The following is a 72089-nucleotide window of genomic DNA, read 5'->3' as shown; positions in this document are numbered from 1 at the left end:
GGGCCAAAATGAATATTGACGAGGTGAGACAAGGACTCCCAGGTGAGAGGGATGTGGTACTTGGACAAGTGCATATACCACTGGTACACAATGGCTGCCATGTGGAAGGAAGCTAGCCAGACCCTCTCCACGTTCGACGTGTGTTGCCCATTGAAGAAGTGCTCACACCTACTGAGCCATGGAAGCTGGTCATCCTTGTCATCAAAGGTGGGGAATGACATCTTATGGTACTTAGGGGCCATGAAGTTGTCATAAACAGATGGTTGCTTGCCGTGCACCGATGTGGAGGAAGAAGTCGAGATAAGCATCCCAGGCGGTGGTGTAGTGATGGGTGTGGGGAAACTGGTGAGGACGATGTTGATCACGCTAGTGGAGGAGCTATCTTCAGGCACCCCTAGGGAGGCTACCACAACTACACAGGCAGCACGCCTGGATACCTCCTTGTGTCCTGTCTCGGCCTCCTGACTCGCGGCCCGCCGACATGCTGTCAACCTTGGCCTTGTTGTGGTCAACATCGTTCATGCACTCCTCCAAGCGCTCCATGTGAATCTGCAGGTCCTTGAACAAACCCATCAATGTGTGGATGTCGTTCCGCGTCTCCTCATGCAACTCCTTCATGGGCTTGGCAAAATCCTGGTCACCAGCACCAACTGAGCCCATGGTCTCTGATACCAGATATAGTGGGTGGTGATTTTTGGGAGGAGGGTAATGGAGATCGTAGTCGAAGGAGGTCGTAGGGCATGGCTTGGGCCGTTCCTGTGTCCCGTTGTGGCTGCTATAAGTGTACCAAAAATATCCCTATTAGGTCATGATTATGATTTTAGTGGTTAATGACAATATAGTTATTAGGACTAACATGTTTATCAAAAATATATGTTAGTAGGTCTCATGAATACAATACATTAAGAAACCATTGAAGCCGGGACAAAGTTTCATTGAATTGAAAAAGCCCTAGGAAGATTTGCCTCACCGGATGGTCTAGTGTTGAGGAGTTTGCACTCACTAGAGCATTGTGTCCAGAGGCTATTAATCTCACCAGATAGTCCGGTGTTAGGCATGAGTGTACATTGGAGTATTTCTGTCAGTGAGTTCTAGGAAGTTACACTCATCGGAAGGTCCGGTGATGAACTGGTGAACACACCGGAGCATTTTTGACAGAGTGTGAGGATAGCATCACTGGATGATCCTATGCTCAATGAAGCAGTACACACTGGAGCATTTTCAGAAGAAGACAGTTGAAGATCAATATACTAGAAGTTCCGATGATTGGAGATATACTCATCGGAGTTTTGCACTAGAGTATTTTTCTACAAAGAAGGATTCAAATGTTGAAGACTGAAGATCAACTCACTGGATGGTCCAGTGGTATATGTGTGTACACCGGAGGATAACACCAGAGTATTTTGTGGAGAGAAGAATAAAGTGGCTCGATTGGCTCAAGATAACTCACCGGATAGATCAGTGATGGTTTGAAGGTTACGATGGATAATCTGATGTTCACAAAGGCTTTGAGTGGAGTTTCAATGGCTAGTTTATGAGGTTGTACTCACCGGATGATCTGGTGTTAGTACTATTATTGTCACTGGAGCATCCGATGTTAACAACTTTTCTAAACTGTTAAGAAAATAGCCAGTTGACAGGTTTGAGGCTATAAATACCCCTCCACTTGATCAATTAAGGTTCCTGGAGTCCAGAGAAGAACATAGACACTTGAGAAGACATCCAAGATGCCAAAGTGCTTAAAATGATCATCCAGGACAATTAAGAACAAGATTAGTGAGTGATTAGTGCTTATAGGCCTAGAGAGAGTATTACTAGGTGATTGTTGCCTAAAGAGTGGATCAAGGAGTGATCCTAGCTTGTACCAAGTGGTATGTCAACATCTTGGAGTTTTGGTGACTCGTTGGCAACTTGAGTCAGAGTTACTCAAGCTTGTTGACCCTCTGACTTGGTGTGGAACGATGGCAAGACAGGTGTACGGGGACGCGAAGACCCTTGCCTTGGTGGCTCAAGCTCCGAAGTGATCACGGCGACAAGTGACCGGAAGAGAGGCTTTTGGTGAGGCCTTGCCTTGGTGGTTTGGTGGCTCATCCGACTTGAGGCCTTGGTGGCTCAAGAGCCGTGACCGGGTGCCGTCCAGGAGCATATCCTTGGTGGAGCTCTAATGTGGACTAGGAGTGGCATTTATGCCATCGATACTACGGGATAAAAATTCCTTGTGTTGAGTTGCTCTCTCTACCTTGTTTAAGTTTCTGTATTTACAATCTTGCAATTTACATTCCTAGATAGGTCGCAATCTCTTTTGAATGGTAAAGTAGAGACACTAGATAAACCTAGAGCATATTTAGATAGAAATTGATATAGGTTTATCTTGTGTAGTTTTTGGAGCCGAATAGATTCTAAGTGTCCTAATTCATCCCCTCTTAGGACGTCACCGATCCCTTCAAGTGGTATTAGAGTCTTGTGCTCTTAATAGGTTTAACCGCTTATAGTTGTGATGTCCGGGGTTAAGATGGATACCCATGGTGCTCCATATTTCGATGACACTACTTTGCCCTATTGGAAAATTCTAATGACTTGTTATTTACAATTTAAATGTTTAGATGTTTAAAGAGTCACCGAAGAAGGATGAGACCACGTGTCACCAACAAGGAGAAGTAATTAGATGCATTGGCAAAGAGTATCCTTTTATCATTTTTATGCGTTGATGCATTTAATCATGTTTATTCTCTCACTAATGCACATGATATTTGGACTAGCCTCATTGAAATACATGAAGGCACAAATGATGTATGTAATGAAAAATATCATGTGCTCGTAACTAAGCTCATGGCATTAAACAACTACCTTATGAAAATGCTAATGACATGTACTCACGTTTGAATATTCTTGTCAATGAGATCAATGGGTTAGGTTTGATGCAAATTGAAGATGATCAACTGGTGAGAATAATACTCCAAGCTCTTCTTCTGAAGTATAAGCTAATTGTCTCTATCATCTACGACAACCATGACATGAGCAAGATGACTCCTAGCCAAGTTCTTAGCAAGATCACTGCCCATAAGATGACTATAAACATGGAGGTTGAAGCTTCTATCTCATCCGACGCCAAGAATCTTGCTCTCACAAGCAAGTAAGCTCAGTGCCAACACATGAAGATAAGGATGAGGAGACAAGAGCAAGAGTCAAACTCAAGCGAAGATGATGGTGATTGTCGGTGAATCAGGAACCGGAGGTCCCCGAATCCCGAGGCCAGGCCAGCAATCCGCCACATGGCGCCATCCCGCGGAGTCTCCTCCGCGAGGTAAAAAAAAGATTGAGTCCCGGGAGAGGGCGCTCGGGGCCACAGTCAGTGGTCCCTGAGTACCCAAGTTCCCGATGATCTGCGAAGTCTAAAATACCAGGAAGAAAGTGCTCGAGGAGGTATACGGTGGCCCCCGAGCACCCGAGTCCCCCGACGATCAGGAAAGCTAAGTACCGGGAGAAGTGTGCCCGGGGCCGCGAGCGGTGGCCCCCTGGGCACCCAAGTATCCCGAGGACCCACTGAAGGAAGTTCCGGGAGAGAGTGCTCGGGGCTGCGTGCAGCAGCCCCCGAGCACTCGGTCCCCCGAGGATCCGTACAAGCGTGCCCGAGAGAGAGTGCTCGGGGAGGTGAACAGTACCCCCGAGCATTCGGTTCCCCGAGGATCAACAAAGGGCATTCTCGGGAGAGAGTGTCGAAAGCGTGCCAATCCCTATGTTGTGCGGAGCTGAGCATCTTCTATTCGCTGGGATCAAGCTTTTCCTCTGCAGGGGCCTTGTGCAGTAAACCCCCTACGAGCGGTCCCCCGTCGTCGTAAAGAAGAGCTTCTTGTTTCCAAGCGGAACTCGAATGGGCTGCTAGCTGATTTGTTGGGGATGGCAAGTTAACACCGTGGGTAGGCTTGCCTTTCACTCGCTCTGGCACATTTTGGCGGAATGTCAACGTTATATATAGTGGAATTCCTATGGCCATGCGCAATGATTCTTACACCGATCAGCGTCTAGATCTGTGCTGCGGCCAAAATTCTTTTGCGTTGGACTTCTCTGCTGTTCTTGAAAGCGGAACCAAAAGTATGTGCGTTCAAAACGAAAAGAAGCAAATGAAACAAGGCTTGCTCTCTTTTTCATGTCCTGTTCTGCGCTTGTGCAGCAGCTGGTCGTGCTCTCTCTTTTTACTGGCCATTTAGAGTCAGACTAGACTTCCTTAGAGGTGATCAAAGGATCTCCCCTACTGTCTCTAGTCCTGTACTGACATAGTATAGTCTATTGATACAGTATCCACCCAGGCTCAAATCAAACCTGATTTAGGGTATTTCTCGGGGAGGTGAACAGTGACCCCCAAGCACTCGGTTCCCCGACGACTCAGAGAGCCCCATGACAGTGGCCCCCGAGGGGCCCACTGATGAGGTGTCAGCCAGTCAAAGGCCCAAGGCCGTATTTAAAGAGCGCGCGTGGCCTGTCACCCCCAACTGCTCCCGCCACGCTCGGTGTCAGTTCCTGCCACATTCTGGCAGGAGGGCGTGGGGTCATTAAATGCACAGGTCCCATCCCGTGCCATCCGGTCCGTCTCGGGATAACGTCGTAAGGGCCGAGGCGTTCTGTCTGCCGCGCTGCTGTGGCAGGAGAACAAGACAGGGCGGGCACGCCGGGCCGCTCTGCGGCTGCCCGGTGGGCCCTCTCCATGGCGCCCGTTGCCAGTGCGTTTATGGTGACGGATGACCGGGCGTGGGGCGCATTTTCCACCCCCGGTCACTTCGCACAGAGGCTATGATGACACCCTTTCCATTTATGGTATCGTGGAACTCATGCCCCCCCCCCCTCCCGTTTGGGGCACGCTACTGCCGGCGGGTATTTAAAGCCGCCGGCAGCACGGACAAAGAGAGGGTTTTTTGGAAAAAAGAGAGAGTTTTTGAGAGGCTCTGAAGTGAATCAATCGCCCACAAGCAAAAGAAGTTCTTGAAGCTTTGAAATCTCTGAGCAAGCTAAGCAGCGAAGAGAAGAGAAGATCGAGAGCACTCAGAGCCAGCAGACACACGCAGACTGAAGAGCAAGGAGCCTCAGGCTCTAAGATAGACAAACATTCTTGTAACCAGCAACATCCTTGAGGGACATTCTCAAGGCATTTATAGTATCCATACAGGAGTAGGGTGTTACGCCTCCGTACAGCCCGAACCTGTCTAAACACCAGCGCATTTACTCCGTTCCGCACTAGATCATTCCACCCCATCGGCCATCGCATTCATACCCATTTATTTCTCCGGCGAACATATTCAGGATCATCCCCCCGGCCGAATCTCTAAAAAGGGGTCCCTCAGGATCCCTACGACAGGAGTTAATCCTCCGACAGTGATAGATGAAGAAAGCTATGAAGAGAATGATCAAAACACATCAAGCGATAAAGAAATTGATTCCAAGATGGCCAAGCTCATGTCACAAGTAGAGAAGAACATCAAGAGGATCAATACTAAGATTAATCATCTGATCTACTTAAAAGACTTGGTCAAAATAATTGATCATTTCAAGAAAGAGAAGAAGACCAAGAACAAGAGGGAGACAAAGGAAAGAACCAAGGCATTTGCATGTATAAGAAGATGGGTGAGTGACGATGAAGAGTCAAGCTCAAGTGATGAAAGCCTCACCATCATCCCTTCCAAGAGAAGCTCTTACTCAAGGTCACGTCACACAAGTCGATACTCAAATCATCACACAGGTGCCTTATGACCAAATGTATGTAAAGTGATGTAAGTGATGATAAATCCATAAGAATTCTCCCTCATATGAAGAGCTTCTTGATTTGATAAATGAGCAACAAAGGGCCTTTAAGAAACAATTTAAAGAACTTAACAAATTCAATAAACTTAATGATATTCATGCTATCTTTGTTTCTAATTATGAACAATTATTGAACAAATTCAATTTGCTAAACAAGGAGCATGAAGAGCTTAAAGCTAAATTTGACAGGAATTGAACCCGCAAATTTACCAATTATGAGTTGGGCGCTTTAACCATTCAGCCATGGATGCTTAACAGGGATCATCGTACATCATAAATAACCAATTTTCATATAGAAAGACATATCATAGAAAAATGAAATAAAAAATAGTCGGAGATGGCAAATATTCGGAGATGACTATGAAAACACCTCTCTGGATCCTCGAATTGAAAGTGAGATTGAGAGGGATCAATAATCCTAATTCTCGCTATTTGGAATGGATCCAATTCTATTGAGTCTGACTCATATCATGAGCTGCCATCCACGCACGAATACCCTCGTTTAAAAGAATATTTTTGGTGTAGAAAGTCTCAAATTCAGGATCTTCCGCTGCACGGATTTCCTGGGAAAGCATCTAAGTTTATAAAACTAGTGGGTGTCAAAATCCCAAATTGACAGATCTCTATCATCATGTACATGAAACATCAAAAACTTTATCAAAAAACTACAGCCCGAAAAAACAACCACCTGTCAATTGAACCACAGGCAGACCTCTTGAGCTACCCACAGCAAGTTCAGTGGCATTGTAGCCCACACTCGCCCATCCCTAATTCTTAAACAACCCTCTTTGTTTATCATTTGAATCACATATTCCTTTTTCTTTATTCAATCTGTCTTACCTTCCTTATATGTATAACCTTTTCCTAGTTCTTCTTCCAAGTGCAGGATAACCCCAAGGGGTTGTGAGTTTTTTTCTACCAATGGGGGCTTTCCCTTCACCGCCCCCATGGGGGTGATCCACAGGGTTCATAACTACCCCTCTTACTACGGGACGTTTACCTAGCCAACACTTAGATCCGGCTCTACCCAAACTTTAATTAGTTTTTCGAATCTTGACCAAAAGGACATGATAGAAAGAAAGTAGGCACAACACATAAATGAAAATGAAACAAACTAACCCAAGAATAACAAACCTGAGAATCAAAACAACACCGATCTCGAAGATAGAAATTTTGCATTTTTATCTATGGGGTCACAACCGAGGTCGTGGTAAATCCATGAATTTCATTCAATTAATTTTTCTTATACTATAGAAAAAAAAACACACGAGACTCAAAATCTCGTGCTAAAGAGCGTGGAGGTTCGAGTCCTGACCCTGCTTCACCTTAATTGTTATTTGAACAAAAAGATCACAATAAACTTTTGGGAATTACACTAAAAAATATATGTATTGATCCTGGAAATACATTGAGAAAATTTGGCTAGTCTTCACTCTTGTGGTTTCCTCTGTTTCTGTTTTCTTATTCGGAATCTTGCTTTTCACGGTTCTCATCTCCTTCAAAAGAATGAGGCATAGATACACCTATATCTTTCATTCGAATTTTCTGAAAGGTAACTATCTTAGATGAGACTGACTCTAGATGCCCAAAAGGACAAATCTGATGGGTCATTTTGGTCCATCCATTCCTAATCTCCAGTGGAAATCGAAAACATTTATCCATTTGTTCTCCTCGGTCGGAATAGGCAGATCCTTCCCCTAGAACCATACTTGAGAGTTTCCTACCTCATACGACAGATTTGTTGAAGCGATTTTCAACAGGTACCCTTTGGAAATGGGGTCCTTGAATATTCTCCAGTTGATACCATATTGCACTATGTATCATCATTTGATAAACCGAGAAATGCTTCTTCTCTCTGATTCAAGTAGAAATACAAATGGAGATTCTTTTCTTTCTATAGGAAAACCCCGAGACTGCTTTCGATTTTTTTTAACAACAAGTCGAACCCAATGAACAATTCCATTCAAAGAAATGTCTAGACACCTTGGAAAAGATCACTGACGAGCTCAATCTCAGAGTGTGAATGAAATTCTCAGTTTCATTGCCCTACCTTTGAGTGCAGTTTGAACTATTGATTTACGTAATTGGAAGTAACCAATTAGGTTTACGACGAAACCTAGAAATCGATCACTGATCCAATTTGACTACCTCACTTGAATAAAATCCGGAGTTGTGTTGTATAAGTGAGCATGAATTTATTATCATTCAATGAGCATCTTGTATTTCATAGAAATTGGGGGTTATATAGTCCTTATGTAAGGGCCAGCCTATCCAACTTTGAGATTAGCACATTTTGCCTTATTTAGTACTGGTTTGTGAACTACCTCATCTCCTAAGGAAACTACTTTCTGGGTATCGATCGTAATAGGCAGAGGGCATGGTATAGGAAAGGAGTGGATCAAAAGTATCTGTGCAGAAGGAAGAGGAACAAAGGAAGGCGACAAGAAGGCCAAGCATGCCCGACGAGTCAACTCTTGAAAAATAGAAAATAGATGCCAACCAAACATCCCTTATCAGTGTATGGAGAGCTATCTCTCCAGCACAAGTTGAGGTTTGTCCTCAATGGGAAAATGGAGCACCTAACAACGGATCTTCACAGACCAAGAACTACAAGATCACCCCTTCCATTCTTGCTTCTTTCGAGGAACTAGACACTGGCACTTGGGTAAGGCATTCTCGCAACAAAATCCTTCGTGAGGTCTATCTATTGGGCTTGAGTTTGAGGTCTACATGACCTTGGTTATCAAAGGATTGAACAACCGGGATCCATTTACTTATGATACCTAGTTGACATTGGTAACAAGGATCTAATGAATTATGAGTTTAATAGATCCTCTTTAGCAGGACAATGCCCCCATCACTGGGCCCATCAGCGAAGCAACTGCTACTTAATCGGGCGGTTTGCTTTCGTGCAAGGCCCCCGCTGCTGGAACAGGCGGTTGTCATTTTCAAGTAAACGCCCCACCCCAGAAGGACGCCCTCGCTCTATTGGCAAAACGCTTCAAAAGAAGAACGTATCGCCAAGGCCCCGACCGGCCGGCCCGCCCCCTTTCTTTGCCCACTGGCCGCCTAGCTCATTATTCTTTGAGATCTGGATAGATAACTCAAGAAGTTTTGATTTGGTTATGATCCAAAGAGACAAAAGAAAGGTTTAACAAGCCATGAGAAAATAGAGTAAAGTAACCATACGTTCTTTTTGCAGAACGTGTATACACCACGCTAGCGAATTAAATTAGCCAAAGGTGTGCGCACATGAGCCCATGCTAAAGTCTCAATTAATTCCTGCCAATATCCATGCCAGGAAATTAAGAACATAAATCCAGTAGCCCAAACAAGATGTCCAAATAAGAACTCGAAAGCCCCCATTGGTAGAAAAAAACCCACAACCCCTTGGGGTTATCCTGCGCTTGGAAGAAGAACTAGGAAAAGGAAAAAAATATAGTGATAGTTTTATTCTTCGTCGTCGTAAGTAAATATTTAACTAGGAATATGGAAAATTGCATTTTTGGAATTTGCAATAATGTGATGGGAGAACGACGGGAATTGAACCTGCGCATGGTGGATTCACAATCCACTGCCTTGATCCACTTGGGTACATCCGCCCCTTTTCCAGCTAAAGGATTTTCTCTTTTTTCCATTCATCATTATTCTATTTATTCTAACCTCCATACCTCGATCGAGATAGTGGACATAGGATGCCACTCTTTAAAATGGGTTTTTCCAAGGGATGCCTGTTAAAAATTGTTTCAATCTCTCACCAAAACAGATAAAAAGTAGATCACTGAAAATTAATACCCAAACATATGGGTATATGAAGAGCGTGAATTCCTTTATACCCCACCCAATTAGAATTTGGGGAAATAAAACATAAATGGAGAAAGTTCTCATTATAGGTTAGCCAATAGAAGAAAAAAGTCCCTAATTCTGCAGAACATCCTGAGCACATGAAAAGTGAATAGCCTAAAGATCAAAAAAATAGACATATTCCTCAATTAACACAAAAGTTCAATTCTAATCGAAACTTAAGAAACTCCAACGAGAATTTAAGAAACAACAATTGAAACTTAAGTTCTGATTGTTGATGTTTTATTCGAAAAGGTCAGACTCATATATAAAGAAAGTAATCAAGTTTTGATTCTTGTGTTTGTTATAAGAAAGGAAAATGGGAAAAAAGAAATAGTTTTTTTATTTATTGCAACATGCTCATTGATTCCTACCACTTAATCTTAATTTATTGTATTTTCATGGAGTTCCCTCTCCGGGACAACGGCTTTCGCGCTAGTTGCTCAATCCGTTGCTTGCTTCTCTTCTGTCTTGGAAAAGTGAGGATTTCCTATCTGATCCAAGGGAAGGAAGAGAGGTGGAAAGTGTTGCTGTGTCAAATCGAGATTGTGTGGGTGTTCAGTGTCACAATCCATGTATTCTAGGTTCTGGCAGGCAGCGCGCAGGGGACTATAAATCCTCTTTTGCTTGGCCCTTTGTTTGGACTCTAAATCCAAACGGAGTGGGTGGTTCGATTCCACCCTATGAACGAGAGCGAGACTGAACGAAAGAAAATGTAAGTGAAACGATCCTAGAATCGAAGATTGAAAAAAAAATAGTGCACTTGTCCCACCAAAACACAAATGTATAACTCCCCAGGAATTTCAATTGCGCTTATATTCATCACTGTAGGACTTGGGTTCAAGCTTTCCCCAGCCCCTTTTCATCAATGGACTCCTGACGTCTACGAAGGAGTGTGGTTCGTTCGACAAATTCCTACCTCTATATCTATCTCTGAGGTGTTTGGGTTTTGCAAAACTCCATAGATATGCAGAACAGAAATGATATCCCCACTCCGACCAAGACAGAACTTTTACCAAAAGTTTATTGTGATCTTTTATCGATGTGAAATGGACCCAGAGGGACCCCCTTGACATAATGGTTCATGTATATATTTTACAGAAACATGAAATCAAAGTTAGGGATAAAGTAGCCGCAAGACACTCTCGTAGAAGTATTTTAACAATGTTTTCGGTAATATTTGTAGATACTACTCGAACAGTTCCATCTATTCCTAAAACAAAACCCCTTAGCGCCCCGAGACGGGAGTGGGGGACGGCCCTACGTAGACTGTAGCGGCACCGAACATCAATTGCAATGATTCAATAGACAGCTTATTGGGATAGATGTAGATAAACAATGCCCCGTCTTATAATAAGAAGAAATCTTTCTCGGTATCAATCCCCTTGCCCCTCATTCTTTGAGAATCAGAAGGATCCTTTTCGAGTTTCCATGTCTTCATTTGGAATCTAGGCTCTTCTATCTTCGACTTATTTTTTTGGCTTTATTCTTTATTTATTTCATTTTGATTTTTCCCTCTTCCTCTATCCCTATCCTCTAGGTATAGCGTTTGCATCAATAGAGAATTTTCCCTTCTGCTCCGGCTGTCTTGCAATACCTTCTACAGCTTGTCCTGCAGCAGTACCTTGACCAACTCCAGGCCCAATAGAAGCAAGCCCTACGGCCAATCCAACAGCAATAACGGAAGCAGTGTTCAACTTCTCATGTAAATTAAATAGTGTCTTTTTTATTTTGTTTGTAGTGTTGGAGGAAGAAATACGAAAAGTGTAGGAAATGTCAAAACTGCACACAACACTACTTAGTAAAATATGCTCTAGTCAATTCCATACTTTATATAGGAAGTACGGCGGGCAAGCCTGGTATTGTTAGTAAATTCCTTCCCTCACTTCACTACGACGAGGAAATTCATTGTGCTAGCTATGATATTAGGCTAGATAGAGTGGAATGTGAAACACACCAATGTTGAAGTGTTGAGTAGGCAATTAGCATGGAGAAGACACACTTATGTCAATCCTGGAGTTCTAATCTCTCCTCCTCGCCGCGGGTAATTTGCTGACTTAAGTCAATATGAAAAAGTGTGGAAAATGCTTGGTTCCGTAGGAGCAAGTTAGAAAGGTTGAGAAATAGAACCATCTGATTTGATTCGTTCCCAATAGCCATGAGATGATCATCTTAGGGTGATCCTTTTGTCAACGGATGCTCCTATTACACTCGTAGTTAAGGATGAGAACCCACTATGTAGCGATCGATATGGTTTCCTAGGATGAGAACTATGGTTTACTACTTGACAATAAGAAAGTTGTTTTATCTTTTTTTTTTCACTATTTTAGGTCTTTTGCCTAGTCTAAATTTCCTATCCCTTTATGATAGATTGCATTATTAGTAAAAAAGAAGGGTCCTTTTTTGGTTAAGCAAAAACGATCTCGATTTGTTATTCTTTTTTGTAATTAGAACAAACATAAACTAATTTGATAGAAAAAGATCTATGGATTAGACTTCCTTTATTTCCAGGGTTTGTATTAAAAAATGCAACACCCTGTTCTGACCATATTGCACTATGTATCATCATTTGATAAACGTGAAGGTTCCTCTCAGAGACTGTCAGTCTACAAGAAGCTGGCAGAGCTTTAGCAATTGGACCACATCCATCCATCCTCCTACCTAAACAGTGACGCCTTTTCTTGTTTGTTCTTCCAATTACGCTAGTGTTGCCATGGGAAAAAGACTTCCAGTGTATCAGTTTTCCCCTTCAAGCTGCAGTCAGAAGGAGTCCTCCCGCCAAAGGCAAGACTTTCTCTTGAAGTCAGAGCTTCGAAGATTGGAAAATCTTTTTCGATTAAAAGGCTATCAGAATCAATCGTTCATATTCGATTTCTATAGAAGAGGGAAATGCTTTATCGAAGGAAATATTCATGCCTACTCGGCATTTCACGAGTTATGAAAGTGCAAGAAAGGATACTAAATCTCCATGGGCGCATACCAAGGAGGGACTCTTTAAAGGAGAACGGTTCAGAAAAGAAGAGTGAGCAAAATGAATAAAACCTTATATGATTTCTAGTAGAATTGGAGAGTATTAAGTATAAATATGATACACAGCCCTTTTCCCTAAAAAAGGGTAGGGGATCTCCTGAATAGAAGACGCGGGAATAGAGAGATTTTTGACAAAAATTGGTTACAAATCTTGATTCTTCAAAGAATGTATTCCCTTTCTTTCATAACGGATTATCTACTATTCAATTTTCTATTTATTAGCTATTATTTTATGCTAACCAATTTAATTCCTTAAAGGGAAAAGTTGGATTCAAATAAAACTTTTAACTAAAAAGGGATAGATTTCGCATATACTTATCCTTGTATTGGGTCCTTTAGGATAAGCTTCCCTGGATCTGGGAAGTTTCTCATTCACGGTATTAGGATCGTTTGATCGATTTCCTTGATCGCTACTTACCCGACAAGGAATTTCACTACCTTAGGACCGTTATAGTTACGGCCGCCGTTCACCATTTTACTACTTCTTTTTTCCAATAATGTAGACATCGTTTTTTAAAGCGCTAGGCCGGGCTTGCCCCTGACTCTCAAAAAGAGCAGGAGGTTTTTCCTCAACTCATTCCATGAATGTTGTTTCATTCCCCTCATTTTCTTTTTCGTTCGATGTCTTGAACGTTCGATCGTGGTGGCGGAGTAAGTCAAAATAGAAAAAACTCACATTAGGTTTAGGGATAATCAGGCTCGAACTGATGACTTCCACCATGTCAAGGGTGTACCAGATAGATTCATATAGTAGGCTCAAATAGCGCTTTGACTGATATAGGTCAAAAAAAATCCAATTTACATCCAGGTCTTATCTACTTAGTTGTGGGCATTGCCCCCTGAAATATCACTTTTCAGGTCAAATACCCTACGATTAGTTACAAAAGCTTTTTGACAAGCACTTGCTGCAATCGGTCATGTAAACCAAAAGCCTATCGATAAATAGGAACACATTCCCACATTAAAGGAGTAAAGCTGTAATTGGGCTTAGTGCTCCGATTGCACCTTAGGACTAGGACTTATATGTAAATGCCACTTACTCAACCAATGAAGGAATGGGGTGTAGGCACGCACGTTTATTGGAGTTGTTGGGAAGAACACCGGCCAATTTTTGCAATCGTTAGAAAAAGGAGCTTGGTCAGCCATGTTCCCTACGTGCCTTCTCGTTATTCCCAAGATTTTCCATTGTACCTATTCTCCGCAACCGTCGGTTCAGATCTATCTCAGGTACGGTCACTGCACTCCAATCGTAGTATCTCCAATCTCTGAGCCCGATTTGTTTAATGTGGGCCCTCCATTATGAAAGGAAAGAAGAGGTGGGTAGGGTTTTTCTTTCTTTTGTTTAGGATTGGCAAGAGGATAAAGGTTCAAAACTTCATCAGCCACAGGATTGGATCTATTTGCCTTGAAGATTTGAAATAAGAAAAATCCAGAATTTCTTCTTTGTAATGTTTACTTCAACTTTTTTTCTTGTACGTAGGAAATGAGATTTCTTCTTTTTACTACAAATTAATAAGCGGTTTTGTTTCACTCATATAGCTATCTAGTTTAGCTTACCAACCTGAATACTTAATAAGAAAAGGAAGGTGTTAACTTGCCATCCCCAACAAATCAGCTAGCAGCCCATTCGAGTTCCGCTTGGAAACAAGAAGCTCTTCTTTATTTTCGTTTTTTTTTTTTGCCCAAGATAAGCTCATTTTCCAAAGCCAAGCCTATTATAAGAGTTCAACTGCCATATTCGGATGGAACCAGAGACCTCGCTCATGAAGTAAATCATCACCCCTACGATCCAACCAATTGGGAGAGAATCAATAGACTCCTTTTCGGGAGTGATTCATCCTTCCCGAACGCAGCATATCAAGAGGATTCGCGGCATGTCAAGCCCTAGTAAGGTTCTTCGCTTTGCATCGAATTAAACCACATGCTCCACCGCTTGTGCGCCCCCCCCCCCCCCCCCCCCGCCGCCAATTCCTTTCCTTGCTAATTTCCTACTCAACACTTGAACATTGGTGTGTTTCACATTCCACTCTACCTAGCCTAATATCATAGCTAGCACAATGCATTTCCTCATCGTAGTGAAGTGAGGGAAGGAATTTACTAGCTTAACTAACAATACCAGGCTTGCCCGCCGTACTTCCTATATAAAGTATGAATGGGCAATCCTGAGCCAAATCCCTTTTTTGAAAAAACAGGTGGTTCTCAAACTAGAACCCAAAGGGAAAGGAGATGCATATTTCATGAGTGAGAAGCACAAGCTATTGTATGCACCATTCCTCTTCACTCATTCTAGTCCTTAACTACTTGATTGAAAAAAGAGTATCCTATACTTAGGTAGGTTTTCCTATACGAGGATTTAAAAAAACTCGTGAATTAACTTGGGTCACAGGTGTGGTTTCGGCTGTATTGACTGCATCATTTGGTGTAACTGGTTATTCTTTTCGAAATGGATTTCGAAAAAGAATGGATTTGGTCTTATACATACGCGAGGAAGGTAATCAAAAAAGAAAGAAGACGAGTTCTTCTTTCTTTTATCACTTAGGAGCCATGCGAGATGAAAGTCTCCTTAGAAAAATAACTCAATCAAAATTCAATTATCTACTCTACAAGAATGAAATGCTTGTTATGCCTAATATACTTAGTTTAACTTGTATCCATTTTTCCAAGAAAGGGGTGGACATCTTCAAGGCGGTTCCCGTGGGGCCTAGTCGCACAAAGGATGGTAATTGCACAATGGCCCAAGTCTACCCAATTAAGAAAGGGAGCCAGGAATTGTGGATAAAAAAATAAGAAAAGAGAAGTCCAGCGGATTCCGGGGCCTTGACAAATGGCCGGTCACCATTGTTGTTAGAAGAGCAAAAGGCCCGGGGCATAGCAGGATGAACCAATGTGAATGAGTGTAAGCTTCATTGCCCGCTTTTAAGTGCGACTATGATCTTTTACACATTTGGGTGAAGCAACAAATTCATCCAGACCTTGTCGGGTAAGTTCCGACCCACACGAAAGGCGTAACAATCTGGGCACTGTCTCGGAGAGAGGCTCGGTGAAATAGACATGTCTGTGAAGATGCGCTTTTCATTCATTTCAGCCACGCCATAATAGCCACCACAAAAAGAAAGAAGCAAGCGAAATAGCTAGAAGCGCTCGCTTCGCCGCGCCCAACTATTCTTATTCACGGGAAAGCCAACCGAAAGATTTTACCACTATACATTGCTAGCATCAGGAAATAGAATAATCGCAAATTCCGGGTAACTGGCCAAGCCGCTAAGGTAGCTAAAGTAGTGATAAATCCTGTCAAAAAAATGGATCCTAATGAAAGTCCATCGATTCCTAATCTCCAGTGGAAATCGAAAACATCTATCCATTTAGAATCCTCCTTTAATTGGTACCCCGTAGGAACTACGAGATCACCCCAAGGATGCCTTCGGTGTCCAGGGGTTACAGACCGACCATAGACCCTGTTCAATAAATGGAACACATTAGCCGTCTGCTCTCCGGTTGGACAGTAAGGGTCGGAGAAGGGCAATCACTCGTTCTTAAAACCAGCATTCTAAAGTTAAGATCAAAGAGTCAGGCGGACAATTTTGGAGTACTTAAACGTGTACTCTTTGTGCAAACAATTAATCAAATCATCTAAATCTATGGACATATGGATTTTTTTGATTTTTTTCTCTCGGTGCATAAAACATTGAATCTCAGCCTAAGGCCTCTTTGAAGCAATTTACCTCATTCTTTAATTTCAAGCCTAAGGTAGATGCTTTTACTTCTTGTGAGGATTTGATTGATTTATCTAGCTCACCCCTTTGTAATGAGATTTATGTTGAGAATGTTGTTATAGAATCACCTAACAACTTTATTGCATAAGAGAATGATGAGCTCAAGTAAAAAGTGAAGAAACTCAAGAATGACTTGTTAAGATTAAAGGGAAAGAACCATGTCCAATCTCCTCATGATAACCATGCTACCATGGTGAAGAAGCTTGCAAAGGGGTCCACTGTGATATGCTTCAAGTGCCATTAAGAAGGTCACAAGTCATTATAATACAAGCAAGTCAAGAAGGAGATCAAGAAGAAGAAGATCATGAACCTCTCAAACAAGACCTCCAACATCTACATCAAGCCAAACTACAAGAACAAGACTAAAAGCAACCACTATAAGCTCAATAAGAAGGAAAATTCCAAGGTGATTGCACATTGGTTGGGATAAAGGATCGGGGGTGAAACCAACCCATTTATGTGCCCAAGGAAGTCTCACCAACATGAAGGACCCCAATCGATTTGGGTTCCAAACAAGACTTGAAGTTCACAAGTCCACTCAGGGATTTGAAGACTTAGCTCACAAAATAGAGTGGAAGTTCAAGCAAAGAAGCCAAGTGTACAAGATTGGACGCATTGATGAAGATTATGATCATCATATACCCGAATTCCCATGCGAAGGTAAAAGAGGTAATGGTAGCTAGATTCTTGTTCATGCATTTTGTTTTGCATCTAACTCATTTGCTTTGTCTAGGATTGCATATGCATATTTCAATTTATTGCAATGCATAGTGTAGGTTTGCATATGGTAGGTTGCTTATGTTTCTTTCTAACCCATGAGCAACCTACATGGCTTATTAGCGGTTGGTCCCTTACATGGCATATATCTCATTTGATTTATTTTATGTTCCATGGATCAATCTATAGGGTACTCTTCCCATTGTTGTCAATATCAAGTGCATATAACTCGCAAGTATTCAATACTTGTATGCACACATTTAGAGGTAGTATATCCTATGAGTTTTGATTTTATGACTAACATGTGTTATAAGTTATATCTTTTGTAGTCTTATGGAGCTATCAACAAGTCACCAGAGGTATGGAATGCTTAAAGGCTTCAATTGGTATCTTTGTCAAATCTTTTGTTCATTTAAGCTACCTTCATGTATAATATGGCTTAAACTTCCATCTTGACATATTGTCTAGTTGTGCATATGTCTCTCTCTTATCATATGTATGCACAAATAAAGGGGTAGTTCAAATCATATTATGTGAGTTTTATGAATTGTGATCCGTGTGTTTTTATTTCAATTGGTACCATATTCTTGAAATTGTATCCTCACAAGTGGTATCCCTTCAATTAGTATCATTTCATTGGATCATGATTTATGAAGCTCTCCCCCATATGCTCTAACACTCTTCCTCAAGTTTAACATGTGTTTGTAGCCCTTTTTGAGATTGTTGACAAAGGGGGAAAAGTTTGATGACCAAAGCAAGAGGCACGCCTAGTGGAGGACAAGTAAAATGCAAGGTTGAGAAAGGGAGACACATCTACATTTATTATCAAGAGTATCTAATGGAGAAGCTCTTGCATAGAGAATCTCTTGCATGGATCGATTAAGGGAGATAGTGGCAATAGAGAAAGGGAGAACCACAATAAAAGGGGATTAAGTGGTAAGAACATTTTTCCTAGATAAAACAAGTCATAATAAGACTAGAAAAATTGGTTTCACCCATTTTGGGCTTGCGATGAATTAACGGTGAATTAATGAAGCTTTAACCTAATTAATAAATCTCAAAAATTTGATTAATTATTTAATGGCTAGGGACATTTTTAATAGGTATATTAGGTTATTCTGAAACTAAAAAATTGGTTTCATAATCTTTGGAGCTACAGAGAATTTATTATGAATTCTACAAGTTTCGGTCAACAGTAAACTGTGCTGAAAACGGTTCTGCTGAGTTGACCGCGGTCAAATAGCCAACAAGGACGGTTAGACCGTCGGGAGTCATGGTCAGACCATCGGAAATCACGGTCAGACCGCCGATGTGTAGAGAGGTTTGGGTTCTGGAGGTCAGACCAGCCCAAGGGGGGTCGGACTCCTGGAGCGGCGGTCAGACCGCCGAAAGGCACGGTTAGACCGCTAGGAGTGGCTGGGGGCACTTGGTGAGCTCACTGGCAACAATCCTAGCAATTCCGGTGGCTTTTGGGGTGGGAATTTGGACTTAGAGCACCCTCTTGACCTCCTCTACCGCATAGGACCACACGTATAAGCCGAAATCGACCAAAACTCGGTTATTGCCACCAAAACATCAAGAACTCATGAACTTCACTCCATTATGAAATCGATCAACCAAATCATGAATTCATGCTGAGGGAAGCCTAAGGGACTTAACCACGGTGCTTGTGGAGGTTGGTGACCGCCGGATGATGAAGGAAACGGAGGAAATCGCTCGGGAGACGAAGAAATCCGGTGTTCTTCACATTTCAACCCTAAACACCAAAAGACACTAAAATCGGCTCGAATCCTTCAGGAAGCTTATGAGCTAAGGATCACGATGGTACCACATACTCACCTCGAATTCAAGTTCTTGTGGGCAGATTTGAGGGAGGAATGGAGAGAGTGCTTGAGAGGGAAGGGAGAGGGAGCCGCTCCTTGCTTCTTTAGCCGGTTGAGAACAGGAGTGAGGGTGGGAGCAGGTGGCTGCACGTGAGGGAGAAGGAGGGATGGTTGGCCAACTCTAGTGGGGCCCACGTGCTAGAGAAACAAAGTATTTCCAATACGATTTCTATTCTTTTCTCTCTCGAATTAGTTTCTCTCATCCGAATGACTTCAAACAAATTGCTTTATAGTTACAAAACAAAATCACACAAAATTAACGTAATACTTAAGAATCATATTTATGCTTAATTATGTAATTATAGATTTTGGGACGTGACAGCTAAGTTGGTGGACCCCCGGTCGATTGCCTGTGGAAGATGGGAGCTTTGCTGTGTTTTCCTAGTGTGTTTTAGCTAAAGACTTTGAGGTCTTTCTATTTTGTTTAAGTTAAGCATTGTAATAATAACACTGTGTGTGATACACTGATGAAGTCGCTGCATGTATGAAACTTGATCCTAGCATACATGTGGTTTACATCTGATTTTGTTCCTTTATAAAACCGGGTGTGACAGAAATGAAGCCTAAGACTTGCTTCATTGCTATATCTAGCATAGGTTGGCTATGGCACCACCGACTAGCTCATGTTGGCATAATAAATTTATCTAAACTTCTAAAGGGGGAGCACATCTTATGACTAACAAATATTTCTTTTGAGAAACATAGAATTTGTAGTGCATATCAAGCGGGCAAACAAGTTGGAGCTCCTCATCCCGCCAAGAATGTGATGATGACCACAAGGCCTTTGGAGCTCTTTCACATGGATTTATTTAGACTGATCATCTACATAAGCATTGGTGGTAACAAATATGGTTTGGTTATTTTTTATGACTATTCTCGTTTCACTTGGGTATTGTTTTTGCATGATAAGAGTGAAACACAAGCTATATTCAAGAAATTTGTTAGAAGAGCTCAAAATGAATTTGATGTGAAGATAAAAAGGGTGAGAAGTGACAATGGAAACAAATTCAAGAATACTCAAGTTGAAGGGTTTCTTGATAAAGAAGGGATCAAGCACGAGTTCTCGGCACCCTAGTCCCCTCAACCAAATGGGGTTGTCGAGAGGAAGAATAGGACTCTCATAGAGTCGGCAAGGACCATGCTTGATGAGTACAAGATTTTGGATCAATTTTGGACAGAGGCAGTCAATTCCGCATGTCATGCTATCAACCGGTTGTATCTTCACAAGATCTTAAAAAAGACTGCTTATGAGCTTCTAAACGGTAACAAGCCTAACGCTATATTTTAGAGTTTTTATAGCAAATGCTTTATTTTAAATAAGAAAGTAAAAAAGTTCTAAGTTTGCTCCTAAAGTAGATGAAGGTTTATTGCTTGGTTATAGACCAAATGTCTACGCCTACCGTGTTTTCAACAAAACCACCGGTTGTGTTGAAATCGCACGTGACGTGACATTTGATGAATCTAACGGCTCCCAAGTGGAGCAAGTTGATCCTAATATTTTAGGTGATGAAGAAATTCCAAGCGAGGCAATCAAGAAGATGACAATTGGTGAAATCAAGCCCCAAGAGCCCCAAGAGCAACAAGTGACCAATAATGATCAAGTTCATCCAACTTCATCAACTAATGTGGAACCACCTACATCAATTTAAGATCAAGACCAAGCTCATGATGACTCCAACAAATTGTTTGATGATGATGAAGTGGATGACATTCAACCCCAATCCCAAGTGACACATCCAAGATTCCATCAAAGGATCCAAAGAGATCACCAGGTTGACAACATCCTCGGTGATATACAAAAGGGAGTAACCACTCGCTCTAGAATTGCAAATTTTTGTGAATGTTACTCTTTTGTTTTCTCCTTGGAACCGTTGAAGGTGGAAGATGCACTTGGTGATCCGGATTGGGTGATGGCCATCCAAGAAGAGCTCAAAAACTTCAAGAGAAATGAAGTTTGGTCATTGGTGGAAAGGCCAAATCAAAACATGATTGGCATAAAATGGGCCTTCTGGAACAAATAAGATGAGAACAGGATCGTTACGAGAAACAAGACAAGTTTGGTTGCTCAAGGCTTCACGTAAATAGAAGGTTTGGAGTTTAGTGAGACTTGTGCTCCCGTAGCTAGGCTTAAATCAATTTGTATATTACTTGCCTATACTACTCACCATGATCTCAAGTTGTTTCAAATGGATGTGAAGAGCGTTTTTCTCAATAGATCAATCTCTGAATTGGTATTTGTGGAGCAACCACTCGGATTTGAAGATCCCAAGTTTTCCAACAATGTATACAAACTTCATAAGGCGATATATGGGCTTAAGCAAGCACCTAAAATATGGTATGAATGCCTTAGGGATTTTCTTATCAAGAAAGTTTTTGAAATAGGCAAATACGACTCTACTCTTTTCACTAAAAATGTTGATAATTATTTATTTGTTTGCCAAATATATGTCGATGGCATTATATTTGGTTCTACTAATAAAATGTTTTGTGAAAAGTTTAGTATGATCATGACAAAGAGATTTGAAATGTTAATGATGGGCGAATTAAAGTTCTTTTTAGGATTTCAAATCAAGAAACTCAAAGAAGAAATGTTCATATGTCAAACTAAGTATATCAAAGACATGCTCAAGAAGCTAGACATGGAGAATGCCAAGCCAATCAAGACCCCCATGCGAGCTAATTGACATCTCGACCTAAATGAAGATGACAAGGCCGTGGATCAAAAGGTATATTACTCCATGATTGGTTCTTTGCTTTACCTTTATGTATCTAGGCCTGATATTATGCTTAGTGTGTACATGTGTGCAAGATTTCAAGCCACTCCAAAAGAGTGTCATTCAGTGGCTGTTAAGAGGATTCTTAGATATTTGGTTCATACCCCATACCTTGGCTTATGGTATCCTAAAGGTTCATCATTTGAACTTATCAGTTATTCGGATTCTGATTATGCCAGTTGTAAAGTGGATAGAAAGAGTACATCTAGGACTTGCCAATTCTTGGGTAGGTCCTTGGTGTCTTGGTCCTCAAAGAAATAAAATTCCATAGCCCTATCCATCGCTGAAGCCGAGTATGTTGCTGCGGGTGCTTGTTGTGTACAACTACTTTGGATGAGGCAAATCTTGAGAGACTATAGCTACAACATGGTCCCACTTTTGTGTGACAATGAGAGTGCTATCAAAATAGCCAACAATCCCATACAACACTAAAGAACCAAACATATAGGCATCTGTCCCCATTTCTTGAGAAACCACTCAACCAGAGGGGATATCAATATTCGTCATGTGAGAACCAAAAAACAACTAGCCGGTATCCTCACCAAGCCACTAGACGAGCAAATGTTTTGTGAGTTGAGAAGTGAGCTAAATATCCTAGATTCTCGTAACATGGCTTGATATACTGCATGTAATTGATTGTTTTAGCTTTGTAGCTTTGATAGCTAGAGGTTAGCGAAAATTTCTTTTGAGACCTATTTTTGAAACTATTTGATTCTTTGATCTTATGATCATAATTTGCTACTTGTGATCATAGCTATGTATTGTTGTTTTTTGGCTGGTCACAAGTGGTAAAATTGTCTTATATGTCCAACAATACATCTGCCAAAGATCCTCGTCGAATCTCATCTCCAAAATTTGTTTCATCCTTTCTCCAGAACCCGGAGAGTCCAACCTAGCCCGGAATATCCGGATTTTGGAGGCCCTCAGCCTTTGCTTGTTCTATCGAGTTGACAGAACCTGGAGTCTTCGAGTCCACCTGGAGTCTCCGGATTATCCAGTCTATAACCTCCACCTGAGAGGATACCTCTTCATTCCATCTTTCCAACTCCTCTCTCTTCCTTCCACCATGGTGATCCTCCCCTCCAGCGATCTCAAGCTTCAGCCGTGGGATTCCCAAGTTCTTCACCTAGAGGCTTCCTCCGCTGGTCGGATTCTCCAGCTTATCCTCCGGATCATCTTCGAGCGTCTCGTTTAACCTAAAGGTGCATCTCAAGTTCAAACCACCTCTCAATGCCATGCCTTAGAGTCAAATCCCTTTAAAAGATGCTCTATTCCTTCCTAGATTCACATATCTTATGGGCTTGTAAATGCATTAGACACATCCTTCATACCCTAAGTTTGTGCCCCGAGGTTAGGCAACCTGGAGTCTTCGTGTTGACCCAGATACTTCGGGTTGTCTAGAAGCTGTCTATCTAGTTTATGTTCCTCAATTCAAAATCTTGAGCAAATCTTCTCTCTCAAGCATATCTTTTATGTGTATCTCAGGATTTCTTGAGATGGGGGAGATTACTTTGTTTGTCATGCATTTCATCAAAGAACAAAAGCCAGGCATGATCCACTTGCACAAAGTGATGCTTCTCTATAGTAAACTGAGGGCAGTAGTAGTAGCAACGGCAGTGGCAGCGGTTGTGGACATGTTCATGTTCGCAAGGTTGTTTGGAAGGAGTTGGTCTCATCAGGAGGTATTCACATTGATGAGCCAGCACCAACCACAGATGTGCCTCGTGGCAGAATAAAGATGAAATCAATGAGAGGGAAAAGAAAAGGAAAGACTGTGGCCTCAGGTCAAAGGCTCAAAGGCAAGATGACATGGAAGAGGAACAAGAGGAAAGTCCTGTTTTGGCCCCTTTGAAGCTTCATAGGACATACAAGACACATACAACAAACCAGATGCCTAGAGCGGTAGCTGACTACATGAAATTAGGCAAGTGAAAGAGAGCTAGATATGGAGATCCTTTTATACAAGAGAAGAATGTGTGAGATCATCGTTTTTGGAATGATTTTCCAAGCTAATTTTTATGAGATGGTGATCCTCAAAAAGAAGAAGCCGGTAACCCCAATGCAGTGGATAAATTGGGATTACATGGTAAATAAGGATGATCCTACTTTCAACGAAGTAATTTCAGGTTGTGAGGACAAGAGGATCAAAAACATCATGAGTCTAAAGTGTGATTGGAGTGTTGAAGTCATAGCGCAGTTCTATGCCACTCTTTACTATGACCATGAGGAAAACCAAACCATATTTTGGATGATTGAAGGAGAGCAATACAAGATCTCATATCAGACTTTTGCTCGATTGTTTGGATTTGATGTCCGTGACACAAGTAAGACAAAGATTCATGTTGAAGAACAACTCTCCACAGAAGGTATGGATTTTATGTATGAAAATCATGGTGAAGTGATATATGGCTCAACCAAAGGCATGAGGCCTTTTTACAAGTGTCCCAATTCCTTGTTCCATCTCACTTTAAATCCTAAAAGTGGCGATGCCTCTATGGTTCAAGGTATATCAAGAAATTTACTTGCTAGGATGTACAATGAAGGTGAACTGTTTAGTGTGGTGGACTTTCTTTACGAGAAAATCCACATTACATCCTACACACCTAGCAAGAGTTGTGCCTATGCACCATACATCATGTACATGATTGAAAATGTCACAAAGAAAAACTTCTTCAAAGAAGTGAAGCATGAGCCCTATAGGATGAGGTTACTGAGCTGCAAGTCAACTTCATGCTTCATCCATTCCACCGTCACTTCCTTTAGCCCCTCCAAGGTCAACTCCTAGTGAAGCACAAAGGGCGGCACCAAGATGAACATCTTCCTTACGTGGTTCTCCATCTTTTATCAAGAATGCACTCAAGGCCATATTCAATGTCTGCACTCATAATACCGTGAAGATAAAGGAGCACAAAGACAAGACTAATATGAGGTTGAGGAAGATTGAGGAGAGGCAAAAGGCTATTTATGCTAATTTAAGGATTGAGCCTCCTTGCTCTCCGGTCACCTCTAAAGAAGAAGTAAGCGAGCCTGAAGCCTTTGAAAACCTGTGGCCTTGGTATGATGAGGCCTAGGCTGCTACAGGAGGTGCTGAAACTTCACATGCTCAAGGAGAAGCAGAAGAGACCGAAGAAGAGGAAGAAGACTTGGAAGGCGTCAAGGGAAGCTCTCCTGAAGATGATGATGGTAGCGGCAATGGAGCTGGAGATGGGGACTATGAAGGAGGCAGCGAGTAGATCTTCGTCTTTGCTTCTCTTTCTTTTTGGTGCTTGATGCCAAAGGGGGAGAGAAATCAGTTGTTTATTCTTCTCCAACCCGGAGACTCCAGGTTGACCCAGAGTGTCCGGGTTCTGAGCATGTTCTGTTTCCAATTCAAAACTATTAATATTTGTTCCGTTGGACATATAAGACTTTTGTAATAATGTGTGATGAACTATGTGTGTGCTTATCATTAAACTTTAAATTTGTAAAGCTCTATTTATGTTAGTGTGATGCTAATGACATTCTATGGTGAAATGTTTGTTTCTCTTTTTCTTTATGTGATATATCATGTCATACGCATCACATTTTGTCATATTCACTCACACTTGTAGCACCCGACGGATGCTAAGATATAGGGGAAGCTCTTGCCAAATTCTTTAAATATGTGCATTTGATCTCAAAATACAAATTATAATCAATGCACGTATTTAGGGGGAGCTCACATATATCTTAGAATTCAAAAATCTTTCATTCAATTATCCTTTGTAAGCTTTAATCATGTTGTCATTAATCACCAAAAAAAGGAGAGATTGAAAGTGCATCTAGACCCCCTATGTGGGTTTTGGATAATTGAGGACAAACGATTGAGAGACTAATGTGTTTATTGAAGTTATGAACATGTTTTAGTCCTATTGGAGAAGTTAAATGACATTGGCATCCCTTAAAAAGAAAAGAGAATCGGCATGAAGTTACTCATTAGGCTTAAATTATTTTTATTCTCGAACTTGAGTTTAGAAATGTTGTACTATCAAGAGGGATGCGTTTAGGTTGACTTAAAGAGATCTCAGTGCTTAAATGACTCTTTTAGACCAAATATGAGAGACACAATTACCCCACGGACACCAGGAAGGTTTAAGTGTTTGTTTGCACCTGGAGTGTCTAGGCTGACCCGGAGTCTCCGGGTTGCCGGAACCTCCGGGTAAGGCTCCGACTAGGGGTGCTCAAATAGAACCTAAGTACTGACTCTGGAGTCTCCAGGTTGACCCGGATACTCCGGATTCTGGTCAGTGGCTCAGAGCCTCTGGGTTAGACTCCGAGTCAAGCTCTCTGTTTGGGCTTAACTGCCTAGCCCGGAGTCTCCGAGTTGACTCGGATACTCCGGGTTATGGTGAAGGTCTGGACCCTCCGGATAGGATTCCAGACAGAGGTCTCTGTGGCGCTTTCGAATGCTGACCCGGATACTCCGGGTCAGTTAAAAAAGAACTGTAACGACTAGTTTTGAGGGGGTGGGCTTAAATACCCCCTTCATCTAGTGCTATTAAACCAACTCGAGACAAAAGACTTCATAGCCTCTTTAGAGCCCACCCACTGCTCTAGTGCATTAACTCTAGCAAGGATTTGAGAGTTTGGGTTGGAAAGTGATATTGAGTACTAGTGAGCTTAAATCCATCTTTTGAGCACTTGAGTTCATCGTCAAGCCGTCGACTCACATTCTTTACTCTTGGAACTCCGAGCTCCTAGACAGTTAGGCGTCACCCGGATAGCACACAAGCTTGTGGAGTGCTCTAGGATGTTTGTGAAGGTCATCCTCGCCTCCACAAGGGAAGATGAAGGTTGAGTAAACCCTGAGCGCGATCTTTGTGGTCGCTCAGTGAGGATAAGGGTTGAGAGAGATCCGGCTCTTTGTGAGTACCTTAACGGAGATGTAGGATCATTAGATTCAAACTTCGAGAAACAAATACTTGTCTTCTTCATTTTCTTGCATACTTTATTGATCTAGTTGATCTTTTAGGCGGTTTGCCCCAATCTACTTGTTTGTGAGTTTGTCACCGCAAGTGGTTGATGAAAATAAGCTCATACATCAATTGGAACCTATGGTAACTCATAGACTCAACTATATTTGCTTAAAAATTCATATTTTTGATTTCCTATAATCTCCGGACTATCCGGGTTCACCCGGAGTATCCGGATCCTGTATAACCCGAAGTCTCCGGATTGACCCGGAGTATCCGGACTCTATAATCCGCTGTGAAGTTTTAAATTTCAGAAAACACCTATTCACCCCCTCGCCCCTCTAGGCAACATCACGTACATTCACTTTGTACTACCTCTTTGCACTGTTTATTGTCCGATGTATTATCCGGTGTAGCCTTGCTTCATCACCGGACCTTTCGACGTGTTGATCTTCGATTTTCCATGGTTGCAACCTTTTCTAGTGGAAATGCTCTGGTGTGTATCTTCCTTTAATCACCAGACTATCCAGTGGGTTGTTACATTCTGCCTTCTGGACAGAAACACTCCGGTGTTGTCACGCTTTGATCACCGGACTATCCGGTGATGATTAGTCTTCATTCTTCAGCACATCACCCTTCTCTGGAAGAATTGCTCCAGTGAGCACATTTGCTAATCACCGGACCTTCCGGTGAGGTCTTCAAGCCTCTCTCCTCCTTTGTCAAATATGCTTCGATGAGCTCAACATTTATAGCACCGGACCATCCGGGGAGGTCTTCGGGCCTCTCTCCCCCTTTGTCAAATATTCTCTAGTGAGCTCAATATCCACAGCACCGGACCATCCAGTGAAGCAAATCCTTCTGAGACTTCTTCAATTCGACCAAACTTTATCTCGGTTGCGATGGCTTCTTCATGTATTGCATTCATGAGACCTACTAACATATATTATTGACAAATATGTTAGTCCCATTGATTATGTTGTCATTAATCACTAAAATCATAATCATAACCTAATAGAGTCATTTTTGCTACAATAGCTTCGGATACTAACTAAACTGTTCCACCTTCAGAATCCTAAGGTCATACATCTCAGGCCCATCAATCCATTGGAAGAAGTAGCACATCTCCTACTCCTGCAAATTATTAAAATATTATGTCAGCAATAGTAATGACATACGCTTCTACCATAACCCATAACAAATATACACTCACACGATAATCCTTGCGCATATAGTTGCGCGGCCAGCTATAACGACTAAAGGACCATGATAGGCTTACTACAGTCACAAGTCGGGAAAGGGAGAGCGGGAGGAACGGGGGCATCTTTGCAACTAATATTGGGATACTTCTTGCCGATGTGTGCCTACTTTTCCTTACATCATAAATTGGTCGTCATACCATACTACTGCATAAATACCAATCCGTTACGCATTTGACATGCACCAAACACTTTTACATTCAACACTACCAAATCCTATACACCAAACTTGGTTACCATCTTGAATGGTCAATTTTACAACACAGCCTACAAGAGTAACATGGTCTACTTACAACCATAATAAACATGCTATATTAAACATTGAACAAAAACAAACAATCATTAGCTAATCTAACCAAATTTTAACATTTTCATCACCTAATATCCAAATCCTACCTAACTCAAAACCATCTAAACTATGGGGAATATCGAAATTGAATGGATGCAATGAAGTATTTACCTTCAATAAACAATCCCTGGTGAAATCTTTTTTATTTGGGTCTGAAATCGATGGATTTAATGAAGAATTCAAAGGAGAGGGAAGAGGAGCGAAAGCAAAGACCTCGAGCTTGATCTGGAAGAAGAAAGGGAGGAGGAAGAGGAGGGTGACCGAAGTAGCGCTATGTATTGGTATGAGTCACGTTAAAGGTGTTAGCGTGATAGGCGGTCGCGCCAACACGCTTAGCGTGACTAAGGGATCCCACGTTAGCCCAACGTATAAAGGCACCAGGGTTGATGTCAGCGTGACCATCTTGATCACACCGTACGAATTGGCGTTATCAAGTTGGAGGGTCACATTAAGGCTTTCGACATGATAAAATAGACTACTTTCTAAAAAAATTAGTTTCCCACTTACTACTTTTAAAATATTAATTTAAAAAGACTAAAAAACCGTGCTGTCAAGTCAGCTGCACATGGAGAACAAGTGTGGAGGGAACGATAACGCACGCTAAGCTACGCTGCTACTCTCCCTCAAGTCTCAACCATTGCCGCGTCCACGACGCACTGCTGCTCCCTGCCACCACCGAGAAACCACCGGCCCACTGCTATATATACCACCACCTTCTTCCCGCCATCATCCACCACCACCGCCGGCATCGAGAATCAGCTCGTCTGCTTGATCCCAAGTCCCAACAGCTCTATTCTTTGTGCATCCCGTGCACATACGGATCGCCAGAGCGTGATGCAGGGAAGTGGTGGCAGCGGCGGTAGTGCCACGCAAGAGCGGCTCTACGCCGCCGGCCGTGGGCAGCCGGATCAGCCTCAGGTCGTTGACGGGACGTTCCTCATGGAGCTGCTTGAGGACGCGCCGGCGGCGGACCAGCCGCCGGAGGACGTTGACAGGCTGAACCTCGTCATCCGGTCCCTCGAGGCCGAGATCGGCGGCGGGCCGCCCGCGGCACCGGCGGCAGACGGCGGGAGCACGGCGGAGGACGTGCCGAGCGACGTCGACGGCGGGCTGGATGACGTGCTGTCGGACCTCGGCAGCAGCCCCGGTCCGTGCGCGGCCGAGGCACTGCCGTTCGAGTACTGGGCGGCGGTGCCGCCAGCGGTGGGGCACCTGCACGACATGGGCGGCTGGTACGTCGACGGCGACGGCGTCATGGTATGGAACGAGTTCAGGGAGCAGTGCTATTACGGCTACGGCGAGAGTCCCGCTGTTGAGCAACTAGTGTACAGCCCCCTGTGGGAATGAATGATCAAATTCGAAAAGTTAAAGAGGAGTGTATTATGAATATGAGAAGCAAACCAATCTTTACAATTGCCCCTCTTCCTTCATTTCCAAGTCTTAACCACAAGTTGATGAGAGTTGGACATCTATTCTTGCATCACCATTAATATGGGCGGACCTAGAGAGGCTCAATGAGGACATCTGTCCCTGTTTAAATTCTTGTTTTTATTGGATTTCAATGAACTTAGGTTTTTTTTTCATGAAATTGCAAAGATCCAATCACTATTATTCTCCGTTCAATTTTTAGGCTGAGTCTGCCCCCTTACCATTAAACTTTTCTAGAAACGTCCTTACTAATCTTCAACCGTCTTCAACGTTGTTTATCAGATACCTAAAATTGCATATTAACATCTACTGCAATGTCTACATTGCAGGTAGAAACAACACGTGCGTGGCTAAAAAAGTGGCTGAAAAGTAGCCAAACTTCAGTCACACAAAAAAAAAACATTCAAGAATCTTGTCCCTTACAGCTTATACGTCGTAGGGTCATTGATCCACGGTTCCCTGGAAACGTCATATTTGAGAAACTATGAAAAGTTCATATAATTAATCTGTGAAAAACTACCCTACATAATTTAATGACTCTGGGCCCTGTTTAGTTTAAAGCAACATTTATCTCAGACAAATTTAACTTTTAGGCTTGTTTTGGGTAGAAGGGGTTCCCTCCCAATCCATGTGAATTGACAGAAATTCATCCAAAAAAAGATGAAAATGCTGAGGCATGGGGGCGTACTGAAGAGTTGTACTCAGAAATGGCCATGGAGAGCTAACACCGGTGTGCAGGAAGCTTCGCGAAAAGGAACTTTGACAAAATAAATAGATGAATATTTTTTTAGAGGAACTACGGCAGGCTTAATGCCAACGATTAAATATGCAAGTGAGGCATACAAGATTTGTGAAAGTAGGGTAGGAGAAAATATTCAGATCTGCCTCCATGGTCCATACTCCATACTCCATAGCAGTTGAATCAATGCAACTGAGAATTCCACAGGAGGCGAAGAATTGGCTTTAACACTAGTTACACGCGTTAACACTAGTTACATCATTACTGATACCGGCACAACCTACAAATAATCTTACTAATCAAGTATTCAGATCGTACAAAGTCTCTCTGATCAAACACAGAGGAGAGGGGGATTAAAAGGTTTCTATTGTTTCATATCTGAAACTCTGGACACATAATCTCTCAGCTGAACTTTGTCAATCTACTAAGACCTATCTCCCGCTTCTTCTTCCTCCTCCTTGCGTCAGCAAGGATAATTGCCTGATGCGTGAACAGATGGATGAATTTGAACTGACATTTCTCAGAGCGTGGCAACAGCTAATGAAGCAGATGTACGCTCAGTCCGAGAGATTCCAACGCCCTGCTTGGCTGAAGAGATGGATGTTTGGGTAGGACGTCAGCTGCCACAGGGCACGAGCATACCGTCTTTGAGATAGACAAGAAAGAAGCGTGCCTGTGTGAACACTTGAATGTTTCTTAAAATTTGACATGAAGCGTCGTATCCACTAAAGAAGGAAATGAGGACATGTACCGGTCTTATGGCTCGGAAGCTGACACGTACTTTCTTCTTCTAGAATCAACAGGCTCTGAAAGCCATCTGAACAATCTCATTTCTTCAAAGAGAGATTAAGATGAAGGGACTGTTAGCAGACTCCCGTTTCCGCGAGACATTGATCTAAGGTACCTGACCTGTACTTGGTTATAACATTATTTTCTTCGATTGATTTGAAGCAGAACTTAAAACATTCCTTTGCAAGACAAAACTCGGGTCCATGCTGGTGACAAAAACAGCTGTTGAATCCCATTCATGAACCGAAATTTCAATTGAGCAATTCTTACCGACTCTACCAGGAATCCATATTAAAGATTTTATTTTCTGCGAAGGAAGTTTGTAATTCTGATTGTTATCCTTCATGAGAATCCAATCTCCAGTGAAGTGGCAGTTGATGACACTGGCCAAGCACTGCAGTCACGTCCATGGCAAAAGCTTCTTTGCAGTTCTTTCTTTTCGAGAACTATGCTCTTCTACCCCGCACCCCTGCTACGAAAATATGTTGGCTGACAAAAGCCACGAAAAATACAGACAGACAAACAAAAAAAATGCAACTCTGAATTGATACTATTCACCATGTTACCAACAAACATTCAAGGCAGACGGTTCATCCATCAACCGGTGGGCAGATCTTTGATCCATGCGAGTGTAACAAGTTTCTCCAGCAACAGCACTGCTCTCCCTCTCCTGCTTCTCATAGACAGCTCAGCAATATATGTATTGTGTCCACAATCCACCCGAGAAGATAATAACTTCAGTGCAGATGCATCTTAATAGTTGCATAGCGACTGCACTACCATCAATTTCGAATCGGAGAACACCAGCTGGCCAGGTGCCTTTCTGAAACATGGAAAGTATTGCTGATGAATGAAAAAATATTCAAGAAATTAGTTTGGAGATATATGAGAAGACCATTTCTCTTGTTTACTTTTTCTAAAGACATACTGGATGCATGTCATGGTTCATCAAGCTGACACCTTTGAATTATTTAGCTCAGTGCAACAACATATGTCATCATCTTCAGAAATTCAGGCATAGCAAAATATCACATGGTTTTGCTAGTATTTAGGGAAGGGTTTGGCATTCTTCAATACCACCGAAGGCCCTTCAGACCATTGCATCAAGTATGGTACCCGAATTGTATTCGGAACCAAGCAGCATCCAACCACTGGAAAAGTGCAGAAGTTAACACTAGGGTGCAATCAAGCCAAAGAGGTTAATGTGCTTTCACTAAGCTTCACTCTTCGCATGTCTCCTAGGGTATGACATTGGGCCATCAGCAGAATCCTGTAACACCTAAATTCATCAATAATGAATAATTGGGAATTCAAACGCAAACCAAGGGTATGAATGCACACTTAGATATAGATTAAAGAACCCCTAGAGGCATCTAAATCAAGCATTAATCACCAAAACATCCCCCATGCGAAATAATTGATTTTTACAACAGTATGTACCACCAGGTAGCCACAACTGCTGATGTGCGCCCATTGACATCAAAAGATCCTATGAATCTGAGTGTATATCCGGCAGAGGGTTAAGGCAAGTAGCTGGGAGCCATCTTCACATCTGAACCTACCAAAAAAGATGGGATATTTTCAGATCGTGCAAAATGCTATTTTACAAAAAGAATAAGAACTAAAGAGCATATTCTGATACAATACAAGCCGCACCAAACACAAAATAAAAAATTAAGAGTAAAATGCACCATAGGTCCTCAAACTTGTCAAGCTGTATCATTTAGGTCCACAAACTCTCAAACTGCAGATTTAGGCTATTAATATTGTTAAATCGTGCATCCCATGTCCATAACACTTTGCGCCCCCCTCTGTTGCAGACGTGGTGTGACACCCAGGCACCTACGTGGCGTGCCAAAAATTTAAAAATCAGAAAAAATTAGAAAAATATCAGGAAAAATAAAAAATAACAGAAAATTGGGAAAACAGATTTTTTTAAAAAATCAGAAATAATAGGAAATTAGAAAAAATCAGGAAAAATAAGGAAAAAATAAGGACGCACGAATATGTCACATGCTAGAAAAAATAAAAATTTAAAGAGTATGTAGGACGTCTTGCATGTGGTCTAGTGACAAATTATGCTATATTATCACTTAGTAATAGGCATGCTAGAAATTCCTGGTTTTTAAAAAAAATAATCAGTATGTACAACATTAAATAATATGTACCTTGGCGTGTTTGTATACATTACATATTGCCTGAAACTGGAGCACACACAGGAAATAGGAACGTTGAGTGTACAAAATATTGGATTCTATGTACCCTGTGCTTACCATTAATTGGAGTCCAATGATGGCAAGAGAAAAGTTTCAAAGCACATCATAAAACAAAATTATAATTACTCATTTGTACAATTGAATCGATCTCATAATTTGGTGACAACAGAACTAAAGACTCAAACTAATATGATTGCAGTTAACTGTGAACCGAGAACTAATACTTGAGCATAACCCTCAAAGTTCTTAGGACTCCCAGCTGGTTTCTGAAAAACCAGCCATATTTGACAGATTGATGTTGCCAGAACAAACCAGAAACAGAGTTCCAGAAAATCAGGCCTGATCATTCAATGACTACTTCATTTCGAAACAAAAAAAAAACCCTAATTATTTCATCTTCCAAGATTAAAGCTTTACCATTAGCTTATATTACATAGATTAGTAACAACTACAAAATAATTATCTTGTCGAAGTACATTTGAAGACAACTAGTATTCTAGTGGTACTATTTTCACATAACCAAGGCACACACTGCTAAGGCATGGGCAGTCATTATGTATGGGCCTGCAGGCCCTGATATTTGAACCTGGGTAATAATTAATATGTAATTTCGACAGCTACAATTCATTGGTGACCTCGAGAGATCCTAACCAAGCTACAGTTACTTTGACACTAAAACATCGCTCAACAATATCATTAAGAATCTTTTCAAACACCTCTTTGTGAGATTTTCTCCATATCTGCAAAATAGTTAGCTTTTATTTGAAGTTCTGCCCAAATCATAGTTTGTAGGCAATCTCAAATTTGAATTCAGTGGCAAAAAGTAGCCAATTATTCATTGTAATTTGATTCTCAAGAATAAGAATTTGAAACTGGCTAACTGACACCAAAAAATTCAGAAACCGTAGATATGACTAAAATGAACAAATATATCGAGGTTACCAAGTAAAAGGAATACTAATATATTTGTCATAAACCTAACCCAAGTCCAGTGTAAACCCATGTCCAACTATGTCCATTTCCTTCCCAATTCCAACCCATGACCACTCGAATTGTTGACTATAACTTCTTGATGTGGCTTAATGTATGAGCTTACTTCTTACTCAGATTTGCATGACAAGGTATCAAGCTCAATCCCATTGATTCCGTACATCCGGTTAGAACTAGGATAAAACAATTTCCTTATGGTAAAATCACGATCACCATCCCCTCCCAATCACCATGGATCCATGATTAAAGCATTTCAATAATCAACGTGAAGGGGAGTGATTTAAATGCTATGGAGTGAGAGCTCATTTTTACAAGTGATCATACGTTCTGTATAGGTTCTTAAGTATTCAAAATATATACCATATGCTGACTTAGGATCCGTTACCATCAGCAATGAGACATCAAGTAACATGATGGCTAGGCCATTAGAAACTTCTCATAACCTCATAGCAAGACTGCACATTCTGTTAACTTACTAGAATAGCCAACCTTATACCTATATTCCTTTTTCACCTTAAACTGACCTGTACCCAACAAACCTGATAATTGACATGCTACTTTAACTAAGCATTCAACTATCATGGATACTGGTAATAGATTACAGGCATACAGCATAATATATACTCAGCCTAGTTGATCTGTAGACCTGATAACCAACCAGTATTTGCAAAAGATTGTTGCTAACAAGCCAAAACAAAAGGAGATATAACATCCTCTGGTGATTCCAGGATGTAGCAGTTCAATGAGAAAAGGTTATACTAAGAAGCATTAACTAAATTAAGACAAGTAGATGCTGCATGGTATGAATCAAGCTGGTTGTTTTGTTTATCTGTCCTAGTTGTTTCATTACTTATTCTAGTAGTTAATTAAGGAAAAAGTGCTCGGAAAATTTGTAGTAAAACTCCTTAAACAATGTTTCAGCATTCTACTGACCTAAATGCAATGTGCATACACTCTGAAACAAACAGTAAATAAGCACATCGAACCATACAGTAATTATGACATTCTCCAGAACATTTAATTTCTTCATTTTTTTTTTGAGCTTATTTAATTTCTTCACATTACAAGAGACTAGTTTGTACGCTAATTCATATACCTCCGACTGTCAGGGAACTTATTCCTCTGTAGCCGGTGTTGCAAATCTTGCTTTTATGATTTCCTTGAGGGGATTGATCTCCTTAGACAGTTCTTCCATTTTTCTCCCCAGTGAATCGACACAAAGCATCCACTCATCAAGCTTTAAGAACCATTCATACTGGAACTTTCTAATCATTTCATTTGCTGCAGCAAGTTTCTGCTGCTCCTCCTCCAACCGCTTCCTCTCCAACTCCTTCACACTAAGAACAAGGCCACCACCACCAGGAACATCAGCATAACGAGGCTTATTACAAGGGAACTTCTTCCTGTACACATCAAAAGAGGCCCGGGTCTGTTTCAAAGCTTTCTTGTATCCAGTGACCAACTGTGCCATAACATTCAGATCATGCTCGAAGCGTCTAAGCTCCGCTTGATGCTTATTCTGTTGCTCAAACCGAGATGAATTTAGGGATTGGATAATGGCTTCCTTCTGCTGCAGCATGTTAGCCCACTGTTGTTTCTCGAATTGCAAACTTTGAAGTTCTTGCTCCTTCTGCCCATAAAGCCTACTTGCCTCGACCACCAAATTTTGTATAGGTATCAAAAAGTTTGCATTGAAGACCGCTGATCCAGGTGATATGTTGCTACTGTTGCTTTGTCGCATCCTCTTTTGTTGATTGCACTGAGGAAACTGCTCTTGTACATGCATATTCCCATCGTACCCGTCAGTATCACCGATGTGCCTCTTACCATTATTTCCAAATAAATATGAGCTCCCCGGTCCCAGATCCACTCCATTCTTATGTGCATCAGCCCCCATAGCCAAGAATTCCCCAGAGGACAGATCATGCACATTCTCCGTCACATTGTATGACGAGGGAATTGAGTTCATAGCTTGGAGGAGGTTTGATGATGTCATCCTATCCAAAGACCCCCTTCCGGAGAAATCATCAAACTCATCCCTCATCTCAGCCTCCCCTTTATTCAAATTCTCAAACTCCATGCCCCCAAATGTGTTACAGCGCTGTAGGCAATGTGTCATTCCCTCGTCTCCCTTACCATCCCCAATTCTCCAATTCATTTCCTCTCCACCATTACACTCCTCAAATGCATCATCCTCTAACTCCTCCGCCTCTTCATTACCACTGTCACCCTCGTCCAGATTTTCAACATTCATATCTTCTTCCACATCCATACTATCATAAACATTGGTAGAGTTAATCCCCAAGCTTAAACCTGTTGCATCCTTCTCTTCCCCCTCTGCCTCCTCATCCCCCACCTCCTCTGGAACTGCCATCACTTCCTCCTTTGTCACCAATACTACTGTCTCCACCAAGGATCCTTCACCCTCCTCTTCTGCATCCACTGCCACGTCATCACCTCCCTCTGGCACCGCCTCTGTTGCATTCTCATTATCCGTGCACATCGCCTCATGTGCAGCAGGCACCGCTTCAATAGTCACAAATCCCAAACCCAATCCATCCAAGTTCATTCCCTTTGGATGCTCATCCACCATCCCCGATTCATCAAAGCTTGTACCTTTCGCACCCTCATGCACTGCCTCCAATTCATCCAAGCTCTTCCTCCTTGAATCCTCATCCGCTGCCTCAGATTCATCCAAGCGCTTGCTCCTTGCGTCCTCATCCACCGCCTCCAATTCGTCCATGGACTTACTCCTCACATCCTCATCCCTCAAGCCCAACTCCTCCAAGATCGTGTTTGTCGTATCGGCATCCCCCAACTCCAACTCATCCAAATCCTTGCTACTCGCATCAGCATTACCCAATTCCGAATCCTCCAAGCTCTTGCTGCTCACACCCACATCCCCATTGGCCAGCTCCAGCTCCTCCAAGCTCTTGCTCCTCACACCCGCATCCCTATCTGCCAGCTCCAGCTCCTCCAAGCTCTCGTTTTTCACATCCGCATCGGTGTCCTCCAAGCTCTTGTTTTTCACATCTGCATCGGCATCCTCATCCTCCTCGTCTATCTCAACATCCACGGACGCCTCTGGGACAAGCTCCACTCTGTCCCCTTCCTCCACCGGCTCGAACAGCTTTGGCTTCTGTGCCCAAATGAGTCTCTGCAGATGCGGCCCGTAGTAGCAGACCCCGTCCTCCCTCTTGGGCAACTCGAGCATCTCCTTCTCCACGAGGCCCCAGATCAGGCCTGCCCAGTCAACCCTATGCGCCAACCCCTCCCTGACCGCCTGCTCTGCGGCGGCCACCTCCTGAGGCAGTATGCACATGTCGTCGCCCTGGAACGGGAGCAGGACGTACTCCTGCAGGAGCTGCATGACGGCGGGGGCCACCGCGGCGGGGTCCACGTCGGGCGGGGCCTCCGCCGCGGCCGCGGGCTTCGGCGGGAGGGAGAGCGCCCGGGAGAGGTCGTGGCGGGAGACGGAGACCCGGATGCCGCGGACGAAGCTGCGCTTGCATGCCGGGTCGTAGTAGGCGACGAGCGGGGCGACGAGGTCGGGGCGCGGGGCGTCGGAGGCGAGGTCGAGGCGGGCGAAGTCGAGGAGGCCGAGGGCGAACAGCGCGGCCTCATAGGGCGGCGGGAGGGTCAAGGCGGGGGAGTCCAGGGAGCGGAGGAGGAGGTTCGAGCGGAGGTGCGCGAGGCGCTGCTCCGCGGCGGCGCGCTGCTTGTCGGTGAGGGGCTTCTTGAGCTTGCCGCCGGCGGAGGGCTTCCGCGGCGGCATGTCCGGATCGGGCCTCGCGGCGGCGGAGGGACCCGGCGGGGGCTGGGAGGGGAGGGGATCGGCGGAGTCGGGCATGGCGGGGTGGGGAATTCGGGGAGGGGAAGGGGATCGCAGTTGGGTTTTCGTTTTCTGCTCGTGGGCTTTCTGCGCGTGGGTTTGGCTTCAGTTTGGGCGTCCATGGAAAAGAGTATAGGAAGGTGAGGGGCTTAAGGGCTTTACTCTGTCTGTCTCTCTCTCGTCCTTTTTTCAGTTCGAGTTCGGATTTATCATTTATGTTGACAGATGGCAGGAGAAATAAATTGGAATCATACGAAATGAAAGCAAATATTTCTTCCCTGTTTGTTACGTGGAAAGCAAAGATTTGGATGTACCAACTCGTGTCAGTCTGCTCGAGTAACGTGGATTTGCTAATGAGTTAAAGATGATGTAAGTAAATTGTTGGGTTATGATTAGATATATTTGATGCTATATAAGTATGTTTGGTTGAATGTATTGAATGATATAAGAATGTGTTTAGTTGTTTAAAAGTAATATATTATATTTATGTATAACTTAATTATTTTAAAAACAATATTTTTATATTTGTTATTATCGAAGAACTGTCCTAATTAGTACTTAATCATTACTAATTCTAATTAATTATAACTTAAGTTATCAATAATCATCACTAAAACTCACAATAATAATTTGTTATAATTGATAATATCTAATTGTAACTAATGTTTAATTAAAAAACCTTAATAACCACCTATAGTCACTAAGCGCAAGTGATTAGCAAAGTTGATCGAACATGTATGTGTCATTCAGCCAATTTTCCTTAATGGGTACTATAAGATCTTGAGGGAATATTCTTAAAATCTATATAACCATATACTGAATGAACCAATACCATTCGACCAATCAAACACGCTCATCTCATACATGTACCACTTGATACATGGAACCAAACACTACTTGAAAGCAGGCAAGCAGCCTCAGTAGCCATCTTCAACGTTTGTGCTTTGACCCTATATTGTTGTGCTTAGCCATGCACGCAAACATCGAGGCAACATAGCATGTGTGTAGATAAAGCTAGAGGCATACCTTTCGCTCTTTTATATCAATAATATAACTGCTCCTTCCATCAATGCCAACCCAGGTTAATGAGGATATCACTTTTTCAGATACCTAAAACCATTACAAGGTCATTATCCATGTTAATATTTATCAGAATCAAATATTGCTAAATTCTTGTGATAATTTAATACTTAGGAATATGAGAGCAGGACCCACAACACTGCTACTAACTCGTCGTTGCTTGTTGGTGGATCTCTTATTGGCGCCAAATCCCACTAGCTACCTCTATATTAAGTTGGCGCACTTTTTGAAGGGCATCACCATCTCCACATGATCACGACTTCACAAGGACGTCATCCACACGTGTCAAGTCAAACCGGACTTCAAGTCGGCCTCAATTCATACACTGAGTTTAGCTCGAATTTAGAAAATAACACTATATTAAAACAGTCATATCTCCCTCATATGAAGTCCAATGAAAATGTTTTTATACTTGTTGGAAAGATTATAATGAGCCCTTTTCAATGGCTCTGGTTACTTAGCCTAATTCATTGTGGATTGGTTGAATCTTCAAAGGAAGGTGTTGTATCACTATTTTGGCCCGCGTCGAGTCTTGTAACCGTACAGGGCTTGAAGCCTAGGTTTTCTGCACTCCCCCTAACCAGACACAACCCTAGCACGACCCTCTCATATCCCTTCCTCTTATATATTTAGTAGCTATCACCTTAGACTCTTTGGATTTTGCTTAGATTACATTTACATACATTGCTTATGACATTTCGCTTTTGTACCAGACCGAATAGGTTGCTATATTGGTTTGTGGAACCCCAACTTTGAGTGTTTAATCCTATTTACAATTTTTAGACTGCCACTTATGCTTTCTTACTTGTATTCTTGGTGTGTTTGTAGGGATTTAGCCTTTTCGGCGATGTCAACCGTATTTCATGCACCAATAACCAATGGAGATGTGATGTATTAATTATGAGAGGATCGATATGTTCTGATTAGAGTCCTTAAGTCATCAATGTCTTTCGAAAGATTGGACAATTCTCCCATTACAAGCATTTTCAACATTAGCATGGTGAGGCAACTAGAGCCCATAGGTCCCATATATTTAAAGCATCTATTGTTTAAGGCATCTTAAATATAGAAATTACTTTTGGAGTACTGATTGCTTAAAGCTTAAATCCACTATAAGCCTATTTGTTCTAACAAAAAATTTATCCTCCTAAGGGCACTTCTTGGAAGAAGGGATTGCCCTAAGAATCTATCATAATCCCCCCTATCCAAGCAGATCGTAAGCAGGGTTCAGTGCAGTGGCTTCTCAAATAAGTTTTAAGTCAAATATAACACATGAGCTTATTTTCAAGCCTTAATTCATTCAACTCCTACATAACGAGAACCCCCAATATTCTCTACTAGCAAAATGTCAAGTGCTCAATCCCAACCTTTTCATGAAAACCCTAGCTTACGATACTTCCTAGTAGAAGCCAGCTCTTACATATAGGATCAAGTCTACAGATGAATCAATAATGCCCCTCAATTAACATAAGAGATTAAGATGGTTACTTTCTCTGGAGTTCTTACATAGTCTTTATAACGTTCAAACCACAATTTTGGGCCAAAGTTCTTGGAATTGCGTCAAATGCTAAACCAGCAGCTTCATAGGGCCACTGATACAAACAAATAAGAAGCAAATAAATAAGATATTCAAACCTAGCTGATGTTAGATAAAAAAAAAATCATTTTCCTATGCAAAGACCCTTCAGACAGCAATATCCTGAATGGTTATGCCATACTTTTGCACCATTTATATGAATATACATTATGACACTAAGCATCCACATCAATGGCTTAATAAATCATCAATAGAGACAATTAATAGTAACTAAACAATACCTTTTCAACACCTTGAACTGAAGAACTCTTTTGCTTCAGTGTTGCTGATACAGTCAATTCGGTAGCACCACCTCTAGGAAGAAGTTTTGGACTTGTCAAAATGTTCCTTGCAACAGATATGGCATCCTGCAATAAAAATGAACTGTAAGCGGACCATTATATTAACATAAAATTGGTAGTGTGCACATGAATGTCATGTTTCAAAAAAGTAAACTTAGGATTGTCCTTTACATATAGTTGGGTACTTGGGTTTACCTAATTATCTAATCCCAAAATAAATAGATTAAATTTCTAGAATTACACTTATATGCTCAAAATTATCATAAACCTACATCTTTTGAAGTCTTTATTGTTACGAATATAGAGTCCTTATCCTTTATATATGTTATTAAAAAAAAATTGTACTATATATTATCGTGTTAGGACTATCATTAAATACAAGTTGCTATTCCTAACATAGTATTAGAGCTAAGTTTTCTTTCGAGATGACACAACTTGTCCTCATCTAACCTACCTGTTGTTAGTTTCTCTCCCTGCTAACTTCTCTCTCTACTGCCTACCGGCTTTTTCCCTCTCCGGTTGGCTTCCCACCCATCCCGCCCGCTCCGCTGCCAGGTTCACCTCCATAGATGCCGACTAGCTGCAGGATCCCACTGTCACAAGCAGGGTTTTACGTCTAGGGCTGCCGCTATGTGCGTTTGTCCATGCATCTTCTTGGTGATGCGTTATGCCACCAGTCCAGGCTGGCTCTTCTCTAATTCGTTCCAAGATGGATCTTTATGTGGTCATCATTGGCTCCTCCCATCCTCCGCGGTTTAGCTGATCTCCTGTGGATCTTCATTTATTGCAGCTCGATGCTCTACTCAGCACTACCAGAGATTGTCCTCATCAGCTCTGCTCTATCAGTTTGCAGGAGCTCGTTGTTCTTCGTGCTACTGATTCTGTTGGATTGGACTCTGCTGGGCTTAGTGGCCTACCGGTGCTAGTGTGTATTTGGTGTTGGACCATGCATGTTGTTAGGTTGGCCTCTTCTATCTGGCTGCTGATATCTTCGGTGTCTATTGCTGCTAGCTTCATTAGCATCTAGCTTTAGTTTTTCTTTTTTATTGTGTCCACATCTAAGTCTCAGCCTCTCTTTGAGTTCTTCTATGCCGTGTAAGTCTACATATTTCTTTATTGGTCAATTGATTTCTTTTATGGTTAGTTAAATTTTATCTTTGTTTAGCTAATCTTTTCTCGTCGTTATTGACGCAACAGTGCTATCTAGATCTTTTTGTTTAGTGACAACTTCATTTATTATCTTGCTACTCGTCGTTGCTTTGTTCATAATTCTTGATCTAGGACATTCTTTTATCATCTTGGTTTTTCTATAGCTTTAGTAAAAATTTCATTTGTCATTTTGCTACTCATCATCGCTTTGTTATGATTCTTTACCAAGGACATTCTTTTGTTATCATCATCACGATTCTACTCGTGTACTTCATTTTTCCACTTCTTCAACTTGATTTGATAGGATTACCAAGGCTCTACGACGATTTTGAAAAGACAGATTTTTGATGTATTACTTTTATATTGTTTAAGTTCAGGACTTAGTATCCACTCTTTCAAATGTAACGTTATTCCATACACCTTATCCTTTACGTATACGTTATCAGCGTCATTTTCCTATATTCTTTCATGTATTCTATATATTATCCTATTGTGATTATCATTGAATACAAGTTGATATTGCTAACATACTTATCACATAATTACATGGAACATAGGAAAGGAAGAAATGCCTTCTGGTTCCTCTCAACTTCATTCAAGACATCCTTGCTGGCTCCCCTCAACAGAACAGTGCATGCCTTGGGATCTTTACAGTCAACGATGAACGCGAAAATTAATTCATCACCTATCTTCTTGACTTCAAAGAGGGTTCCCACATCAGATTCTTGAAGCTCCTCGGGTCTGTTCACAAACTGCTCCACAAGCCTTAGCAATCATGTTGTTGTCAGTTCTATGTCTCTCCTAATACTCTAACATGGCTAGTTTTTAGACATTAATTAAGTATCCATGTAAGCAAAAAACTTACGTGGCAAGCTATTTAAAGAGGAGAGAGATGAAACTTGTTTCTTATGAGAGAAATTAGCTCTTTGAGCAATCCTAGGTGATTGAGAGATAATTAATTTTTTTAAGAAGATCTCAAGAAATAAACAACACACATGTATTCATTAGAAATTTATTTCTTAACATCAATTTCTTACTCTCTCTTCTCTAAGATATCACCTATAAAACAAAACATTAGGAGTAGCCTTAGAGATTGCGCTAACACCAGCCTTGTTCAAATAATGGATAGCAATATCATTGAGCCCTTCCTCTGTGATGACTAAATCAGGCTTGAATTTTAGAATTTGTGCACACGTGTTCTTTATATATTCTTCCTCAATCTCTAGCAGGACCTGCCTGAAATAAGTAATTTATCGCATAATCCATGTTAGCATTTTACCAAATTATTTTAAACTGCGTATGCATTGCAGTTCAACAGCACTTTTGGAGTTCAAGTATACATGGGCAGTAAAGGTCATTAACATTCTTCTTCCTTCATCAACTCGGTGTTGGTCTGGTTTTTTTTCCTTTTTTATATATACTCCCTCCGATTGTAAATGTAGGTCGTTTTAGATTTGTGTACAAGGATTAAGAGAGTAGATCAAATGACCTTGTTGCCCTTCATTTATTCTGTATTGAAAAAGATAACTCATTCATTTGTGAGAGTGGTAGTATTTATTAAACAAGGACAAGACGGGAACAAAAGAGAAAAAAAATACATAGAAGTTCGAGAATAACTTATATTTAGAGAATAGTTGAGGAGACTAAAATAATCTACATTTGCAATCAGAGGGAGTACTCAACAAGGCAGTCCAGCAGGACGATACGTGGGCTAACTATCTTTCTTCTCATTTTTCCAGGAGCTACAACATCTTTATTGATCATAACTCCTTTAAGAACCCTAGAATCCTCTAACTGACCACCAGGAAGGAACCTTCTCTATTTTAATTTAGTATTTCTTGATATCAACTTTGCGCATACCCTGACCCAGGTCAACGCCTGCTGTTGTAGTAGCATCGATAGCAAGGTCCTACGTACAGGAACACGAGATATCAGATAATCCATCAACTGAACAAAGTAAAAAAGTAACATAAAACAAAGATATATACTTACAGCGATAAGGTCACCAAGCTGGCCAGTGAATTTTATTTGTACCAATGGAGCTCTTCACAAGGCCTAGCATGGCCCCGCCTGCATTATGGTATATTGGTATTTATCAGTGACATCAGCTTAACTTACATAACATGGTCTATGTAAGAGGACAGAACTAGTTTCTCCAAGAAAGCACAAGTATAGCTTTTGCAGAGTGTTGGGATCCAAGAGACTATAAGTTCCCTGTAAACTTACGAGCATTCACATCAGCAGGCATTGCAATCTTGTCAAGAACAGAACTAAGTTTGCATGAATTGATCGAGCCTGATGAGCCTCTCCGTGTACTAGCCTCTGAGTTGGTTGCGTTGATTGGATTTTGGTTAGAGTTGTGGTACAGTTATTGATATTGAGTATTATCCTTGTATTGATCTCGTGAATTCAATGAGTTTGTATTAATTGATCAGTCGTGATCAGTCGCTCGGTGCACTAGCTTCCATGTTTTTCTCTGAGTGGAGTATAAATTCCATTAATCATTGGACACAAGGATATCGCTAACCACCACATCCTCTACAACGGGCGGCATACCATCCCACATCAGGGCAGTATCCGAGAGACGGTTGCAACCTGGTATTAGGGTCTGTTTGTTTCAGTTTTGGATTATGGCTTTTAGTTTTTACAATTTAAAGCTGAAATAAACAGACAGTTTTTGGTTATAGCTTTTTAAAATCTGCTGGTTGGATTGTGGGAATCTAAGAAGCTGGTTTTTCTTAGTTTTTGATAGATTATAAAAGTCTATTTTACTAAACTGTCCATCAATTTTTTTTAAATCTACAATCTAAAAGCTTTTTACAATCCAACTTTTTACAATCTAGTTTTTCACAATTCAACTTCTATAAATTGTTTTTCAGAATCTCCAACTAAAATAAACAGACCCTTAAAGCATGCGCTACTATATTACAGCATCCGAGAGACGGTTGCCTCCATGTTTGTTCGTTGCGTGAATTGAGTTCTTGTGAGAGCTATGACGTGACTGCTGCTGTCATGGTCCTGTTGATACCCTCTTGCAAGTCTAGAGCTAGTTATCTTTTCTGGATTATCTACCGTGAAAAAGATCATCGGGTGCCAATCACTCACCTTGAGGCTGGATTCTAGTCAGAGTTGGTGAGGGCAGAAGGCCGGCAGGAACCTAGGTGATGTGGATCCTGCAGCTACAATCGCATCAACTCTGCAGCTCTGTATTCAAGATGTTTATGTGCTAAGATATTTTCAGTTTTTTTCAAAATCCCATGTCAAAAGCTTCGAGGATCACCAAGAAACCGATGACGACGGTTTCGCTGGAAGGGAAGGAGGATGATGGCGGACTAGATAGCCCCGACTAATTTTCGGTGTTTTTCAGTAAATTATTGTGCGCAGAACCATGAGATAAATCTATGCAGCAGAATGTGTGCAGGAGGTGGCGCGAACGCGATACCCAAGTGGATGTGTACATATGCACGTTCTGAACGGATGCGTGCATGTGCATGTGTTACCAACCAGTGCTATACTAATAATTGGAGATCGAGTTACAAATAATGTATGAATGAGAATGGTGATGAATTTTTTTTCAAAATAGATGAACTTTTTCTATTTCTCATCTAATATATCTCAAAATGTTAAGTGAAAAAAAATTAGAGAAACAAAGCAAGAAGACTAGTTCTACGTCAACATAACTTCACGGATGAAATATTAATTATATGTCCATTCGATCATTTTATGTGTCTTTGTGCTAAAAAACTTACAATTTTTAAAGAAACTAGAGAAGATAGATACCAGATAAGGTTATCCTCTAAGATGATAGTCTAGTGGCAAGGTGACTCAAGATCCGAGCAAAACATTGATGATGGGTGGAGATGGCGTGTTGATAAAGTCAAGCGAAGAGGATGCCGGTGTAAGTAACAAGGCAGCCTGAGGGATCGGAAGCGGGAGAGACTTGCTGGCGGTCAGGATCGTATGACGGAATACACGTGTCGACATCGAAGCGCTTGCTTAAGGTGTAAGTAAGGTGGTAAGTCACACTTTGAGAAGCGTGCAGGCGGTTTCGCGGTTTGGCCTCAAAATTGTGGGAGGACTGGAGGAGTACGTGGCACCATCGCGAAGCTTGCGTCGAGGCGGAGCTAAGTCTTGAAGGTGCCGCGACTGTCTGATTAATGGAAAAGAAAATTAACCAAAATACCCTCGCTGGTAGATAGGAGTGTACTACAAGAGAGGGGTATTTTGGGGAAAAGTTAGGAAACTTAAGAGCCAACTTTCCTAGGTCTATAAATAGATGGGTAAGACTATGGAAGAGTTTGAACCAGCCACTTGAGTCCCTTTATGCCACCTATTTGAGAGCTTTAGAGCTAGGATTTTAGAGGAGAGACGGATGAATGCTTAGTCTATGTAATAGGTAAGAGTTTTGAGAGATAAATCTTTGTAATCCATCTAAAATAGGTCTGACCTCTTTGAGTAATCAAGTTTATATTTTTTTCATATGCTTGAATTTCCCTCCTTCTAGTTTCCCCCTATCGATTCCTATGCAAGTTTACAAGTTTTTCGGTTTTCGGTTTTGATTTTCATTTTAGTTTTTGGGCTGAAATTTTAGCACCTTGTAAGGTCATTATTCTTGTTGCTAGAGGCATAAAAACCCACATACGAATGTTTGCTCATAGGTCTTGAGTACCCTTGCCTTTAGATCATCAACTTGGAGAGATTCTTTACCAGGTGATCTTTTTTTTTGAGCTGCAGTTTTTCATCTTTTCAGGGTTATTTTTCTTGATGCTAGTTGCTTAAACACTCATATACTCATGTATTTGAGCGAGCTACATGTGTTCAGCTAGGATCACCCTTGATTCCGTCCGACCTCCTTAATCGTCTGGCACCAAGCACTCTGCTTGGCCCTGATCATCCCGCCGTCGACCGGTAAGTTGCATCCATCACCTGTACACCATGAGACAAACAAACACATATCTCCAACTCTAATTCCAAGTAGTCCATAATCAATATGCTCAAATGAAATCCCAAATCAATTCAAATCACATCAAAGCTCATGCAAAACCGAAGATCATCAAACCAAATAAATGACAATGTCAATCACTCATCACAAGTAAATCAAGGCACATTTCAACTTGATTTTTCAATCTCCCCCTTGATGAGTGCATTGACAACCCGCAAAGCACAAAGATTTTGGTTTGAAGAAATTAAAACAAGATAAACTTATCCAAGTGAAAAAAAACTCGAGAAAGAGTAAATATGTCACGTGGCATAAGAAAGATTATAAAAGCTCTAAGAGAGGTAAAGACAAGTCAAAAACCTCAAAAGAGCTAGAAATATTTTCTCCCCCTTTGACAATGCAAACATCAAGAATAATAGACTATACAAAAGATGTGCAAATGAAATGCAAAGCTACGAAGCTTCACATATAGATCACAAAACATTTACAAGAACTAGAAATATCAAAGCACTATGAGAAGTAAACAATATAACTCAAAGGCGCACAAAGTCTCAAAGTGAGTTCATGTCACAAGCACCGGGAGTGAAGCAAGTTTTGATCATATTGTTTTATTATCCAAAAGATATCACCACAAAAGCATCCGCAGTTTTATGATTAGTGCAAAAATTAAAATTCAAACTAGGCAACCAAATTTAATCCGACGGACTATGCAAACACTCACATATCAATCCAAGCTTTAGTTTGACAACATGAAAAAGAATATTCTTAGCAAATTAAAAAACACAAATTAATTTTCTCATTTTATCAAAATAGAATTAATCTGGACTTTGGTTGGTTTGGTCGGCATGCAACACACCCTGGTCTAATTCCATCTACGATGCAACAGGGAATCAACTTTACGTGCAAACAAATCCCGTGAGATCAAAGATCCAAATGCAACATAGTTTCCTTGGAGATAAAATAGAGCCTGATCGGTTTAGAAGTCCAGGGAATCAGGGGTATTATTTTGATGGAGTACGAGTGTACGACCACCAAATTGCATACATGGATTCTTTTCCTTGTGTAACCTTGGATGGGGCCCACCTATGACCAACTTGATTAGAGAATAAATAATTTACCCAAGATGTAAAAGGGCCAAGAATTTATTTTACTATATTATTTTATGACACGTCTAAAAATTGTATGGGCATATTTTAAACTTATAGTATGCACACATATTTTTAATAAAAATATCTGAACATGAGTATTTCATTTTATTTTTGGACTTTTATATCTGAACTTATAACATTTATCTTTGACTTACTTCAATACGTGATAAAAAAATAGAGAAAATATTTAATAAAAAATACATCTGTTTGTCTGCCTCTTAAAATGCAATTATGTAATCAACTTTGTGAAAAATTCACATCAGGTGTTTAACAAATTTTGTGAACAAATGCAATTAGAATGGATTTGTAACAAATTTTGTGAACAAATGCAATTAGAATGGATTTGTGAGCAATTTAAGAAACAAGTTAAGGCAATTTAGATGGGTTATTCAACAAATTTTGTGAACAAATTAGAAGCATTCAAAAGCAATATCAGATCTAGTTGCTATATATTTTCAATAGAAAATGAGAATAATCTGTGAACAAACTGTGATTTGTATACTTTCAGAGTAATTTTTACCAAAATCCTAAAATTAGAGAGAAAATCGGTTGAATATTACAAGCAGCTTGATTCATTCTCATAAGCAAATACATACAATCTGATAAGCAAATCTTTGCTAGGCCTAACAACTGGCTCCTGCCCGCCATAACCAAAGCAGGTAGAGAAGACGACGACGCCATGGGAGCCGGTCCACTCGTACCCTGCCCAAAATGCTCATGTTTAAATATTTTTTAACTAAAAATATGTGTGTATAATATAATTCTAAAATATGCATGTACAGTTTTTAGATTTTACTTTTTTTTTATGTTAGTTGAGTCCTAGTCTAAGCATGCACCTTGTGTGTATGTTAGGTATTGGTGAGTTGTAAGTTGGCTATAAAAGCCAAAGAACATGCGCCATGTATAATAGATTACTGATTATGAATTGAGTTATGCTGTGATGGCTTTAGGATAGTCCCGTGTTATAGAGTTTGTAAGTTTATAGGATCGAGATAGATGATTAGAGGAGGTGAATAGATGTCTTATAAATTTTTTATGAAATAGATGGTCTACTCCTTATTCATCCAACGCATCTAAAAAAGAAATCATCACAAAGAGTAATGCAGCAAAAATTCAGGCTCAAACCAGAAGTTCCGATTCAAAAATCAAATTTGAAAATCCAAGAAAAAGTGGATCTTATGGTTGGAATCGAACTCTAGATTCAACACCAAACCAATCTATAACTCAACCCCGCATAAAAATTGGATCTTTAGGAGAAACACCAAAAACTCAAGGAGATGATCACCGGTGAAGAAAACCTCCAAGTTGATAGATGAGAGGCAAAGGAATTCAATACTCAAAATTTAATATCCAATTGTGTATTTTTGTACATGACTTTTATGCCTCTAGCAACTAGAAAATTAACACCAACAAGGTGAAAAAGTTCAGCTCAAGCACAAAAACGAAAATCATAACCGAGAACGAAAACTTAAAAAAAAACAAGATAACCAATAGAGAGAAACTAGAAGAAGAGGAATTCAAGCACATGCAAAAATATAAACTTTATTACTCAAAGAGGTCAGCCCTATTTTAGACAAATTATAAATATTTTCCTCTCAAAACTTACACATATTACATAAGCTAAGCACACATCCTTCATCTCCTCTAAAACCCTAGCATTAGGCTCTCAAATGGATGACACAAGAGGCTCAGGTGGCTGGTTCAAACTCTCCTATAGCCCTACCCCTCTATTTATAGGTCTAAGAAACTTGACCTCTGAGTTTCCTAGCTTGTTACCAAAATACTTCTCTCTTATAGTACACTCCTACCTACTATCGAGGGTATTTTAGTCCATTTCTTGCTCTGACCATCGAACGATCACGGTGCCTTCATGACTTAGCTTCGTCTCGACGCAAACTTCACGATGATGTTACATACTCCTCCGATCCTCCTACGGTTTTGAGGCCTAACCATGAAACCCTCTGCATGCTTCTCAAAGCGTGACTCACCACTTGCTTACACCTTAAGCAAGCGCTCTGATGTCGATACGTGTACTCCGTTTTGCGATCCTGACTGCTGACAAGTCTCTCCCGCTCTTGATCCCTTAGGTTACCTTGTCATTTGCACCGGTATCCCTTTCGCTCGACTTTGTTAACACACCATCTTCATCCTCCATTTCTCGGGCCGCCTTGTCACTTACACCGGCATCCCTTTCGCTCGACTTTGTTAACCCACCATCTTTATCATCTATTTCATACTTTACTTGATCTCCACATGTACAGCTAAGATCACCTTTAACTCCCTCTAGCCTCCTTGATCGTCTGGCACCAAGCACCCACTTAGCCCCGATCACCCACCGTCAATCGCTAAGTTGCATTCGTCGCCTACACACCATGATACAAGCAAACATATTTTTCCAACTTCAACTCCAGTTAGTCCATAATTAAAATGCTCAAACCAAGCTCAAGCAATCCAAAACTCGACAAACCAAATTGACAACCTTATCATCACTCATCACATATAAACCAAGGCATATTTCAACTTGGTTTCTCAATCTTTCCCTTAATGAGTGTATTGACAACGCCTCAGAGCACAAAGATTTTTGTTTGAAGAAGATATGCTCATCTAAGTGACCAAAAACTCAATAAAGAGCAAAACTTGTTACTTGGCATAAGAAAGATTGCATAAGGCTTTAGAGTGACAAAGACAATCCAAAAACTTCAAAAGAGCAATAACAACTCAAAAACACAAAATCAAATGCTCCTCCTTAATGAATGCATATTTTTCATTTATGCAAGATTTTTCTTTGATTTCGTTTCAAAATTTTAATTTCTCCCCTTTTTCATTAGTTTCTCTCCGTTTGGCAATGCAAACATCAAGGGCAAAACATTATGCAATGCATGAACATGTAATTCTAATGAGCTTTTATAAGTATACCATAAAATATTTGCAAAAATTAGAAACATCGAAGGGCTATGGAAAATAGAAAATGGAGCTCACAAATGCTCAAAGGCTCAAAAAGAAACTGTGACACAAGAACATGAAGTTTTACAAACTAAATCCGAAGAATTAGTTGGCACATTTAATTTCACATAGCCAAATCATATTCAAAACAACCACATAAGCATCCACACATACCGAGGCAATACAAGCTTTAAGAACTAGTCAACTTCAATCTTAAACTCGGCAAACAAGCATTCATGATAGTAGTCTTTGCAAACGCTCATATATGAAACATAGACTTAGTTAGAATACATGATTTAAAAAAAATTAAGCAATTAGGCATATGTCTTTTATTTTACCCTCATGTTGCCTGTTATCCAAGCAAAGTGTCGTGCGACTAGGTACGACAAATATCTTGAAGCTTCAAGACAACCGTATTGAATCATATTTTAGGATAAAATACTTGATTTCACAAGATTATTCATATTTTCACAAAGAATTAAGTTTTCACATGATCAAGTCAAGTAGTGTCTTTACGACACAAGAAACACATGTACTCCCAAGGTTCTATCATGAGTTAAATATTTGACAAAGACAGAAAATATAGTGCAATATTCTCCAATCCGCTGATATGAACCAAGAAGCCTAGAACAAGATATTCATTAAACTAGCCTTAACACAAGAATGGACTAAGCCAAAGTAATTACAAACATGTTGATAAAAAATGTAGCATTTCATAGTCTAAATGATTCATAAAATTACCAAATTTCATCTTAAAGAAAGCTAGCTTGCTTGAAATATTTTATGTCAAAATATCAAGAGGAGCATAAGATTAAAGCTTGCTCTGTATAACTACTCAACTTTGTCTAAATTCAAGTCTAGCAATCAAAAATGCTAAAAACACACAAGTCAAAGCTCAACTACTATGATTATCTTATATTATGCGATGCAATGCAAATGCAACAAAAATAAGATAGAGTATATATAAAAGCAAATCTCTCACACAATGCCATAAGGATAGCACACACCAAACTCTCCCTTCAAATAGGAAAATCTAGAAATATCTAGAGACTTGGTGAAGATGTTGGCTAGTTGGTGTTGGGTATCAATGTATTTCAAGTCTATGTCAACTTTCTCATTGTAGTATCTCAGAAAATGAAATCTCACATCTACGTGTTTGGTTCTGAAGTGTTGGATTGGATTATTGGCTAGGCTTATGGCACTGGTGTTGTTACACAAAAGTGGCACACTCTTGAAATCTAACCCAAAGTCCCTCAAGGTAGCAACCATCTACAAAATCTATGAGCAATAGTTAGCGGTAGCTACATATTTAGTTTTAGTAGTAGATTGCACAACGCTAAAATGCTTACGAGAAGATCAACATATAAAAGAAGTACCAAGAAATGATAAGTACCAGAGGTACTCTTCCTATCAATTTTACAACTAGCAAAATTCACATCGAAAAAACTTCGAAGAGAAAGCGAAGAGGCAGTAGAAAACCAGAGTCCATACTCGAGAGTGTGCTTAAGGTACCTCAGAATGCATTTCACCACTTGACGGTGAAACATCCTCGGTGAAGCTTGGAAGCACGCGCAGAGATAGACGATGAAGTGGACGTCTGATCTTGTCGCCGTTAGGTATAGGAGGGAACCAATCATGCTCCTAAACTTTCGCTGGTCCACTGCTTCACCATTTTCATCCAGATCAAGTACAGTTGAGGTAGCCATCGGTATCGTCAAGGGCTTTGCGTCGCTCATATCGAACTTCTTCAACAGCTCCTTAGTGTACTTCGTCTGGTGGATGAATGTATCATACTTGCATTGCTTGATTTGAAGTTCAAGGAAGAAGTTGAACTCGTCCATCATCGTCATCTCAAACTCTCTACTCATAATTTCTGCAAACTTGGCTACAAGTGCATGAGAAGAGCCACAAAAAATAATATCATCCACGTAAATCTGAACAAATAGGACATATTTGCTATGCCTGAGAGTGAATAAAGTTTTATTAACTGACCCCATAACATACCAATACTCTAACAAGAATGACTTAAGCCTATCATACTAAACCCTGAGTGCTTGCTTAAATCCATACAAAGCTTTCTAAAACTTGTATACTCTGTAAAGGTACTTAGGGTGCTCAAAGCCTAGGAGTTGCTTGATATAGACCTTTTCCTATATGAAACCATTTAGGAAAACACAATTGATATCCATTTGATACAACTTGAGACCCTGGGATGCCGCAAATGCTACGAGAATCATAATGACTTTTAGCCTAACTACCCGTGCAAAGGTCTCTCCAAAGCATATCCTCTCAATTTGAGTAAAATCCCGAGCCACTAGTCTAGTCTTGTTTCTCACTACAGGCCCATCCTCCCTTGTTTGATTTTGAAAACTCATTTTATGCATATGGTGTGAACATTAAGAGTGGTTCTATAAGGATCCAAATTTGATTTCTCTTAAAAATTTTAAACTCTTAATGTATAGTATTGACCTAATTTAAATTAGATAAAGCATATTCAATATCATAGGGCTAAAAGAAAATCACGAATACAGACATATTTAACTAAATCGACAATCTTATCGATCACTCATTATATATAAATCCAAACATATTTAATTTAGTTTCTCAAAGTTCTTTTTAAAAAACTTGGCACCCTGTAGAAGTCGGTGAATGCTTACTTTCGAGTGCGGATTGCAACTTTTGAGTTCTTGGGTCGCGTTCCTCTCGCAGGTCGTCTTTAGAGATGGGTTGGTGAATTTGTACTGATTGCATCTGCTAGTTCAAATTGTGATCGGTACTAGTTACCCTTGTTCTTGCTTTGCATCTTGCAAATCGAAGATAGTTATCTTGCTCGTTTGTTCCGCCGTGAGAGATGCGGTAATCCGACTCTGATCAATCTCACCCCGAGGACAGATCCGCATCACCAAGGTTACCAGGTGAACCGCCATGATTGTTGTCTAACCAACGGTTTCGATTCGACTAAAAGAATCTTTTTGTTTAACATCAATGTCCCTAGTGTTTGGAATCGTTTTGATGGAAGATTAAATTTAACAAGAACTAGGACACAATCGTAGTTGGAAAAAATGAACATGTATTTTGGCTAATGACACTTGATTTTGGATTTTAATTTTTACGATTATAGGGTTTCATCGAACCTCGTCATGGCAAAATTCGCCCTTTCATTTGATCATTCCTGTCATTTTGTGCGGAATACCTCTAGCTAGACAACATCATTTTCTACAGCTGACAAAAGGATCAAATTCAATATTGGAGTGCTGTGAGCAGTATAGCCAAAAGAAGAAGAAACTAGAAAAGGAGAGCTAAAGAGCACAAGCACACTGTAAAGCCGGAGCGGAGGCGAAAGCGTCTTGCTCTCTCAAGACGTCAGTCCACTTCACACTCTGCACGCCTCACCTCCCGACCTGGCTCTCTGTCCCCTTCCAGCAACGGCAGCATTTGAATCCTCCGATTCTCCCCAAATCCTCGCCTCCCAATGCCGGCTTCCTCCCCTTTCCCGCCTCTCCTCATCGTCCCCGTCCTGCTCCTGCTCGCCCCGCGCGGGGCCGGCGCCGCCGCGGGGGCGGTGGGGGTGAGCGGTGGGGGCCAGCTGTGGTGCGTGGCCAAGAACAACGCGGAGGACGGCCCGCTGCAGAGCGCCATCGACTGGGCGTGCAGCGCCGACGGCGGCCGCGCCGACTGCGCTGCCATCCAGCAGGGCGGCGCCTGCTACGACCCGCCCGACCTCCAGGCGCACGCGTCCTACGCCTTCAACGACTACTTCCTCCGCGCCGGTGGCGCCGTCAACCCCGCCGCCTGCGACTTCTCTGGCGCCGCCGCGCTCACCGCCCTCAACCCCAGTACGCACCGGGAATCTCTCGCCCCCATCGTGAATCACGCAGCATCCTTCGGATTTGAATCTTCTTTTTTTTTTACTTCTTTATTGTTGGATTATTCGTACGGAGATGTGTAAACGTACCGTGCGTCGGTGCTGCGTTCTGTTTTGTAGGTCATGGGAGCTGCGTGTTTCCTTCCAGGTTAGTGCACTGCGCCAGCCTCAAAGTTTGTATTGTCCTTCCTTTGGGTAGTAGATGTATATACGCAATGGTGGAGTGTCATTATAATCTTCGGGAATCCTGGATCTTGCATGTTGGTCTGAGAACGTGCTGATAGCAACAGGGCTCGAACCCTGGTTTTAAAAAAAAGTGTCTCGCTATGTGTCACTTTTAGTGTAGTCTAGACAGCCGTGAAGTCGCTTTTAGTGATACCGGCCCGAGTGGCTAGCCTTCGATGTATTATTTTGACCTTTAAAAGTCATGCCATGGGCTATTTTTCTCCATAGGTAGAGTTTTTTTTTTTACATGTTGGTCTATAGTTTCACGAACTGAATATTTCATGAAATTGCGCTATTGAGCAGCCCAGCGTGCCTCTAGGCTATGTTGTGCATCGCCAGAGGCAAGTTGAGCTGATTGGTGCCGGTGGAGACAGCTCAACCCTGCTGTTCAGACCCAACCCGAAGGGCATGAACCCCTTCGATTGCTCCTACAACACTACCACATCTTCCTTCCAATTTCCTTCAGCTTCGACTCTCAATTGCTGAAGACACACATAAGCACAGACTACTGTAGTTCCGTACCTACCATCGACGAAATGGTTTCTTTCTATGGCCAAAATTTTGACCAAAACTTCAAATAGATGCTCTACTTTTAAGATTTTCCACCAATCAATATCCTCCATTGATCCAAATACTCTTCATGATTACCACCCTTTGCAAACATTCTCGAAAAAACCCCCATCCTTTGCAAGTAAGTTGTATGACTCCACCTTGAAGTGATAGTTCACAGCCATAGAGTTGAAGAAATCTCACAGATATTGTGTTCTTCTTCAATCCAACGATATACTGACCTACTACCAGTGTTCAATGTGCCCAATCATGCATCTTAATGTAACTAATCTCATGTCAGTAACTGTTTAGTTCTTGCCACCACTAACTGAACAATCCATGTGCCTGGTGTAGAGATCCTTCGTCAAACATCTCCCTCGCTGAACATACGTGGACCAAATCTAATATCTATTCATTAGAAGTATTGGTTTGACTGACAACAAGTACATTTGAATCATTTTGCACTACTGCCGTTTAGCATGTGCTCTTCATTTTCTTCGATCTTGTTCTTTAATCATATGACCTTCCTCGTCTCACAGATTTCATACACGGTTGCCCTTGTTTCTTCTATTCTTCTTCCCATGACTATTTGCTCTTTTGTGTTACAAGTACAACAACCAATGCTTGATCACTCCAGTATGAAGAATCTAGTGGCTTCTTCGAGTGATGTATGTTGACCATTGTGCTAGCAGAAATTACACCCCCTCTCACTTAAATGCATGTTTAACAGATGTTACCTAGCTGTTCAAGAATTAGAAACATCGACAACATTAATACAAGTCGGGAAATTGCTGATACATGTCATCTGCAGACCTAGCTAACAGCATCCCTACTAACCTAAAAGAGAAAGGCATTGATCATTGCTTGCTACTTCAAGACACAACCAATTTTAACATAGGACTTCTTCATCTCAGCTAGGATTTCGTTGACTTGAGCGGAAATGCAATTTTATATACACTTCATTTCTTAAAAAAATCATATATGTACATCATGTTAAATTCTATTCTTACAAACAGTTGTGCAAAAATATGTTCATATGTGCATGGTAAAAAAAGAAAATCTTCTTTGCGCAGAAGATAAGCCTTATCTCTTCCTCTTTTCTTTTTTTGGGCAGTGTACATATGAATATATTTCTGCATAAGTCTTTTAGGGTGTACATATTATAACGTGATGTACATGCTTGAATTATTTGAAAATTTTGAAGTACACATACAAACTTAGAGGTCAAAAAATTCATTCTTGACTTGAACTAATCCTTTTATAATCTCAAACAAGGCTTCCTTCATTGATTCTGCTGAAGCATCCTTAAACACTGTTGGCTCCCCTAGATGGTCCGCTGCAATCTTGTCAATGTTTTGCCCCTCAAGATGTCTCACAAACAGAGCGCATGGTGATCCTTCCAAATGTAAAACTGACATGCTGAGTGAGACTGTAGACAATTTGATCACATATATGAATTACATTGTGCACTGCTATTATTGAGCTAACAAAGTTCAGAAAAAAAATCAGACTTCCCAACAATCAAAATTGGCTTACATCATGGTTCTTTGGACAGTATAGTACTCCCTATCATGATCATGTTGTTCTAGCAAACAGCCCAAACCACTTGGTCTCCACACATAGGGCAAAGCACCAGTGGAAGGCCCTCCATTGCGTCCAGAGTCCAAAAACTCCAAGTGCTTGGCTCCTGATATAGGCCCTCATTTCATGATTCAGCAACCAACTGGCAAAATTTCCAGATTTTCACCATATTAGTTTCCGTGGTTAAAAGGCCTCATGCTAACTTATTCCTAGCATATACCATTATAACCTGAACCCTCTAACCTGTTGTGGATTGCAAGATACTCGCCGTTTCTTGTAACCATCTGATGTTCTGGTTGTACCTTGCCAGTACAGAACTGTTGAAAGTGTTAAATGCACATTCATTGTTCTCTTCTGTAAGATTCACCCGAAGATTGTTGCAGTTTGCAAATTGATCCTTCAACAGTTAAATGTAAACTTCAAATCCATTAACTGTTAAGTATGCCTTGAATCCATAGATATTTACAAAACCTGTTTTTCCAAACTGGTACATATTGTTAAACTTGGTGAGACATTTATTGTAGTTCTGAAACAACCTTTAGCACTAAACACTTATTTGAAGTTAATTGGAAATTCTTTCAATGATTTATATTTTACTGAAGCATATTCGGAGCATGACAGAAAATGTAATTTCTCTGTCAGATTGTTCAAGATGCACAATTGGTATTTTAAACCTCACCACTTTCCTGTTTGTAGCTCTTAGAAATTTGGGCCGCTTCCACTAAAAGAAAAAAGAAATTGGGGATCTTTCTCATGTTAAAATATGCATACCTGAATTCTCTTTTCACTCACACCTGCAATAAAATGTCAAGTCTCCGCTAAACCAATAACATTTTACTTTGTACATTGCAGTGCATCCCCGAAAAATGGCAGCTTCACAGGAACAACAACCTACGGTCGAACCGGTGCAGATTTAAGCTACAGTTCTTCATGGAAACTCAATTTCTGGTCGTGGCTCTTACATATCTTTTTATCTGTATTGTTTTCAGCTGCCACACATTTGTTATGAAATTTCTTAAACTCTGTTCTGCGAGTATGATGAACTATCAGGCTGCAGGAATGTAGTTTGTTCTCCCTAGTGGTTGCTGCATTGTTTGGGGAGGCTGTGGAGAGAAAAAAGAATCCAATCTCCTTCAACAGCCCCAATGTGTTTTTAAATGAGCATTCGAAGAGGCCCAGCCCTCTTCTGTTTCATATAGCTGATTCAGTTTTTCTTTCGTCTTGTGTGTTCATCCCTTTGCTAATTGTAAATCTCATTATAGCATGGTTAGCGGTCACAACGACCTGTCGTCTTGATATCATGATGTGTATATTATGTCATGCATTTGCACTGTGGAAATGGTAATGTGTCCTGTTATGTGGGCCGAACATATGGCGGTCGCAACAGAAGTAGCTAGGATCAGGATTTTGTGCCATAGTTGTTGCCGTTAAGTAATTTCGAATTAGTTAGCAGATAAGGGTTAGTTGGGAATCAACAGTTTGTGGTGTCCAGCTCTCTTTAAAAGGGGCAGCACAAGAGATAAATAAAGTTAAGAATTGAGTTTTCCATCTTCTTCCACTTGTTGCAGCTACCTCGGCTCCAGGCAGTCGAGGCTGCCAGGGCCTCGCCTTCCCGTCGAGTTCTTCTAACCCGTCCACAACATCTGGTGTCAGGACCAAATGTTCCTACCCTTGTCGCCAACATGTCGAGCAGCGATTCCGGCACCAGTGGTACCACAGACACAACCTAGGTGCTCATGTACGTCATCCTTGCTAAGCTTGATCGCCTAGAGTCAATGGAAGACCAACTCCATGACATCGATCAACAGCAGTGTGCGAACAACCTCGCGATTAGCCGGCTCGAACGCGATCACCACGAGAGCGTGCTAGTTGGCCGGCAGTGATCCCCTCCAGCGAGCGTGTGACGGTCCCATGGGCCAAACACGTTTTCACAAGCTGGATTTTCCCAAATTCGATGGCCAGGGCGACCCATTATTGTATCTCAACCGCTGCGAACACTACTTCTGCAGCAAGTGCACCATCGAGGAGGAGAAAGTCTGGCTTGCCGCTTTCCACCTTACTGACGCTGCGTAACAATGGTATATGCACGTCGAAAGGGAAGGAGGCACACCGTCATGGCAACGCTTCGTCGAGTTCATCAATCTACATTTTGGCCCACTGCTGCACTCAAACCCTCTCGGTGAACTGGCGGTGTACTGTCACACCGGCACGGTGGCCAACTAGCAGGAGCGCTTCCTGGCACTCCTTCCCCAAGCATGACCTCTAACTAAGTACCAACAGGTCCAGCTCTTCACCGTAGGCCTCCAAGAACCCATGAGCCTCAACGTTTAGATGCAGGCGTCGCACACTTTGGAGGTCACCATGAACTTAGCCCACTCATTCGAACGCCGCGAATAGGTCATGGACGCGGCGGCTCGCACCCCTCGAGCGTCGTCACTCAGGTCTACGTCGGGCCTCCTGTCGAACACGCCATCATTCGCGACACCCGCACCTACAACCTTACTGTCAACCTCGACGGGCGCAGGATCGGCGGCACCCGGACGATCATGGTGGCACGGTGCACCATCAAGCGCCTCTCCCCGGAAGAGCTTGAGGAGCGGTGCTGCCTTGGTATCTGCTTCAACTGCGATGAGCGCTACGCCTAGGGTCACAACCGCTCCTGCAAGCGGCTTTTCCTCCTTGAGATGGCGGACGACGACGAAGATGTAGACCCGACAACCAAGAGCAACACAGAGGCACTGCAGATCTCTCTTCACGCCATCGCGGGCATCCAAACGGGGGAAACGATGCAAGTTCGATGCCACATCGGCGCGGCCCTCCTCGATTTGGGTTCCCCGCGTAACTTTGTCTCTGAGTCCATGGTGGCGCAGTCGCAACTGCAATTTCAGCTACGGAACAACCTCTACGTCACGGTAGCAGATGGTGAGCGTGTTTCCTGTGCTGGCATATCCAGGCGTGCATGTTTTGCCATCGACACAGAGCATTTTATGACTGTCTAGTTTGGAGTAGCATTTGTCAGCCCCAAAGTGTGCCATTACATATTATGAGAATTAATGACGATCTTAGGTCTAAATATCCTACAAGTACACCATTTGAAATTACAACTAATGACACGCTATATAACAATGCTAGTAATATCTCAAGGTGGGTTTATGCAATACCATGTTCTCTAACATGTGTTCATATTATTAATTTGATATCTTCATATCTATGACCCGTAAAACATGATCATCAATCAATACATGTGCTAGTCTGTGAATCATTATTGTCCCACATAATGACATAAGACTAGTGATCATTTATAATAACATCACAATAAAACAAAAACTTTCATAAACAAGTCACATACAAGCAAATCAATATAAATAATAATTATCCAATAAACCAAATAACACATTATTCAAAAGTACATAAATATAGACGTGATGCGATCATCTCTATGATTGCCTCTAGGGCATATCACCAACAAGCCATTTCAACCTCATGTCGATACTGGCACTGGTGATGCCCTCGGGCGTTGTTATCCTCTTGGAAGAGGTTCTACTGTGCTCCTTGCCTCTCCAGGAGGTTCTCCAAGTGAAAATCTAGTTCTGGGTTTTTCAGATGAGAGATGATGGCATCTTTGGCATCGTGTCTTCTGTGATGTCGTCGCTTGGGAGTTTATTTCCCTGTGTGTTTCGGTGGCCTCCAGCTTGGCTGTTCTGCAGCAATGTTGACCATCCTAGGCCTAGTTTAGCTAGGTAGATGGTTAGGAGTTACGGTGTTCTAAGTCTAGTTTAGCTAAGTAGTTACTTGCTCTGTTATGGTTTTATGCTCGGCTTTCCCTAATTACCCAAGCGTTGTTAGTCTATTGTGCTCTTTTTATCAATATAATAAGCACCTCTTCTACCAATTTTCATTTAAAAAAGTGACAAATTCGGCTGATTTCCAAAATAATAAAAAAGTGACAAATTCGGCTGATTTCCAAAATAAAAATTTGGATGACAGATGATGACCTCTCTCAAGTACTTTTTTTTCTTGCGAGGGTATAAGGAGATTTTTGCTATAAGAAGTCACACCCCCTAAATTGATGGTCAGAAAAATGATAAAAATCTAAATTTCGAGTTATTATTTAGCCTCTACGCATCCATCTGACCGGCTCCCCTGCCTCTTTTTGCCGGGCAAGTGGCGTGCGAGACCGAGAAACTTCCTTTCTACTCTCGTCTTCCTCTTACTGCCATTTTCTCTCTCCCTCGTTACCTCCGCTCAAATCGACACCACCGAAATCTCTCTCTCCGCCCAAGTCATGCACGACCGTAGTGCCAAATCGGGCTACGCCACAAGGATTCCAGCGCCGCCATGCTAGATCAGGCATCACCGCGGAAGATTCCAATCCTTGCGACTCGATAGCCATCGCCATGCCCCATTTTTATACCTTGGGTCAGGTGGAGGGTGTCATGGGGGCCGAAGTGCTCGCCTCGCAAGGCCGGTGGTGATGACCTGCCCAAACGGCACGAAGGATTCGGGGGCATGACCTCAAGCATGTGTATCGTTAGCAACCTCGACTGCTCTTCCGCAGGATAAAGCCCCTACGCACGGTATCGACTCCTCATTGTCGGTGTCGAGCTTCTTCGTGTGAGATCGAGCTTTGTGCTATAGGGAGCGAGCTCTTACGTGCGGGATCGACTCTTCGTCGTCCTGGTGAGAGCCTCTGCGCGGGGTCAAGGCAGAGTGACCTAGGCAAGCACGGCGGCGGCAGATCGAGCTCCACGCCGCCTAACGAGATTGACGCAGAGACATGGTGATGCAGCCAATCCAAGTTTGGTGTTGGTTGATGGGGCGTGAAGAGGTGTGACGCAAGACAAGAAACAGCCGATCCCACCACCTCGTAATCGGCATGACTATCGAACGCTGTCACAGGTTAGCTCACCATGGACATGGAGCTTTCAACATTGAGATTTTTGTTCTTTTGCCTTGCTTTTCATTCTCTATGTTCTCTCCAGTGTACGTACTTTTCCTTGTCATTCCGATAAAAAAAGGAGAGATTAATTCATTCGGTGGTGATTTCCCCACAGTGATGTAATTGTTAAGCCAATCCCTTAGTCTAAAATAAGCAAAATATTTCTATACGTAGTACATTGATTTTGCCTATCAGATCTGGTATTTCCCATTTGCATTTAGCTGAACTGCTCATGTTTAAGGAGAGCTAGGTAGTAAACCAATTCTTTTGCCAAGTTTGACGGGTAGCAAAAAAAGTTTCATACCTTTTTTAGCCTCTATGTTGTGCTTTTATTTATCTCTAATTGACTGATATGATCAATAATTAGAGGCTGGTACTTTTTCTGAACAGTCAATTTGATTCCAGTTCTAGATGTTTTGGTTCACAAAATTTTGACATTTTGATGCTTTAGTTAATCACTCAGGTGTCATATATACAAGCCCTTTAGTGTATCATGTTAGCCCTGTTCTTTCCTAACAATCAAGTTTGCTGCCAGTGTCGATATTCTGTTCAGAAAACTTTTCAGATTTAGGATGCTTTACATAATCATAGTAGTCTAGTACTTTACCGAGCAATCAATTATCTGCTAGTAGAAAATTTTAAAGTTTGTCTATGGCAAATTTGTTTCAGGCTTGTGTTATTAGACTTGTTGGTTTTATATCACACAACATAACTTCATCCATGTGACGCAACATATTTACTGAGTTCTTTTTTGGCATTGACTTTTGGGATTGTACTAAAATCATGATTTTCCTTTACATTTTGTTAGTCCAATTTGTTTGAATGAATAAAAAAGTTGCATGATATAGTAGATTACTTGGCTCAGCTAAACTACTGTAATTTGCTTGTTCCAATATTACATCTCATATTCTTATGTTTACGACTCATCTGAAGCAAAAAAAAAAAGGGCCCTGGCTCCAATATGCAGAATGCATCTTGAATCATCACATAGCTGATTTTATGCTTGAGCAAATTTAAATATTTAATTGAATCCTTAAGAAAAATTTTGTAACAGTTTAGGCAAGTTCTGTCTGTATGTCAATCATTTTGTGTACATGATAGAAGCATTTTCTTTCCGGTACTATGCTTTATACATGAACATAATAATTGCTCCCATGTAACTTTTTTTTTTCCTTTTTTCGCTTTCTTTTTTGTAAATTTGCTAGATTTATATTCATTGGCGTTAGACAACTTTTTAGTTATGACTTTTCCAACTTATAAGAATGTGGTAGTTATTATTTCTGGTTTTTCTTAAGCTTTCGATAAGAACTTACTGGGATTAAGCCATTATCTGTAACTGTGTATCATGATGTGTAAAAGTGACTCACGTGGAAGTTAAAAGTATTTTTCTCTGTTCTCCCTGTACGATTTATATATAAACAGAGGTAACCACTCTCGTATATTCAACATGTGTGTGCTTTGCCTATCAATTTTCTTTATTCAATGCATACTATGGTTAAATCAGACACTTTACATTGATGAATAAGCAAATTTATATTTGTTTGAAAGCAACTTTATATTTATGAATAAGCAACTTTATATTTATCCTTACGTGTAATTTAAAATTTTATTTATGAATAAGCAACTATATATTTTGTGAGGAAGTAAATTTTTATTCCATTTTTTTTTAAATTGCCCAATAATGTTTTATTTTTTCTAGAAGCAACTTTTCTGATCAGCGATCACCACCAAGCAAGTTTACATAGGCAATTCAAGAAACTTGAGCAATTATAATGGGGATTTTTCACAATTCTGAATGCAAGTTTGCCATTATTTTTTCTTGTAATTTTATTCCTTCAACCATCAGCTGGAAATTTGATTCAAGTTTCTAGGTAAGAAGTTGCTCCCTTGTCTTATCGAATTTGATGCAAGAAGCAGCATAAATGGTGATTGCGTGTGTCTCTTTTCATAGACGAAGACAGCTCGAGTCATCTTGCAATGAAGAGGTACGGGTTGTTTCGAACAGAGCAGCATTTTCCAATGTTTTTTGGAGTATTCTGATTATCTAAGTGTGCATGGTTTAGATTATAGTGGAACAGAGAATTGCTTGGAACATAATAAAACAAAGTCGAGCAGAGCATTTTTGATGATCTAGGTGTGCATGGTCTTAGATTAGGCTGTTGGTTGGGCGTTGTTGTTCTGAAGTTTAGAACAGAGTAGGATTTTCCGAACATAGCATTGTTGATGTATGGGTGAATTTTTGCATTTCAGTAAACTAGCATTTTTTTACTATGAATGATATTGTATATGTTTCAGACTCTAAGGTGTAGGGTTTTACATCTAAAGTGACATTAATTCATATCCATGTTTACGTTTTTTGTCAGCATTGGTGTTCTTGTTACTAAGTATTTTCTTATATACAGCTCAAGCATTTTTATTCTGGATGTATAAATAATTTTATATATGCCAGTATACATTTTTTTAGATGTGGCACTTAAACAGTTGGAACTATACATTTTGTTGAGGCCAGGTCGATTCTTCTAGTGTTGAGACAGCTTCTAAAAACTCTAGGTCTGCTTCTACATTGTCGCCTGCTTCTGCATCATCACCATAATCATTTTGCGCATTCATATGAGTATCCTCTAGTGATAGCCTCAATTCTGACATTGTAGGCAACTACATCCCAGTTGCATCAGAACTTGCTGCACCAAACTAATTATAGTTTGTAGAAGAGCTTGCTCTAGCTGGTTGAGTACAAAATTGTGGGTTGAAATCTTCATTCAGTGCTGTCATATTGAAATTTGCAGTTTCATCAAGAGGTGCTAGGTTCAAGTCAATCTGGAACTGCAAAAATGAAAGAACAATACAATTATTAAAAGCATTTCAAGAATACATTATAAGACTTTTTAGTTTCCATTGGAAACAAGTTTTTTAATAAACTTGCCAAGGATATCTGGTATATGTAAAAAAACCATCCTTGTGTTTCTTTTACTGTCGTGTTCATTAACAACAAATGTTGTGTTCATTAGTAGTTTTTCAATCCTCATAATTTTGTTTTCTAGATTCAACTCGAAGAGCACATGTATGCATTTTCTTCTTGACAATTTTCAATTTCTCATAATACAAGCATTGGTTGCGCAAAGGCCCAATTTCTGTTTTTTTTAGGTCCAACCCTTTTGACAATGCAGTAGATCAACGGTCAAGGCAAAGTAATGCAAAACAAGGTAATGTTCTGGGATTGTGTTCGTACGTTGTGCAAGCCAAACGATCTTTTTTCTGGATTATCGCAATGAAAAGTGGAAAACACTGACACAGATGTCTACTACAAATAGAGCAACTAGTAGAAGGTCGTCATGTTGATCCTTTTTCCCCATCGTACAAAATTGCTTGACAGATCGTATGATGCATCAAGTACTTTTTTAGCCGATAGATTGTATGTTGCAATGTTCTGGATGGTATATGGGCAAAATTAGCAATTTCATAGCGAATCTGCAGCATGGGAACTCATATCTGATCACGAATGTCAAAATCAGAAGTGGTTTAGTGGCAGATCTGGGGGAGGAAGGGAGGAGCCATCGGGGAATACCTGATTTGCCTCTCCTCACAGATTCAGCATCCCTGCTGAATGCATTTTTTCAGTCCAGAAGCATGCAGCAATTGCGGTCGCCTAGTGCTTAAACACTAATACCGACGCATCGGCAGTGACGCAGGGGGACGAGCGGCAGCTTTCCTGAGAAAGCGATGGCATCTGGGGCTTTTTTTCTGCGGGGTCACCTTGTGGAGCCTAGCAGGAAGCTGTGACGTCCGGAAAGCAGGGATGCGGGATGGGTGGGTTACCAAAAATAGGTGTGCGTGCTTAGGGCTGCAAAAAAACTCGAGCATCATGAGCTAACTTGGGCTCGTGAAAGTTCGACTCAGCCCAGATATGCTCATTGTACAAACAAACCAAGCTCGAGCCTCCTTGCTAGCTCGCTTGTGAATCAAGCTGAGCCGAGTTAGCTCGCGAGCCAATGTACACGAGGCCCCCAATCCAACGTTGAACATAGACACATCCTATGTATGTATGCAACCACATGCCCACAGCCACAGCCCACGCTCCCGAGACCTCAGTCCCCACTCGGCCACTCCATGGCTCCACGCCTAGGTCTTTGGTCTTCCTCTCGGCCTCCCATCCAGGCACCAGAACTCCATCCCCCACTCTAGCCATCACCTCCAGGCCGCCAGCTACTAGGAGCAGGCCCCTCCCCACGCTAGAGACACCGCCCTCCGGCCCCTCCCCACGCCTCTAGTAGCTAGGACGCCAGGAGAAGGACTGCAAGAGGTTCCCCACGCCAGAGACGTCGCCCTCCCCATGCGAACATGCCGGTGACTGCCCCTCTCCGGGCTCTCCCTCCCCACACTGGCACGCCGCCATGTCCCGCAGGCAGCAGCCCAGCCTAGGCCCTAGGTATGATTACATAATAGGTTTTCTCTGTGTACAAATTAGATATTAGAGGAAATTAGAGAAAATGGTCTACTCTGTGTACAGATTACATGATAGGTTTTGGATGCTCATATCTATTGTACAGATTATAGAATAGAGAATAGATTTTACAATATTCTGTCATAGTTAACTCTTAACTCCTCTTCTCATAAGTAATTTTACAATATTCTGCTCATAAGTAATTTTACAATGTCTACCATTGCTAAAAGATCATTGGCCAGTAGGTTAACATTTAATTAGAATGAAAAAGAAACAACAAATTATATAATTTGGACTTTTTTGTGTGATGCTGATACAACAACAACTCCGTGGAGCAATATCCAATTAAGCGATCCGACGCGTCCGCTTGCTCTTCTATTTGTCCCATCTCTCTACTGTTGGAAGCTCCATCGCCAAGTAATCTTGAAGATTGTGGTGGACAGGGACATCAATCTGATCAACATGTAATCTCTACAACAGTACATGAATACGGGATAGTCAATGTATGTCTCAAAATATTTGTGTACCATTGTCATTCATTCACACTTGGCTCGCTGGCTAACCTTCTGTTTCTTTGTAGGTGGTTTCTGATGACAATTCAGAGGATGACTCTTTTGACTTCAATGATGACATGTCAATATCAAATCCTAGTGATGATGAGGAAGCGACATATATTTCTGGTGGAACAAAATTTGGCAAGAATCTAAAGGTCAAGGGGAGTAAGCTGAAGGTTAAGGGAAGGAAGCGCTCGGTGTTTGGAAAACTTTTAAGGAGGTCAAAGTTCCATCCTCGGTGAAAGGGGAGATAGTAATAAAGGCAAAGTGCATGTTTTGCTATACATTCTTACAGACCCCGAGGAGCTACATCACATCTTATGAGGCATATGAAGAAGTGCATGCCCTATTTGAACAAATTGGCTAAGAAGGGGTCCCAAGCTCTTCTCAATTATGCTCCAGAAAAGTCAGGTGATTCAAACCTCTCCATTATTTTCACTCCTAGTGAGTATAATCATGAAGAAACTCATAAACTAATAGCTAAGATAATTATTGTCCATGAGTATCCATTTAGGATGGTTGAGCACACTTGCTTAATATTGTCTTGAGGTATTTAAATCTTGAATATCACTTTATTGGTAGAAAGACAATAAGAAGTGAATGTTTGAAGGTTTCCAATCTGAAAGAGATGCTCTTATGAGGAGTCTTAGAAATGTGGACATGATTAGTTTGACTTGTGATTTGTGGACATCCAATCAAAACCTTTGCTACATGTGTTTGGTTGCACATTACATGGATAGAAATTGGAATATGCAACGTCGTGTGCTGAATTTTGTAGAATTGGATCCTCCACACACTGGGATTGTGATAGGACAAGCTGTCTTTGAATGCATAGCTGAATGGAAAATTGAAGACAAGGTTATAACAATTACTCTTAATAATGCTTCCAATAATGATGTTGCTGTTCAGAATTTGAAGGCTAAGCTTTTAGCTAGAAAATCAACTTGTTTTGTTGCTAAATACTTCTGTGTTCGCTATTGTGCTCACATTATCAATTTGGTGGTGAATGACGGCATATAACCCTTAGGAACTTTGATAGACAATTTAAGGCAAACTGTCAAGTACATCAAAAGGTCTCTATTTTGCACGCACAAGTTCGTAGAAATTTGTAGATCTCTTGCATTGGATATTGGAGAAGGATTAAAACTTGACGTCTCATCAATGTGGAGTTCCACTTACCACATATTGAAAGTGTCCATTGCTTATAAGGAAGCACTTATCTCTTATGCTGAAACTGATGCAAACTATAAGTGGCAGCCTACAGATCATGAATGGGCATTGTATTCATCAATTCAACCAATACTTGGGTCTTTGGCTGAAGTAACATCTACATTTTCAGCTTTGAAATATCCCACCGTAAATGTTTTTTATCCACACATAGTAAATGTCAAGATTGCATTAAGAGCTGCTCATAAATCATATCAATTTGCAAACTATGGGCATTACAATGTTGGATAAATTTGATAGTATTGGGAAGAAAAGAATAATGTCATGGTGCTAGCCACTATTTTAGACCCAAGGTACAAGATGAGATTTGTTGAGTGGTGTTTTAAGCAAATTTATGGATGTGATGTAGCTAATAAGGAGCTAGGTGAAGTTCGGATTGAGTTGGAAAAGTTGTATGAAAAATGTGAAGAGAAGCATCGATACAAGACAATTGCTGCTACCAAAGGAAAAGGTGTTAACTCAAATTCGAATGCAGATTCAAATATTACCTTGCCCTCATGTTCTAGCCATTTTTAGTCCTTCTTGCAATCATCTAGTCAAGATGCATCAAAGTCAGAGTTGCTCATTTATCTTGATGAACGGAATGAGCACTTAGGAAACAAAGCTTTCAATTTGCTTCGGTGGTGGAAGTTAAGTGAACACAGATACCCGATAGTTTCGCAGATGGCAAGGAGTTTCTTCACTATACCAGCTAGCTCTGTGTCTTCTGAATCTACTTTTAGTGCTGCAGGTAGAGTTCTAGATGATTATCATAGTTCTCTACTTCCATCTATGGTTGAGGCTTTGATTTGTTCTTCTAGCTGGATTAGAGGCGCTCCCATGCTTACGGTATGCTATATTATATTTGAATATATGATATATTGTTCTCTCTTTTCAACACACAAATGAACCATTAATACTTGTGTTTTTCAGGAAGATGACAATGAAGATGAAGTTGAGAGCATCCCATTTCCTAAAAGTGAAGTGCAAAGTAACTGGTGGAGAGTGGAGTCTTGGGATTTTGGTTGAAACAATGGGACAAATAAAACTGTAGCTACTTTGTTTATTCTACTTTGTTTGTGAATTGTGACTGGTGCAGTAGTGTTTTTGGCTATGTCCATCTTCTATTCTAGCTTATTTATGTTACGTGACTATGTCCAGTGTTAATTGGACAAGGTTGTTGCTTCTGTGTATTAATTGGACTAGCTAAAATGCTGTGTTATGCTGTGTTAATTGGATTAGCTAAAATGATGTGTCCATCTTCTATTCTACATGACTGTAGACTGCAGTGCACTGGTTTGGTTATGTGCACCCTAGCCAGTTGCTCTAGTAGTTCAGTTTAATGTAGCTTCAGGTTCACACCTGGGGTTTGCTCATCAGCTCATGCCATCAAACTTAGCGGTATGTTCATGTCACCTCAACTTTCACGCGTCGAAGTCTTTGTTTGTGCTGCTCAGAAATAGCACTATCTCTTACTGCGTTCAAAGTCGTCGTTTATACAGCATAGGGAGGAAGCTTGATTTGCAAGTCCAGATTTGGCTTGTGCAGTATAGATGCGCAGTTGTGCTTGTGTTGTGCCATTTTGGAACCAGCAAACAACATTCCAGTAGCAATTTTCTGCAGTTGGTGCGAGGATCACGAGTTGGCTCGACCCGAGCCGAGCCTGTATTTTAGCTCGGTTCATGAACCGAGTCGAGTCGAATCGAGCAAGTATATCACTGACCTTTTCCGAGCCGGCTCGACTTGTTTCCAGCCCTATACATGCTCAAGGCCTACAGGATGCACGGCCGGACTTTAGCACGGTCCCAGAAAAATAACCGCAGAAAACAGAAGATGCTAGACATCAGCTGTCCGAAATGACATTCTTTACAGTCGAAGAACCAAGTCCCTCCTATCTATATCTCACGGTCCACCTCTTTTCTCCTTCCTCCAACTAGACAGCTTTGTTCATTTTATAGCTTGTGCCAGTGTACTTCATTTAATTTGCCCGCTCTACCTTTCTCTTCCCGTTTCTGGTGTTGTCCCGCCGCCAGATTCGCACCCTGCCATTGCTGTGCTAATCCAGATTAGCCGGGCCGTCGGTTGGAGGCGTCTCCATCGCCCTGCACCACATTTGCCACCATCATCGTGTTGGCCTTTAACCCCAGACATTCCTCTAAGCCAGGAGAGCACACCGGACCCCGAAATCCCCCTCCTTGAACTCAAAACAGCTGTTGGCGTTCAATTCCGACGTCTAACCGTTCAAATCCCAAATTTCAGCAACCTAAAAAATAGGAAAATTGGTAGAAAATATACACTGCAAATACACTATTTCTGGTACAATGCACCTCTCTACGTAAAACCATGCGCGCCCTCCATGATAAGCGCGCCTAAACAGGCGGTAGCAGGCTGCCATCAAACGTCGGATCGGTGCCCGACCGGCAGAGTGGGCACGTCGAGTGCGCGTCCAGCCACGGGTCGATGCACTCGACGTGGTACAGGTGCAGGCACACTGGCAGCAGCCGCACCGTCTCCCCGATTTTGAACGCACCGAGGCACACCGAACACGTACGCGTCGCCGTCTCCTCGCCGCTGCCCGTCACGTTGTGCTTCACCGACCCGTTGTAGGTGAACGACGGGAGACCAGCCGTGGGGCTGGCGCGCCGTGGGCGGCTGTCGTCATCGTGGGCGCTGCTGCTGCGCAGCTGCTGCTCGTCGTTGTCCCTCGGATCTGGTTCTGGTGCTGCCTGCGGCCGCGCGGCGGTGGCTGCATCTGCCGCCGCTGCATCGGCGTCGATGCGCCCTCCGGCGACGCTGCACATGCAGCAGAGCACGAGCAGGATGATCCCAACGGCGATGCTGACGCCTGCGGTTGCCTTCTCTTGAGGCGCCGAAGAGTTATCAGTAGGCGTCAGCGACAGTGGTGGACGCAATGACGGAGGCGGTAGCCAAGGCGGAGGTGGAGGAAAGACGAGGGCTGGCGGCAAGGGAATTCGAACAGCCATGGGTGCAACTTTTTCAAACCAGTTTATTGTTACTAGCTGTAATTTGGTGCATGGTTTTATACAACGATTACGAGTTTTGAGCAAGCTGTGTTGGTACGAATCAACTGCAGCTAATTCTGAGGTCAAAGGGATAATTGCTGAATAATTGCCAAATGCGCGTCACGGAGAGGAAAACGAGGGATTATTGGCCCGGTATTCATTTTTCTTTACGCGCGATCGCAATCGGCCGGCGACGGTACGCTAACGTTGTTAGGGTGTATTTCGT

At 41.5% G+C, this 72089-nt stretch overlaps 4 protein-coding genes and 1 pseudogene across 8 annotated transcripts; 2 read left to right on the top strand and 3 right to left on the bottom strand.

Moving 5' to 3' along the window:
- The first annotated feature begins 28922 nt into the window (after positions 1-28922).
- Positions 28923-29762, top strand: LOC133925914 (uncharacterized). The gene has a single exon (XM_062371655.1). It carries the CDS (start codon positions 29184-29186, stop codon positions 29694-29696), a length of 513 nt encoding a protein of 170 aa, XP_062227639.1. The 5' UTR covers positions 28923-29183; the 3' UTR covers positions 29697-29762.
- Positions 29763-31900: 2138 nt separating this feature from the next.
- Positions 31901-38442, bottom strand: LOC133926846 (uncharacterized). 5 transcript variants are annotated; one of them, XR_009911191.1, is made up of 4 exons: positions 35608-38442; positions 32997-33147; positions 32746-32863; positions 31901-32584 (listed from the first exon to the last, which is right to left on the bottom strand). XR_009911191.1 is itself a non-coding variant. In XM_062372983.1 (2 exons), exon 1 carries the CDS (start codon positions 38359-38361, stop codon positions 35626-35628), a length of 2736 nt encoding a protein of 911 aa, XP_062228967.1. In that variant the 5' UTR covers positions 38362-38442; the 3' UTR covers positions 31901-32863; positions 35608-35625. The 5 variants fall into 5 exon arrangements, 1 of the variants encoding a protein (XP_062228967.1); XR_009911190.1 differs by having other exon boundaries at positions 31901-32863; positions 32962-33147; XR_009911189.1 differs by having other exon boundaries at positions 31901-32863.
- Positions 38443-40925: 2483 nt separating this feature from the next.
- Positions 40926-45016, bottom strand: LOC133927685 (T-complex protein 1 subunit gamma-like; annotated as a pseudogene).
- Positions 45017-54798: 9782 nt separating this feature from the next.
- Positions 54799-58825, top strand: LOC133925913 (PLASMODESMATA CALLOSE-BINDING PROTEIN 5-like). Its single transcript, XM_062371654.1, has 3 exons — positions 54799-55316; positions 55466-55493; positions 58553-58825. The coding sequence occupies exons 1-3, from the start codon at positions 54953-54955 to the stop codon at positions 58707-58709; spliced, it is 549 nt and encodes a 182-aa protein (XP_062227638.1). The 5' UTR covers positions 54799-54952; the 3' UTR covers positions 58710-58825.
- An 11827-nt stretch (positions 58826-70652) lies between these two features.
- Positions 70653-71824, bottom strand: LOC133927684 (RING-H2 finger protein ATL54-like). Its single transcript, XM_062374115.1, has one exon. The coding sequence runs from the start codon at positions 71822-71824 to the stop codon at positions 71210-71212; it is 615 nt and encodes a 204-aa protein (XP_062230099.1). The 3' UTR covers positions 70653-71209.
- Positions 71825-72089: the final 265 nt, after the last annotated feature.

The sequence above is a fragment of the Phragmites australis genome, chromosome 8 (assembly GCF_958298935.1).
Source record: "Phragmites australis chromosome 8, lpPhrAust1.1, whole genome shotgun sequence".
Lineage (NCBI taxonomy): Eukaryota > Viridiplantae > Streptophyta > Magnoliopsida > Poales > Poaceae > Phragmites > Phragmites australis.
The sequence above is the reverse complement of the archived record's forward strand: the minus strand, read 5'-3'. Positions and strand labels throughout refer to the sequence as shown.

What these genes read in the sequence shown, in the direction of transcription:
- LOC133925914 (XM_062371655.1), top strand. Translation starts at nt 29,184, where the DNA reads ATGCAGGGAAGTGGTGGCAGCGGCGGTAGTGCCACGCAAGAGCGGCTC.
- LOC133926846 (XM_062372983.1), bottom strand. Translation starts at nt 38,361, where the DNA reads ATGCCCGACTCCGCCGATCCCCTCCCCTCCCAGCCCCCGCCGGGTCCC.
- LOC133925913 (XM_062371654.1), top strand. Translation starts at nt 54,953, where the DNA reads ATGCCGGCTTCCTCCCCTTTCCCGCCTCTCCTCATCGTCCCCGTCCTG. An exon ending in GCTCACCGCCCTCAACCCCA is followed by an intron (nt 55,317 to 55,465) that starts GTACGCACCGGG and finishes TCTGTTTTGTAG; the next exon opens with GTCATGGGAGCTGCGTGTTT. An exon ending in AGCTGCGTGTTTCCTTCCAG is followed by an intron (nt 55,494 to 58,552) that starts GTTAGTGCACTG and finishes TGTACATTGCAG; the next exon opens with TGCATCCCCGAAAAATGGCA.
- LOC133927684 (XM_062374115.1), bottom strand. Translation starts at nt 71,824, where the DNA reads ATGGCTGTTCGAATTCCCTTGCCGCCAGCCCTCGTCTTTCCTCCACCT.